The sequence below is a fragment of the Peromyscus leucopus genome, chromosome 1 (genome assembly GCF_004664715.2).
Source record: "Peromyscus leucopus breed LL Stock chromosome 1, UCI_PerLeu_2.1, whole genome shotgun sequence".
Lineage (NCBI taxonomy): Eukaryota > Metazoa > Chordata > Mammalia > Rodentia > Cricetidae > Peromyscus > Peromyscus leucopus.
The window spans coordinates 149,231,065-149,302,395 of NC_051063.1; the positions used below are offsets into that span (position 1 = coordinate 149,231,065).

At 49.4% G+C, this 71,331-nt stretch overlaps 1 protein-coding gene and 1 long non-coding RNA gene across 5 annotated transcripts; both read right to left on the reverse strand.

Moving 5' to 3' along the window:
- Positions 1 to 6,905: 6,905 nt before the first annotated feature.
- On the reverse strand, positions 6,906 to 13,797 carry LOC114695500. Of its 4 annotated transcripts, none has more exons than XR_005089948.1 (5): positions 13,709 to 13,797; positions 13,291 to 13,428; positions 12,755 to 12,854; positions 8,321 to 9,270; positions 6,906 to 8,024 (listed from the first exon to the last, which is right to left on the reverse strand). XR_005089948.1 is itself a non-coding variant. In XM_028872845.2 (3 exons), the coding sequence occupies exons 1-3, from the start codon at positions 12,970 to 12,972 to the stop codon at positions 7,555 to 7,557; spliced, it is 783 nt and encodes a 260-aa protein (XP_028728678.1). In that variant the 5' UTR covers positions 12,973 to 13,249; the 3' UTR covers positions 6,906 to 7,554. The 4 variants fall into 4 exon arrangements, 1 of the variants encoding a protein (XP_028728678.1); XR_005089949.1 differs by lacking the exon at positions 13,709 to 13,797 and having other exon boundaries at positions 8,321 to 8,483; positions 8,680 to 9,270; positions 13,291 to 13,588; XR_005089941.1 differs by lacking the exon at positions 13,709 to 13,797 and having other exon boundaries at positions 13,291 to 13,588.
- A 967-nt stretch (positions 13,798 to 14,764) lies between these two features.
- On the reverse strand, positions 14,765 to 21,773 carry LOC119086623. Its single transcript, XR_005089950.1, has 3 exons — positions 21,647 to 21,773; positions 19,633 to 19,749; positions 14,765 to 18,191 (listed from the first exon to the last, which is right to left on the reverse strand). It is a non-coding gene; the product is annotated as an uncharacterized LOC119086623 (long non-coding RNA).
- Between the last annotated feature and the right edge of the window lie 49,558 nt (positions 21,774 to 71,331).

The following is a 71,331-nucleotide window of genomic DNA, read 5'->3' on the forward strand; positions in this document are numbered from 1 at the left end:
CTGACTGTGAACTTAACCGGAGATGATGACAGAGAAGGGACAGGAGGCAGGACCGTGACTTCAAACAGCTGCGAGAAGAGAGGCAGCCAGCCCGTCATCTAAAGTGCAGGAAAAACAGCCGGATATTCAGAGTAATTATTTAAAAGTATGTGTGCAAGTATGTGTGTGTGTGTGGTATATATGTGCGCAATGCCACATCCAGGGCAGTTCCAGGAACAGGCCTGGCAGAAAGATAGACACATGGACGGAAAGCCGGGATCTGGTGGGCTGAAGTCTCTGCTGAAGACACAGCGGCACCCCAGTTCAGCATGTTTATTATAGAGCTGAACAGAGAGGCGGGGTTATCACACGCAGCTAACAAGGATGCAGGGTTTACAGTACACAGCTGGTCAAGGAAGCAGGTCCAGCTCATCTCAGTAGGCACAGTCTCTGCAGAGAAGCAGTCTGCTGGCCATAAACATGCCAGCGGAGGAGAAAGCGATCCCGGACATCTTCTACACGCACTGGCAACATTCACACTCATATCTACAAGGCCGACTGTGTCTTTTCCCTCTAAGTCTCACTCCAAGGAGAAGGCTTTACCATTCCTCTGTGAGTCTGAGGCTATGGGGCCCTTGAGATAGTCATGCCCATGTCAGCAACACATATTCACTCAGTCACGGCTTCCTCCACTCTCTACAGTGGGATATGTACATGTTGGAACAAGGGTATGTATGTATGTGATAGCCCAAGATCAACATCAAATGTGATCCTCTGTCGCTCTCCATTTTTTTTATTTCTGTGTGTGTGTGTGTGTGTGTGTGTGTGTGTGTGTGTGTGTGTGTATGTGTTACATATATGTTTCAATGTGTAAGCCTGTGTATGTGTGCACGTATATGTCAAGGCCAGAAGTTTCCACTGGGGTTATAGGCAGGCCATCATGCTCATCAGGCACTTGTGTGGGTGTTGGGGAGCTGAACTATAGTTCTCATATAGTAGGGCAAATGCTCTGCCCACTGAACCATCTCCTTCTTGGCCCAAGAAGTTAGGGGTTACTTTGTTTTGCAGTGCTGGGCACTCGACCTTAGGCAGGCATGCTGAGTCCATGCTCTACAGTGAGCTAGATCCCCAGGGCCTCTCACTAGATCCCCAGGAAGCATTGATTCAGCTAAACCAGCTAGTCAGTGAGCTCCATAGATCTGCCTGTCTCCACCTCCCCAGTACTGAGCTTCCAGGCCGACTCCTCTGTGCTCAGCTTTTATGCGATGCCAGCGATCCAAACTCAGTTCCTCGTGCTCGTGTGACAAGCCCTTGACCAACCAAGCCATTTCCATGGCTCGGCTTTTTCTCTTTTAAATGAAAGGGCTTCCCCTGGGGAGTAGAACTGTGGAATGAGACACGGGCAAAGAACAGCCACGTCACACTGCGAGCCTAAATGACGGGGGATGTGTGCACTGCGTGGGGCACACTTTTCTAAAACACAAAAGGAAAGGAAGCTTTCCCCCCCCGTGTGCTGCTGCAGTCAGTGTGGAAGGACGGAGTGTGCCCCAGGAGTAGGTAGCACCCAGCTGCCGGGGGATGCGGGAAACCCTAAGGAACTGGTGTAGAGCCCATGGAAGAACCCTGCCTGGTGGGCTCCCCGGAGGCAGAGGCCCTTGCGTAGCTTCAGCAGCTGCACTGACCGCTGGGAAGAACCCTTAAGAACACCAGTCCCAAGTGCTGGGGGACCAAGAGAGAAATGGGCCTTGTGGTCTGGAGGGCGTGGCTTCTTGAGAGGACTTGGGGCTTGGGTGAGGGTTCTGCCTCTTTTAGGAAATAGTCATTAGCCATCGTGGCAAATGTCACCGAGACCATGTTTCTGTCTTTGGCAGGGGGGCAGACCTCTGAGACTCCCTGGCTTCTGTGATTCCCTGTGGCTTTGGCGTCTCCTAATCTTGGTGGATGATGGCCGTACTGAGACCTCTGTTAGTAAGGGCCAAAGGCTGGCCCGCAGAGAAAGGAGGGAATGGTGCCTGAGGGATGAGAGGCAGAGGAATGGCAGATCACTGGGATGGTGACTGAGTCCCCAGCCCTGGCTCAGGAGAATGCCAGAGACCAGATTGTGTGGTGTTGTCTGTTATCTGTCAGTAAGGGCCAACCGCAACTTTGACAATTTAAAAAAGCAAACAGGCTCAGATCACCCGGCCTCAGGGGGTGAGGACACACCTGAGAACAACTCGGCTAGCAGTGCTGACTGAACGGCCATCGGACTCTCCTGGTGGCCATCAGGCTGATGCTGACAGAGATGGTGGTCTCTGGAAGCTGCTGTCCCTGAGGGCCTGTCTTCAAGCCCTACCCAGGGCTATAGCAGGGAGACAGCACCTCACCTGTGGGCATCCAAACAGCTGCGGTGGACTTGGCTTCTCTCAGAGTGAATGACCAGAGAGGCAGAAGCAGACAGGGTTATAGACACAGGATGCGGCGCAGCACCTTACAATCCCTCCTGGTTAGTTTTTTGTTTGTTTGTTTGTTTGTTTGTTTGTTTTGTGTCAACTTGATACATGCTGCAGCCATCTAGGAAGAGGAACCTCAACTGAGAAAAATGCGTCCATCAGATTGGCCTGTAGGTAAGCCTGTGGGGCATTTTCTTCATTAATGATTGATATAGGATGTTCCAGCCTACTGTGGGTGGTACCAGCCCTGGGAAGGTGGTTCTGAGTTGTGTCAGAAAGCAGGCCAAACAAGCCACAGAAAACAAGCCAGGAGGCAGTATTTCCTCCATGGCCTTTGCTTCAGTTCCTGCCTTGGGGGTTCCTGAATTGGCTTCCCCTGTAACCTAGACTGTCAAATGTAAGCTGAAATAGACCTTTTCATCCCCAAGTTGTTCTTTTGGTCACGGGGTTCTATCACAGCAAGAGAAAGCAAACTAAGACGCAAGCCAAACTTGGAAGTGGGACACCTTCTCGATGGTGTTGAGATCTTACGCACCCCCCAGAGATCAGTGAGGAAACTGCTTTGCCCCATTGGTGCTGTGGGAGGTAATGAAGTCTTTATGGAGTGCGGCCAAGGGGAGTCTTTGGGGTCACTGGGTTTGTGGGGACTGTTGGACCCTGGACAATGGACTCTCACTTCCTTTTACTTCCCCCAATGAGACAAAGTGTTTGCTCTAACACACAGTCCTCAGTGGAACACCCTTACAGGGCCAAATCCACAAGCTGAGAAGCCTGTGAAGTCTGTCGCCTTTGGCCTTTGTGACAGTGACAGGAAACAGGTCAACACATCCTCACCTTATGGGACTCGTCTCCGTCTCCCAAGGCAGGGCCTTGGAGGTCAGCTTGTGGCGGTCAGAGGCCACTCCTGCCTGGGACTGTGTCTACAGCCCCATCCCAACCGGAAGAGTGGAATGGCTGCCTCCTGTCTTCTGCTTCACCAGGCCCGTCTTCCCTCGCATCTCCACTCATCCTTGTCTCACGCGTTGTGCGCTGGGCATGTGTCACTAATGAGTTCTTCTTGCTGGGTGAGGAAATGAACTCCCAGAGACAGACCCACCCCACCGCCGGTCCTGTTACAGGGAGCCCATGAGTCAGAAAACAGGAAAGAGCTGGTGACGAAAGGCACATGCCCCCATCTTAAGTACCAGAACAAATGTGACTAGGAAAGCCACAGCCCCTTCCCTATGAATGAGAAGAGCAGGAGAGGGGACAGTCTTCAGCCCAGTGTCTCTCACGTAAACACGTAATCACAAGTGAAAGCCCTGTTGGGAAAGAAAGGGCAGAGCAGGAGAGCTCAGAGAACCTGGCTTGGCCACTGGCCCAGGAAGCATCTTTGAAGAGGAGGGTGGCTGGCAGCTTCTCCATGGGTCAGAAAACAGGGGCCAACCTCTGACCTCTCTCCAGGCTGATATGAGCTTGAGAGAACCATGAATCACTTACTTTTTTTGTCACAAACACGGTTCATGCTTGAGAGTAAAGAGAATAAAGGTCGAGCCCCAACTTAAACCACGAAGGCACCCTCCCGCCATGCACACTGCGCCCTGCAAGGTGTCTTCTTACAGAACTGTAGAGTCGCCCAGAAACAAGCGTCTAATTATAGCCCAGCCATCTGCGGAGCTAAAACAAGGGGCTCATCAACACTATCTTTCAGGTTTTTCACCAAGTCAGAACAATCTGCTAAAAATATCCTGTACTGTATCCGCAACGCCCCCAAACAATGTGTTTTCCCAGCACCGCAGCCTGCCAGATCCCCACAGCTCTGGAAGCCCAGGGGGAGCAAGAAGCCCAGCTGGCAGCCGCCATGGCTCTTCCTTGCCTAGTTTTCATCCTGTGTGTCGTCACTGGGCCGTAGAGGACAGAGCAGAGGGAAAGTTGGGACCAGATCCCAGCCTGCCACAGACATCCAGGCAGATGCCTGCTGGGTGAGTTTCCTAGGAGCCTCTCAGGGGTCCTGGGCCAGTGGCCAGGTCCTCAGATCCAGGAATCCTGCCGGGTCTGCTGGTGCTGTCATATCCCCAACCCCCGCATAAGGGGCCCAGACACTAGTGTGTTGCCTGCATAGAGCCTCAGAGTGAATTAGAAAAACAGACAACTTCAGAAGCCACTTGCGTCCTGGACTGGAGACTTGGGGCAATGCATAACCTACTCGAGGGTTCATGGCCTCCTGTGGAAAACGTGCATTAGAAAAGCTAGGAATACCTGGGCCTCTGAACCACCTTTGGTCTTAAGGGGCAATCAAAGCTCCAGGGCCCCCCCCCCCAGGTGAGAATCGGGGTGGAGGTCCTGTGCACATGAAGGCCGGCCCCCTCTGGGTGCAGCTGAAGCAGGAGGGTGACTGAGAAGCCATGCTGGACATCAGCCAAGGACACCAGACCAGGTATTCGATTTGTGGTGCTAAATGCAGGGGGCGTGGCGTGCAGCTGCCAGGGGCTGGAAGTAACCACCACTGTACAGCTGCAGGGAAAAGACCTTCTGAGAAGAGGGTGAGACAGAGACCGCAGAGTGTATGACCACCTGCTCTTCCTGAAGGGAACAGAGAGTCGAAAGGCAGGCCTGGAGTGGAAGGGATTGAAGACCAGACAGGTGCTGGGAGGGTGAGCAGAAAGAAGCGGATTGAAACTCGGTGCTGATGGTGTGTCGTGCGGCTGAGAGCGCCACAGCTTTGATCGAGCAATCCTCAGGGAAACGCCTCGCCGAGGGTGGGTCCAGAGCTCCAAAGGCTGAAGGTCCTCTCTCACCCTGGGGGAAGGCAGTTTGTGGATTATATGCTAAGAATTGGTGCGCATGTTGATACTTAGGTATAAATACAACTCTATATTTCATCTATATTACGAATTCCGGGGCTGGAGAGATGGCTCAGAGGTTAAGAGCACTTGTTGCTCTTGCCGAGGACACAGGTTCAACTCCCAGGACCCACACGGTAGTTCACAGTCATGCATAACTCCACTTCCAGACCCAACACCCTCTTCTGACATCCTTGGGCACCAAGCACACATGTGGTACACATAGGCATGCAAACAAAACACTCACATACATAAAATAAAATGAAGAAATACTTTTTTTTTTTTCTTTTTTTTTTTTTTTTTTTTTTTTTGGTTTTTCGAGACAGGGTTTCTCTGTGTAGCTTTGCGCCTTTCCTGGAGCTCACTTGGTAGCCCAGGCTGGCCTCAAACTCTGCCTCCCGAGTGCTGGGATTAAAGGCGTGCGCCACCACCGCCCCGCAGAAATATTTTTTAAAAAAAGAATTCCAGGGTACTTGCTGAAAGATGGAAGTTCTGAAGAATAATACATATATATGTGTGTGTGTATGTGTGTGTGTGTGTGTGTGTGTAACCATAATAAAGAGAGTCAAAGAATAAACTTCAAGGCCACATTTAAGCCCAACTATATCAATAATTAAATTTACATAATTAATTAATTAATTATACATATATAATATTCCAACTAAAAGACAAAGATTAAACTGAACTTTTTAAAGTATGGCTGGATATTTTTTGAAAGGCTTCCAAAACACAAGATTAGAGAAAAGTTGGAAATAAAAAGTTAAGAAAAGGGCCCTGCACCTCACCTGGACAGCACAGCGGAGCTGACCTTATCGGCAGAGGTATAGGCGATCTGGCCCCTCCCTCACCTGCCATATGGTGGTGTAGGGGCAGGGATGCCCTCCCCCCCCCTCCTGACAGGTGATAGAGCAGGCCCTGAGGTCATAAGAGCAGGAGAGCTGTCCCTGACCCACACCAGCTGCAGCACTTGGGGAGAGTGGCCCCTGTGTCTCACCTGGGCAGCGCAGTAGAGCTGGCCCTGATGGTCCAGGTGTGGGAGAGTCAGCCCTGAGGGTGTGAAAACAGGAGAACCGGCCCCGCCCCTCGTTCATTGCTGCAAGGGTTAACTAGCCAGGGCAGTGCTGAAGAGCTCACCCTGGTGGTGAGGACAGGGGAGAGCTAGCCAGCTGACCAACCCTGCAACTACCCAGGCCCCAAACCGGGATTATGAGTTGGCCCGCCCCAACATCCACCCCATCCATGATCACACATGAGGGGCCGGTCCTGCAGACCCAAAGCTGCAGGATCTCCAGGACACAGTGTAGCAACAACAGGAGTCCCAGTGAGGGCCCAGCATTGATAGTGGAGCAGAAACCAGAGGCCTCGAACCAGACCAATGACTCTTCGCAATGAACACTTGCAAGTAAAGATATATGGACTAAAGGGGTTACTGAGTGACTCACTGTGTCACACTACAGCTTCCACGACAACATTTTTTTTCTTTTCTTTTTTTTTCCTCTTAAATTTTATTTTATTTGGGGGGAGGGTGCAAGGGCAGAGGGTGGATACGAAGGGACAGGGAAATGAGTGGGAAGGGGAATGCATGATGGGAAAGATACAAAAAAATAAATAAAAAGAAAGTTAAAAAAAAAGTTAAGAAAAGATGCCCAGAGCTAAGGAAATGCTCAGTGGGTAAAATACCTGCTGTACAGCATGAGGACCTGAGTTCGAATCTCCAGTACCCATGTAAAAGCCAGGCATGGCAGTGTGTACCTGCAGTCTCTGTGCAAGGGGACAAAAATGGGCCAATCTCAGAGGCTCCCCAGCCAGCCAGCTTAACCAAACACCACACTTGAGATTTAGTAGGGGACAAAGCCTCGGAAATTAAGGTAGAGAAATGATAGAAGTCATTCCACCTCCAACCTTGGACTTTCATTCATGCCTGCCGGCAAGGGTGAGCATGCCCATACATGCACATACACTACACACACATGCACGCACATTCACACGCACACTCACGCACACACCAACATATCTAGTAAAAGCATAAATATATAAGTAGGAAGATAAAAGATACACAGGTCCATTTTCCTTGACTATAACGACATAACTGAGGCTGGTTAATGTATGGAGAGAAGAGGTTCATTTAGCTCTCAGCATTCTGGAAGTTTAGCGCCTGGTGTCAGCCCAGCTCTGGGGAAGGCCTTGTAGAGGAAGGTGTCAGAGTTCCAGAGCAGAGGCCGAGGGAGGAGTTCCAGGGTGAGGCAGGTACCTAGGGAGTGAATCTTCCCAGAGTGGTCCCTGGACATACAGTGGATGACTGTGTGCTTCAGGCTGCTCTGTTAATGATGAGGTCTTCCATGGTCCCTGGGTGGTAAGCACTGTGTGGGGCTGAGGTCCAGTGCCCTCCATCTTTGTGTGGTCTGACACCAAGCTGGCCTATGAAGTGCTCTTGGGCCTTTACCTCCTCTGACCGCAAATCCCGGGAAGTGTGAGGAGTGAGACATGAGACGCGTGGTGAGGACGGAGGTGTGGCATGGATCGGTGGCGGGATGTAGCCAGCTGCGCTTCTTAGCTCCAGACTTAGCAGACCTTGCAGAACCACTCTGTCCTGGGCATCGCTGGGTACCAGCAGGACTGGCACCTCCTGAGGCTGCTGAGTGTGGCCATCTGTTCCTGAGCATGCAAGGCCACGCCTCTGTGGGCTTGTTTTCTGGCGATTCCATAGCTTGGGAAAGTTGGGTTAGCTCGGGATTCTGGTGAAGACGGTGGTCTGGCCTGACAGCTGAAGCATGGCAATGCCTCTGGAGCACTTGAGGAAGGAAGAGAGTTGCTCAGGGGATGAGTTGGTCCCTAATGACTCACTGTGTGAGAGGTCCCAAGGGTGCTGTCTTGGAATGCCTTCTGAGGACAGTACCCAAAGGCCTAAGTAAGGGCTTCCCACCAGGCTCCACCTCCGAAGGGTCCCATTGTCTTCCCACCTCACTCTCTGACGAGCAGCCCCCGACACTTAGAACCCAAAGGGACACTCAGCCTTCTACAAACTACAGCACCTCCACGACCCCAAAGGCACACCTAGCCTGTGCCTCTCCCTGGTGCAGAACTCACCATTATTGTCCCATCATCCCTTGGGCGATGGCTGTCATGTACTATGAGCAGAGCAGGCCTCTCCTCACCTCCAGAGAGTACACGTTCCACTCCGTCCTTGGTGCTCCATGCCATCCACGGTGCCTGCCACCTGCTGCTGTTCAGGTCTGGTTGCCATGGTATCCTATCCCATGTGGAGATCAAAGGTCATATGGTCCCATACCTTCCAGCAGCTCCAGTATTACATCACAGGAGACTCTCTGGAGTCCTGGGGAAACTCAGGATTGTTCTGGCTCCCCCACATAGGAGTGCAAGCTGCCTGGGGTCCTCCTTCTGGGGTAGGAAACGGTGTTCATCAGATCAACTGTTAGGAAACTTACTCCGGGGTAGAAACCCCATGTGGCACATCGGTGTGACTGGGCAGTAGCCAGGTGAACTTTTCAGTGTTTGCGCCCTCGGTAACTATGTTCTGTGAGGTCTTTGAAGGTGGACGCTGATGGTTTAAATTACAGCACGTTAAGCTAAGTACTAGGGAACAGAATAGGGACGAGAACCCACAACAGAGACTTAAAGCCATGAGAAGGGTAGCATCCACCAATGGTCCCCTCCACCCATCCCCTTAGACAGAAGCCATATTTTGTTTACACTCTTGGCTATCGATAGAACCTCAAAGATGTCCACTGGGCGTCAGCCCTTTCCACAGGCCAGGAAATGAATCTGTGGGTTCTGCCAATGGCTGAAGTCTGGTCGAGTTCACCTCTCAAAACCCAGGCCATGGGCTGGAGAGATGGCTCAGCGGATGAAGTCCATGGCACACAATCACAGTGCCTGCATTTGAGCCTCAGCACACACACAGACATCCTGTCATGAGGCACCATGGCTGTGATTCCCGGGGCAGGGAGGAGGGCACTCCAGAGGTCACTGGCTAGCCAACCTGGCTAAACTGGTGAGTTCCAGATTCTATGAAAGAACTTTTTAAAAATACAAGGTGAGGAGCAAGTGGGGAAGATAACTAACATTGGCCTCTGGCCTCTAAAGACAAATATGAATGCATACCTATACACATGAACAGGTGCACACATACCTGCACACATGCTCAAAATGCACACACACACACACACACACACACACACACACACACACACACACACACACAGGAAGAGAGAGAACCCAGGCCATGTGCCTAGTGCACAGACCCCATAGTCTTCTACACGCCCCTTTCCTAACACAGGCCATAAAGGCACTTTGGATTTCAGAGTCAATTTGGGCTGCATATAACCACCCTGGAAAGCCCAGCTAGCTTCCTTTGCCGAGATAGGGTCGCTCAAGTGAAATACCATGGTCCCTTTGGAAGGGCTGAATGAGTCATAGCTGTGTGCACTCACCAAGAGGTATGAGGCTGCCTTCGAAGACTGTCCTCAGGGGCCCAGCACAGCTGATCTGACTGTTTCTTTAGTTGTGATCATTTCCTAACGGACACTGGCTAAGGCATGGAAAGGGGACAGATGACCATGGCCTCCCATAGTCATGAATCCACTTCTTAAAAACTCTGACCTGCAGAATATCTGAACTGTTGACATTAAAATGTCCAGCAAGTCATTCCCAGGATACTCACAGGGTTGCAGTCTCTGTCACTGTCTAATCGAGGACCCCTCCATCGCCACAGAATGAAGCCCTGTGCTAAAGGCTCCCGGGCCCACACCCCCTTCATCATTAACGTGTTCACCCTCATGTTATACTTGGGGTCTGGCTTGCCACCCAGCAGAGGGGTGATGGGACTTTTAGAAGGCGAAGCCTACAGGAGCCTGATTGACCCCTTCTCTGGTTCCCCTTTTTACCATGTGACCTCTTCTTCTTTCACAAGCTCCCCCAAAATGCCATCTGCCAGCCACAGAGGCTTTCAGGAGAGGAGGTGTGGATGGGGCCACCTGGTCATAGGCTTTCAGCTTCCACATCTGTGAGCTAGAAAAACTTCCTATCGTTAAAAAGCACACAGCTTCAGGTGCTTCATCACAAGTACGGAAAACTAACTAATGCACTTTGTATGGATTCTCCCAGAAGACTGACTCGCACAGAGATGAAATCACACAAATGAATGCATTTTTTTTTGTTCCTGACTTCTTTTATCAACATGATATTTTTGAATTTCCTCCATGTCAAAGCATGTACAGGTATAGCCATTCTTAATGGCTGAATGACATTCCCTGGTATGAGCACACCACACTGGTTCATCCGTTTGTCCTTCCATGGACATTGTTTGTGAGGTCACTCCCTACTCTTCTGATTTCATCTGGAAGGCAGTGTCTTCATGGCTGCCTGCCACCTGGACCCCAGAGAACACCTCTTCCACTGTTTCCTAGAGCTCTGAAAATCAGGACACTGACACCTTTCTCCTTATTTGGAACTTGGAGCCCATTATGTTAATCACCCCCACCTTGAGAAATCAAGGTGGGATACCGCTAAGTGCTGCTGCCTGGCCCCTGATCTCATGGATTTTGGGAGCCCTGCTCTGGGGCACTATCTTCTGAAGATGAAGGACGGCCACTCTGAGCTCAGTTATACCAAGAATGCTCCCCGCAGAAGTGTGCTCTGAATCTAAGGTTGTATGCTTGGGAATGCTCCCCTCAGCACTGTGCTCCAAATCCAAGGTTGTGTGCTCAGGAGTGCTCCTCTCAGGAGTGTGCTCAGAATCTAAGGTTGTGTGCTTGGGAGTGCTCCCCTCAGAAGTATGCTCCTAACTGCCAGGCCCTGTGTTCAGGCCTCAGCAGTGCCCTCCCTGTGAAAGTGCAGTGCTTGGGAGTACTCCCCTCAGAAGTGTGCTCCTAACTGCCAGACCCTGTGTTCAGGCCTCAGCAGTACCCTCCTGTGAGAGTGCCGTGTTTGGGAGTGCTCCCTGGGCAGTGCTCTTCTTATCATGAGGGCTTCGTTCTTGGAAGTGCTGGCCTTTATCAATGTGCTCCTCACCAAGGGCCCAGTTTCTAGTGATCAGCCCAACTTTTCTCACTGAAAGGAATAATCAGGGAATCAGTGGGGGGGGGGGCTTAGAAAGCATTCTGGAACATTCTGGAACCAAGGAAGCCTTGACATAGTAACTGTGTCTGAGGCCATGCCATGGGGCGGCAGACACCCGGAGCATAACCCTGGACATCTGGAGCAGCTGGCAGCCCTGACAGTGTGTGGATTCTAGCCATCACTTCAGAGCTGTTCTTCTCGCCAGGAGTCTGGGTCCCCTGCAGGAGTGTCTGGAGCCTAAGCCAGGCTGGCCTGGGTGGTGTGATAGCTAATCTTGATTGTCAACTTGACTGCATTTCCAATTATCTAGAAAGCACACTTCTGGATGTGTCTGTGAGGGTGTTTCCACAGAGGTTTGGCTGAGGAGGGAAGGCCCACTCTAAGTGTGGGTGGCACCATGCCATGGGCTGGGCCCCAGCCTGAGCGAGATGGGGACAGAAGAAAACCAGCTACACACCAGCATGCCCTTCCTCTTGTTCTGTTCCTCAGCTCCATGTAACCAGCTCCAAGGGTCCAGTGTCCTCTTCTGATCTCCATGGGCACCTAAGCACACATACACACATACACATACATACACATACAAACACACACATACACACATACACATACATACACATACAAACACACACATACACATACAAACACACACATACACATACAAACACACACATACACATACAAACACACACACACACACACACATACACAAATAAATTGAAAAATAAAAATATCCCCTACGTGTCCCTTAGCAAAAGAAAAATGTGTGGGCACCCCTCGGCTCTGTCTCAGAGCTCATACACACTTTAGAAGATAAATGTCTCAGATGTTACCATAGCAGTGAACTTCAGTTAGAATTTTGGGATCTAGAGAAAAACCAAATTTTTTTTTATACCCTAGAGTCACTTTTCTCCACAAGGGATACACCACATCCTTCACTCTCCATGCCTCTCACTCTCTGCACCCCCAATTTTCTATACACACATCACACACACCCCCACTCTCCACACACCCCTACTCTCTATGACCCCCGCTCTCCATTCTGCTCACTCACCACATCCCCACCCTCCATGCCCCTCACCTACCACTCACTCCCCAACTCCTGCTCTGGTCAGGTATCATATTCCCCAAATGTGGACTCGCTCCAGACATTGTGGTCACCCCAACCGGTCCTTTGGCTCTGCACTTCCTGTCACCAGCAGTAGCAATGGAAACCAGCTGACTTATCCTATCCGGTTAATTTTTTAAAAACACCCAAAATTTGTGGGTGTATGGTGTTGGTTTTCTAGAGCTCCCGTAACAAAATACCACAAACTGCACAGTTTAAACAACTGAAATTTCCTTTCTTACAGTTCGAGGGACTGGAAACCTGAGACCAAGGTGTTGACAAGTTTGGCTCCTGAGAGGCCTCTCTCCTTGACTTGCAGACAGCTGCCCTCTTGTTACCTGGTCACATGATCTGTTCTCGGTGCATGTGCTCTGATGGTGTTTTCCCAGGTGTCTGACCTTCCTTTGTCAGCCCGACTTCTATTCCTGTGACAAATCTCTGCAATAAGTCGATAGACGAGGAGGAAAAGGTCACTATGGCTCAGGGTGAGAGGTGCCAGGCTGTGCTCGGCAGCCCATTGCTGGGGGCGGGGGGTGGGGGGGTCCCCTGAGCACATCAAGGTGGAAGGGTGGGTCTGGGATCCCCTTTATCCCAGGGCCCAAAGAAAGGAAGAAAGAAGGGGCAGGTTCCACTTCCTTTCAACGCCCCCAGAGAGTAGCAGGGCTCTTCCCAGGCCCCACCTCTTAAAGGTCCACCAGCTCTGAAAGACACCACCGCAAGGGTGGGGAAACTTCTTCAACAGTGGGCCTCTGGGGAAAATTCAGGTTCCCATTCAAACTCAAGCAGCCTCCCTCATGGTGCCTCCAGGCAGCCTGGATCAGGATCCCCCCCCCCCGTAACCTTATTTTAAAGACCCCCATCTCCAAACACTCACGGGTGGGCGTGTTGAGGTCACAGAGTCCACAGATGGGTTGTGAGATGATACAGCCTGGGCTCTCACTGTGTGACACTAATCACGGTTATCAGCTTGATTGGATCTAGAGTCCACTAAGAGCCAGGCTGCCAAGCAGGTCTGTGAGAACATTACCAGGAAGGGTTAACTGAGAGAGTACCTGTCAGCAGCAGTTGCCTGGACAGAAAGAGGTCAGAGGAACTTAACCTGCCTGCCTTTGGTTTTTTTGTATGTTTGTTTGTTTGTTTTTGTCTTTAATACAGAATACCACTATGTGGTCCTGGCTGGCCTGGAACTCCATATGTAGACCGCGCTGGCCTCGAACTCACAGTAAAGGCATGTATCACCACTCCCAGACTGCTTTGCTTCTTGCTAATAAATGTCCCATTCTGATACTGACCTTGGAACCCATCTTCTTTGGCTTCCCTGCGAGGACAAAACAGCAGCGACTCTCTAGGATTCCTCAGACCTTCCACACCAGACTGGGGCTGCTGAGGTCTCCAGCCTGGTGGACTGACTGGGTTCTCAGCCTCGCTTGTGTACAGACAGCCATTGCTGGACTCTGCACATCCTGTAAGTCAATCTAATCAATGCGCTATGTAATACATAGTCATCCAGTTGGGGTTCTGTTCACATAGAGAATCCTAACTAATATGCAGTTTGACGCCATGTTGAGTCCTTCTCTGAGGAACGCACTGCTGAGCAGTGTGTCCGTCCGTAACTTCATTCCTTGGCCATGCATGTCTGCTCACTCCCTGGAGAGCAGTCCCTGCCCCCAGAGCAGCCATTGCCCTTTCTCTACAACCCCCACACTTAGCTCCGGCTGCTTGCAGTGTGATTTTGCTTTCAGTGGGATGTGAGGGACGGATACTCCTTAACGTGTTCTTCCTGCAGCACGTGCTTTGGAACGAAGGAGGCAGCAGTCCAGGAGTGTGATTTCAGAGCCAGAAGTAGGTCAGGCTGGCAGTGCTGGGGATGCTAATGACAGTGTGCAGGTTCATGAGGTCATCGCCTGGAATCCTGTCACAGCTGCCGGCTGGTGCTGGAGATGGGAATGTGAAAGCTCTCTCCTAGGGCTCCATAGGCCTTTGCTCCATATAAAGCAAAGCTCCATGGGAGGGAAAGAGAGAGTAGGGAGGGAGGGAGGGAGGGAGGAGGGAGGGAGGGAGAAGGGAGAGGGAGGGAAGGAGAGAGGAGGGAGGGAGGGAGGGAGGGAGGGAGGGAGGGAGGGAGGGAGGGAGGGAGGGAGGACTCGCTGCCATGGAGCTGGGCTTGGGGTATTTCTTTTTTTTTTTCTTTTTTTTTTTTTTCTTTTTCTTTTTTTTTTTTTTTTTTTTTTTGGTTTTTCGAGACAGGGTTTCTCTGTGTAGCTTTGTGCCTTTCCTGGAGCTCACTTGGTAGCCCAGGCTGGCCTCGAACTCACAGAGATCCGCCTGCCTCTGCCTCCCAAGTGCTGGGATTAAAGGCGTGCGCCACCACCGCCCGGCCGGGGTATTTCTGGAAGACACATTTTGCAGAGAGAAGTGGCAGACAGATGATGTGCAGAGCAGAGAGCGTGGATGCTAACAGCTGCTTTCTGTGCACGTGGCCTCACCTCCTGCCACACCCTCCAAAAACCATCCAGTGAGAACAAAGGTTTGTCTTTCAGCCAAAACACAGCCTCCATTTCCATGAAGCCCTCTCTCCCTCATCCCTCCAATGCTGCCTCAGTCAGGCCAGCAAATGGCCCGAGGCACGAACTGGCCACCTTGGACTGCTCTTGTGTAACCGCTGCAGTTTCTGTACCAGCTAAAAATTCAAAAGCTTCTCCTTGAAGAAAATTGATTTTCTAGGCTCTGGAACAGAACTGGAAACTCTAGTGATCCAAAAAAGCCACCACCAAGGGAGGGCTCCACTTAGCTTCAGGCACAGCTTCTACGGCTTGCCTGAGTGGTCCCTGTTCCTGTTGCCCCTGCAAGGGCAGCAGGCAAATGAGTCAATGCCCTCCACTGTAGCACATTCAAGTGAGAGTTGAAGAGAAGCCATGCTTTCCCCTGATATTCATTCTGAAAGGCTGCTTCACAATGGCCGTTCTTGACCTGGAACTTGGTGGTTACACCCCCACAAGCTCTGGGTTGCATTATCTCATGCTACTCCGTGCTAAATGTTTGGTGTGTGTGCAAGCTCTTTTGGACCTCACAACACCCCCAGGAGGTGATAACGATATTACCCCCATATTTCAGGGGAGGAAACTGAGGCTCAGGCAACTTGAAGTAACTTTCCCAAGCCCTATAACTTATGAGCAGTGACTCCAAAATAAAAATTCTTGCCTGCTCGGCTCACTGCAAGCTAAGTTCATGAATACATGGTGAGGCCTCTGCCTGGGCATGGGTGGGGGAAGGTCTACCACTCACAGCCAGCTTCTCAGGACACTGATGGTTTCCTGTCACTTCTGCCTCTGGTTTGCCAAGGTAGAGACCATCCTCACGTGGGGACTCATGAGGTAAGCAGCCTGGAGCCTACGTGCTCCGATTTTGATGAATTCACACAGACCCCTGCGGCTCCCTAGTGGCTGTACAAAGCAGCCTGGGGAATCAAAAGGCTCTCAAAACACACACACACACACACACACACACACACGCACACGCACACGCACACGCACGCGCGCGCGCGCGCGCGCACACACACAAGCATAAAAAGTAAACTGACAGCTGTGTCCATCTGCTGGAGCTGCCAGGACAAAATGCCACAGGCTGGTGGCTTCCACAATGGAATTGTATTCTCACTATTCTGCAGGCTGGAGATTCCAGATCAAAGTGTCCTGGGGAGCCCCTCTCGGTGACTGGCAGGTGACCGCCTTCTCATAGGGGCTCACACGGCCTTTCCCCTAGATGCACAGAGATGGGGGGCGGGGCTCTGGTGTCCCTTTCTCGTCTGATAAGGCACCAGCCTTATCATATTAAGACTCCACCTACGAACTTATCTGACCTTATTCACCTCCCAAAAGCCTGGCTCCAAATCCAGCCATACGGCTGGGTGCCAACACAGAAATTAGGTGAGGACACAAACATTCATCCCTTAACCAAGGTCCGTGTTTTTGTTTGTTTGCTTACTTTTCGTTTTTAAATAAAAACCCCAAACAGGGCTGGAATGATGGCTCAGCTGGAAGGCGCTTCCTTCCAAGCCTGACAACCTGGACCTCATGTGGTAGGAAAAACTTATCTCTAACCTCCACACCCACACCACGGCAGGTGCACACCCATTCACGGCCCCCCACACATAAAAACAAACAAATACGTAAATGTGAGAAAATTCCAGAGACGTGAAGAGATTTTTAAAGTCAGGTGTATGTGTGTCTGTGTGTGGGTATGTGCACGTGAACACAGGTGCCCTGGGAAGCCAGGGGCTCCCTGGGGCTGGAGTTGCAGGTGGTTCTGAGCTGCCTGATAATCGAATCCTGAGCAACCAAGGCATCCACGCTCTTAAGCACTGAGCCACCTTTCCAACCTCTGAAAGGACTTTTCACACCAGTGAACGTATGTAATGGCCCACCTCTTCCCTCACTGCTCTCCCCGAGACCTTTTCCTCCTCATCCCAGTTCCCACCCCCAGACACAACCTGCAGCTTCCAAGTTGTTCCCACTTCTCCTCCACTCTGGCTACCTCTGAGCTGATCTATTGCTCTGTTATCACTTCTTCGCCTTCCACGGCTCTGGACCACCACGAACCAGAGGCTTTGCCTGCCACCAGTACCACAGAAAGAGCCTCCTGAGATAGCCATCTCCACAAGGCAAGAAAGATGGCAGCTTGGCTAAGTTCTTCTCATGCTGCTTCTGCCCGTCTCTCTTAGGACCCTTAGATGTTTCCAGGGTCCAGAAGAAGGTTTTTCACCCTGGAGAGTAGACCCTAGGGAAGGAGAAGAAGGAGGGGGCACCCAGGAGCCCTGAATGGATGAGCCTTCTCTACACAGGAGCTGGACACAAAGCAACAATGCATTTGAGACTGCCAGGGCCCCAGTCACCACCCAACTCCAACCAGATGGAACCCCGAATGGAAACAGCTTGGCTGTTTGAATTTATGCCACTGTGTCTGGATGGATTGTTACACAGCACTAGTTAACTGACCCAGCAACCCAGGCTGTCTAGGATCCCACTCTATCCTCTGATCTAGGCAAATCAAGGTTGAGTCCTCCCTGTCACTGACTCGCACTGAGGACTGTAGAGGTCTAGATGTGGAAAAGCACACGCCCAGCCTTTCCCAGTGATCCACCCAGCTGGGACAGAGGTATCCTGGGAATGTGGCCTCCATGCAGAGGCCTCTAACTGGATGGGGTGAGGGTGGGGGTCCTTGCCCTCTCACGGGAGGAGTCTGACTGAAGTAACTAAGGCATAGATGTGCCCCATCTCACCCCCAGCCTATGGTGTCAACTCTAAGCTGGTTGTCACATTTGGCCATGGTGCCGAGCCAGCTGCAGCCCCTCTGTTCCTCCAATAGCACCACCCGGCTTAGTGTCATTTCCTGGGTCTAAGTCGGTCCTGCTGGGGTCCAGTGGCAAGCTAGCCTTTGATCCTCTGGCCCCTGGTGGAAGGTCTCATCTGGTCCATCTCCCAGAGTGACAGACAGACATAGTGTCAGAACTCTCTCTCCTGCTGCAACCCTGAAGAGAGGCGCGCTCTCTGGCAGTTTGTTGTACCAGGTAATATTGGTCATGGTAGGAGAGCGCTCAGCTTCATTCTGGAGTCACAGTTCAATCCTAGGAATAGCTGGGTATTTTCTGTGTATCCAGATTCTTAGTGTGTTCACAGAAGTTTTCTTACCCAAAGAACTAAGGCTAAGGGGTTGGGGATTTAGCCCAGTGGCAGAGCACTTACCTAGCAAGGGCAAGGCCCTGGGTTCGGTCCTCAGCTCCGGAAAAAGGAAGAAAAGAAAGAAAGAACTAAGGATGAGACAATACTCTGTGGAGTTGCAAGAGCTTGTGTGTGAAGGGGAAGAATCCCTTCCTCCAGCCTGTTCTTCACTTTCAGTGACCACGACAAGCCTCCTCAACACTCTTGACTTCTCCAGCAAACAGATGCCTCTGCGCTTGCCGAGTTTACGGGTCACCGTTCATCATGCCATATCACTAGGCGGTAGGCAATGGTACATACGGAGAAACTGAGGCTTGGAGACATGAAATGGTATGGCTAGATTCCATTCCAGTGTTCATGTCCTATGATGGCATAGGATGACACAGAATGTTGTCTCCAAATCGTGTTAGAGAGACTGAGCCAGGGAAGTGGTAACTCACAGGATTCACCTGCTGTTAGCTGAACCCAACTGAGACTACCGTTCCCCTGTGGCAGTTTTCAAATATGTTCACAAGTTCTTTGTAAGTCTTGTGGTCAATCTGTTCTCTGAGTGTGAGCTACATGGAGTGACTCATTTCCAGGAACAGGGATGAATCTTGAAAGTGTGCAAAGTCAATACTGGTGTCTGGGATTCCCCCAGTAGATGTTCAAAGGACTGTGAGTAGTGCCTGGAGGTGGGGACCAGGTGTCGTCATCTTCCTCCTTCCCCTCCTTCTCCTCCTCCCCCTTCTCCTCCTCCTTCTTTCTGATTTTTTGAGACAGGGTTTCTCTATGTAACAGCCCTGGCTGTCCTGGAACTCCCTTTGTAGACCAGGCTGGCCTTGAACTCACAGAGATCCGCCTGCCTCTGCCTCTGGAGTTCTGGGATTAAAGCTTGCTCCACCACCGCCCAGCTCACAGTGTCTGCTTTTGCTCCCAATACCACGCACTCTGCCTGAGTGCTCACCAGCTTCTTTACTGAGAGATGGGAGTCCAGGAATGGGGGGAGGAGGAAAGGACTGCAAAGGTGTTTCTCCAGAGATGTTTGTGGATTTGATACAGCAGAGGTGATGAGGAAATGTGGACAAAGAATAAAACACCAAGAGATGTTCGGCAGCCTGGCACCATGGTAAAATGGAAGCCGGGACTCACAAAGCACAATGCTCCGGGTACCTGCTAATATCGCCACCTGTATACCTGCTAACTTTGTTTCTTTAACAAAATGCCTGAGACTGGGTACTGTACAGAGAAGATAGTTTGGGACTGGAAAGCTATTTCAGCCATTTAGAGTGCCTGCTGAAGTTTCAGAGAACCTGAGTTCAGTTCCCAGCACTCACAGGGGGCTGTTCACAACCCTAACGTAACTCCAGCTCCAGGAGACCCAACACCTTCTCCTGACCGCCAAGAGCACCCCCACACATATCACACACACACACACACACACACACACACACACACACACACACACACACACACGCAATCTCCTAAAAAAGAAAGAAGATTGTTTTTATTTTACTCACAGGTTAGAAGGCTAAGCATCCAAGATCAGGCAGATCCATGTGTCCAGCTCTGGTGAGGTCCCTTGGCTAGGTCACAGCACAGCTGAGAAACAGATAAAGCCAGATCTGAGGAAGACACTGGGGAGACACCATCCTTGCTTTTATTCAACTCCTTCCAGCTCCTGGAGACTGGAATCAATCCCTGCGAAGCCACGCCCCCACGGTGCAGCTCCTCCCGTTCAGCCCCACCTCCTAAACATCCCACCACCTCCGCACCATAATATCGGGGCCAGGCCTCCAACGCTTTGTTGGACAAACCTATCCAAGCCACAGTACCACCATCTGTGTGAGAAGATTCCAGGTGCTCTATGCCAACATGGCATTCTACCTTTTCAGGAGACTTGGAAGTTTTAGGACTTAACAGGTACTCTGAACCCAGGTTAGGAGATAATTTTCATGTGAAGAACTTGAAATAATAATAAAGCATTTAATAAGAAGCCCTTGTTTGGGGAAATTTGTTTGGTCCTTATCTGTGAATATTACACCAAATATCCTAAGCAAATATGCTAATAACTACATAATAAAATATGTTAATTAAATTACTCCAAAAACTTCTCAAACAAATCTGGAAAATCAACTCTTATAAATAAGCACAATACTATTACATTTAGTTGTAGTTTGAGTTCGTTAAGAAAAATGAGTCATCATGGCCTTGCCTATTCATGCATAAGAAACTGGATTCTGTGAGAATGTGTGTGTGTGACTCCCTCGTTGAAATTCAGTCATTTGAAGAAAGTGAAATCACTGTGAAGTTGGTATGGTGACACCATGTAAATTTTATTGTGCCATATGGTCACTTCTCAGAGTCCCCCGGCCGTAGGTGCTAGCATCCCCCTCATATATCCAAGTCTACAGATGTTTAAGATCTTTGTATAAAATGGGCTTAGTACTTCCAAAGTACTTGCACAGGACATACACAGTCCACCTGAAGACTTTAAATCATGGGTTATATGCGATTCCTAACACGAGGTAAATGCTACATGAGTACTGGATGCTACGTATTGCCCCATAGACAGGGAATAGTCAACATGTGTTTCGAACAGGCATAGCCTTTTTTTCTGAATGTTTTCTATCCATGGTTGGTTGGATTCATGGATAGTGTGTTAGTTAGTTTTCTTGTGGCTGTGATTCAAAAAGCCTGCCAAACACAAATTAGGAAAGAAAGGGCTTCTTCTGGCTCACACTTTAGGGGGTACAGTTAATCAGGGTGGAAATGTGGGCAGGAGTGTGAGGCAGCTCATCACATTGTATCCACAGTCAGGAAGCAGAGGTAGATGAACCTGGCACTCAGCTGTTTTCCCTCTTACTCTATTCAGACTGGCATCCCAGCTCATGGGATGGAGCTGCCCACATTCAGGATGGGTCTCCCTCCCCGGTTACAGTTCTTGGAAAGCACTTATAGGATCGTATCCAGCCCAGTTGATGATGAAGGTGAACCATCACAGATGTAGAGCCCACGGGTATGAAGGGCTGACAGTTATTCATAAACAGTATAACATAAAACTACTTAAGAACAAAAGAATGCAGCAAAACTGCCTGTGTGACAGTTTTTAAAACTAGGTCAAGCAGGGGTGGTGCAGGCCCCCCATGCTTCTCTTTGGATCATTCACTGAGGAGACCACCGGCTGCCGTGTCATGAAGACACTCCCGGCCCTGTGCAGATGTGCACGTGGCAAGACCTGAGGGCAGCCCAGACCCCCAGGGTGAACTGGGAGGCAGCCCCTCAGGCACATGTCAACCTTCAGATGCCGAACCCCCGCTGAGACCTTGACTCCATCTGTGGGAGAGAGGCTGAGCCAACCTACCAGCCCGGCACTGCCAAGATTCCAGATCCTCAGGAGCCAGGTGAGAGAGGAGCCGTTGTTACATTGTTGTTTTAAGTTGCTAGGCTTAGGGAGTCATTTGCCACGCAAGAGCAGACCGCTAAGCAAGAGCAGATCGCTAATAAACCCATTCCTTTCCCATCCCTCATTACCTGCTTGGCATCACTCCACCCACTCCAGGGAAAGTCTGCTGCACTGAGAAGTGAGAACCAACTGGGGCTTCTGGGGTGCCTCCTCTCCTGGAGGATTTACCACAGACTTGCCTTCCTGCAAACAAACAGCCCTGACTCTTTGAAGCCTCAAACCAGCCTCTCTCCTTCCCTCCCTCCCTCCCTTCCTCTCTTCCCCCTCTCACCCTCCCTCCTCCTCCTCCTCCTCCTCCTCCTCCTCCTTCTTCTTCTCTCTCTCTCTCTCTCTCTCTCTCTCTCTCTCTCTCTCTCTACCGTTTGCATGTTTACATGACCATGTGTATGCATATGTGTGTACATGTGTGAAGGTCTCTCTCTCTCTCCCTGCATTAAAGACACATTATAGATACTTGTGGCCACGTATTTCTTTTTATGTGGCTCCTGGGGATCTGAATTTACGTTTGTGCAGCAAGCACTTTACCCACAGACCCATACCTCCCACCCTGCCCCCTAAAGATGTTTGCCACCCCAGAGGCCGCAGCAAGGTTCTCCACTGGCTTGGTAAGCACAGGCCCTACTGGTCCCTCCAGCCATTGCCTGGACCCAGGAACCTATGAAATCTGGTGCCAGGAATCTATTGATTCTCATGCATATATTACATATTCAAGGATAAATCAGTTAAACATGTCTGAAATCATCGCTCACCAACTTCCAAACTCTGCTAAAGTGTTTGGAAAAAGAAAGGTTTCGCGGTGATTTAAGTGTGGGAGGTGCAGCTAGTGTGACTCTCCTTACAGGACAGTCACGCTAACATCTTAAGGACCTGAGCAACTCGACCATGGAAATGCCGCTTAATCGGCTCAAACCTGAATTTTCCAAATTTGTGCAACCACATAGCCTTTTTTTCTTTTTTTTTTTTTTTTTTTTTTTTTGCCATGAATCCTCTATAAATAGCCCTGGTTGTGAACAGCAGCCCTGTGTTCCATCCCTCCCGCCTGGGGTCTGAGCCACGGACAGCACAGTTGCCCTCACACGTCTATGGTGACCAGGTGGTGCAGGAGAAGGACAGGGGCGTGGGATGCAGCGGTCAAGAGTGAGGAGCATGTTTAGGAAACAGACACATGCGGGCTGGAGAGATGGCTTCGCAGTTAAGAGAACCGGTTGCTCTTCCAGAGGACTGCAGCACCCACAAGTCAGCTCAAACCATCTATAACTCCAGTTCCCGGGGATCTGACACCCTCCACAGGCATCAGGCACATAGTGATACACAGACACACAGACACGCATGCAGGTAAAGCCCCCATACACATTTAAAAAAAAGATGCCAAATATGCCTGGAGGGCATGCAAAGGAGTCTCCAGAGAAAGCCATCCCCCTCCTCCACCAGGCGCTAGGGTTTCCCCACAGGCTAGCCTGTTGTTCACTCAGCCTTTCTTCCTTATCTACTCATTAATTTGCCGTCCACTGAGCTTAAAAGCTCATCCTAAATCAGACACACTGCCTGCCCTTAGGGAGGAAGCTGGAGCCAGACACTGAAGTCAGAATGGGCCTGCAAAGCCTTGCCAAGGCAGTGGTGTGAGCCACAGCCAGCTCAGAGCAGGTCCTATAGGTCGCAGAGCCCTATAGGGGACAGGCTCCAAAAGCTGAGCAGGGCCAGGTGTGGTGGCACACACTTCAACCCCAGCACTCCGGAGGCAGAATCAAGTGGATCTCTGTGAGTTCAAGGCCAGCCTGGTCTACAGAGTGAGTTCCAGGACAACCAGAGCTGCCCAGTGAGACCTTGTCTCAAAAGAAAGAAAAGTACCGCACAGGACAATGCTGGAAGGCTGGGCGTGAAGTCATGAAGTCCCCCCCACACACACAGGGTAGTGCCCTGCTGAGAGAACTGGGCTCTGTGGATCTCAGTCTCCTCGCCCCGCTGTCTCTTCATATGATGTCAGGGCCTTCTGGGTTCAGCAGCTCAGGAAGCAGAGCAGAGAGGCGAGTGTGGGTTGTGATAGAACAGTAGTTGGAGGGCTGGGAGCTGGGCAGTTCCTCCGAATGGGGGAGGGGGACATCTAGATCAACATCTGCTGCCCTGCCTGAGAAAGCAACTCTTCCCAGATCCAAAACCACGGCGCAGCTTCTCCCCCAACGGAAGCTTCCTCCGCGAGACACTGGCAGGGGCAAGGCCTGGGCTCTGGCTCACGGGGGCACAGAAGTCTGAGTGTTCATTACACAAAATTCCTGATAGCAGTCCTCACCCCCACAGTGATAACAGCAGATGGGGCCCCTGGGAGCAGGGCCCCGGAATTAGAATAGCACCCTTGTGAAAGAGGCCCCGGGGAGCTGGAGAGACAGTTCTGTGGGTAAAAGGGCTTTGCTATGCAAGCATGAGTGCTGTGGGATATCTGTACGCTTGGTGAGGATATATGGGTGTGATTGGTTTAATAAAGAGCTGGATGGCCCATAGCTAGGGGAGAGGTATAGGCAGAACTTCCGGGCAGGGAGAGGGGAAGTAGAAGATGAATCTAGGCACCAGAGAGATGGAGAACGAGTCAGACACACAGAATGGGAGAGAGGTAAAAAGCCAGGTGGTAGAATGAAGATTAATAAAAAATATGGGTGAGTTTAAGTTATAAGAGTTAGTTAAAAACAAGCCTAAGCTGCCGGGCTGTGGTGGCACACGCCTTTAATCCCAGCACTCGTGAGGCAGAGGCAGGCAGATCTCTGCGAGTTCGAGGCCAGCCTGGGCTACAGAGTGAGATCCAGGAAAGGCACAAAGCTACACAGAGAAACCCTGTCTCGAAAAACCAAAATAATAATAATAATAATAATAATAATAATCCTAAGCTAAAAGCCGAACTTTCATAATTAACAATAAGTCTTTGTGTCATTATTTGGGAGCTGGCTGGCGAGACGGAGGAAGACTCCTTACACACGAGGACCTGAATTTGAATCCCTGGTACCCATGTAAAGAACTGGACATGTAGTGAAAGCATCTTTAATCCCAGCACTCCATTGGGGTGATGGGAAGTAGAAACAAGATAATACCCGGATGCTTGCAGGCCAGCCAGCCTGGTATATGCAGCAGTTAACAACAAAGAGACACATCTCCAAGTCAAACTCAAAATGTCCTCCTTTCGGACCAACTTTCACAGTGCTGGAAGGCGCCGTGCAGGCTACTGGGGAGAAAATTTGTCAGTGGTATTAACCAGCAGAAAACATTACATGCTACAATACCAACCCACCAGGAAAGACATACGTGCCCATTGGTATAATAGTGGCATGAAGGCTACAGGCTAACCAACAACTCTCTGGTTAGACCTGAAGCTAGCTCCACAGGAGGAAATTCATGGCTAGTACTGTAAATTTAGTCAGAAGCCCATTGCTCTGGGGTCATAGGCCCTAGAGGGGAGCCTCCTACACGGCCGTCTTTCTAAATGGAACAGTTATCAAATTGCCTTCTGTATACTGTGTTTGTATTCATAGATCTGCTCTGCCTTCTCTCAACCTTAAAAAGAAGCGTCTCTGTGCCACGGTCATGAGTGAATATAGACGAGTAACTAGTCAGAGTACTAAGAATAAGCAACGACTTAATGCTTCAAGTGATACAGCTATATCAACTCTCCCTGCCCCACCAAGGCCCGGAGGACTTTGTGAAAGAGGAGGCAGGAAGAATGTGAAAGCTTAGCCGGGCGGTGGTGGCACACGCCTTTAATCCCAGCACTCGGGAGGCAGAGGCAGGCAGATCTCTGTGAGTTCAGGCCAGCCTGGCTACAAGTGAGTTCCAGGAAAGGTGCAAAGCTACACAGAGAAACCCTGTCTCAAAAAACCAAAAAAAAAAAGGAATGTGAAAGCTGAGGGATGAGGAGGAATGCTGTGTGATGCTGTCTCCGGGGCACGGCATGGCACTTATCCTCGGGAACTCTCTGCAGTGATGGCTACCTGCACAAGATCAAGACAACAGGGTCAGTCAACTCGGTGTGTGTGTGTGTGTGTGTGTGTGTGTGTGTGTGTGTGTGTGTGTAGAAAGAGAGTGAGCAATAGAGAGCACACAAAGTGGGGAAGGTGAGAAGGGTGTGTTGGGGGTACATAGTAGGCGTGGGAGGGAATGGAAGAATTGAGGGTGGGCATGATCAAGACACATAGTTTATATGTGCGAAATCTTCAAAGAATAAAAGATATTCTTGGTCAGGCAGTGGTGGCACACGCCTTTGATCCCAGAACTCTAATCCCAGCACTCTGGGAGGTAGAGGCAAGTGGAGCTTTGAGTTTGAGGCCAGCCTGGTCTGCAGAGTGAGTTCCAGGAGAGCCAGGGCTACACAGGGAAACCCTGTCCCAGAAAAAAAAGAAGGAAGAGGGGGAGCAAGAGGAGGAGGAGGTAGAGGAGGAGGTAGAGAAGGAGGAAGAAGAGGAAGAGGAGGGGGAGGAGGAGGAGAAATCCTTTCTAGAGAGAGGAAGAGACTTTCTCAAACAAGGTGAAAAGTGAGGACCCACGTCTGAGGTTTTCCTCTGACCTGGTTCACAAGCGTGTCCTGCCACATGCTCTGTGTGTGTGTGCGCGCACACACACACACACACACGTTGAAAACAATAAAAAAAAAAAGAGAGAGAGAGAAAGAGAACCCTCAGCCCTTCCACCATATGCGGGCTCCAGGACAACCACCATCTACAAAGCAGGAAGCCTGCAGTGGACTCGTGACTTGCTGGTACCTTGGTCTTGCCCTCCGCAGCCTCCAACACTGTGGAGGTTAAATCCCTGCTGTTTATAACTGCACTGGGAATCTAGGATAGACTGTGGTGGCACATCGGCTAACCAAGACAGGGGTTACCTGTACTTCCTGCCTCTGGCACCGCGCCTTCTTCCTTTGCTTCCCAGACCTCTCCTCCCTGCAATTCTTTCATCATCCACCCTCTACCCTCCCTCGGCAGCTAATCCCCATGGGAAGTGATCAGGTGCTATCTGTTTTTCCTAACCAGACTCAGACTGACTCAGGGAACAGACCACAAATTTGGATCTCTGTGGCCCGGCTGCTCTCCTCTCTTTGAACATGCACGCAGAGATGAACTCATTGACCGTGGGAAATGGGGCACTGGAGAGTCATGTGATTGTCACCTGCAGTCACTCAGGCAGAGGCACCAGGAAGGGCAAGTCCTTGGGACAGGAAGTTGCCACTGTATTTAAATGTTAGTGTAAAGTTAGTGTCTGTGAAGACTGTGCGCTGTGTGCGGGCCGCTCCTGACTTCCCTCTAAGAAACTGTGTAAGGGGAAGATAAAGAAGACAAAGGGCAAAGCAGCATCATCAGGGAGGAAGAGGAGGGAAGGGGAAAAGAGGAGAAAGGGGGAAAGAAAGAAAAAAAGTAAACAGGGTGACCACTGTAAAATTAGAAATTTATGTTTAAAAGATTTATTAATAGAGTAGACGTTGAGGCTGGGGAGAAGACTCATGGTAAGGTGCCTGCTGAGGCTCGGATTTTGGGTTCCCAGCACCCACATAAAAAGCCAGGAGTGGGGGCTGTGTGTGTACTTCCTGTTCCAGTGGCCAGAGCCAGAAATAGATGGAGCCCGTGGGCTTGCTGGGAAGTCAGCCCATCTGAAAAAGTGAATTACAGGTTAAGTCAGAGAGCCTATCTCAAAAGACAAGGCAAAGAGCTATAGAGAAAAATACCTGACATTGACCTCTGACCTCCGTATGTATACATGGGCCAGCACACCATATTCACCAGGAAAGAAAGAAAAAGAGAGAAAAAAAGAAAGAAGAAAGGAAGGAAAGAAGGAAGGAGGGATGGAGGAGAGGGAGGGATGGAGGGAGGGAGGGAGGGAGGGAAAGAAGGAAGGAAGGAAGGAAGGAAGGAAGGAAGGAAGGAAGGAAGGAAGGAAGGAATACTCGCACAACTGAGGGAAATATTTACAACACACATATCCAATTAGGTGCTGACATCTACAACATATAAAGAAGTCTCTGGAATCAACAAGAAGATTATAGATGAGCTGAGAACACAGTTCAGTGGTAAAGCACTCACTTGGCATACATGAAGTCTGGGGTTTGGGCCCAGGACCATAAAAAGGAAGGGGGGGAAAAGGCAAATACTTCAACAGGGAAAGAAAACATTAAAGGCTTAAGTGGAAAGTTCATAAAAGAGCATCTCTGAGTGGTTAACAAATACTTTGAGAGTGCGCTCAGCCTCATTACCTCAAGGAAGAATTAAAATGACCATGCATCATAATGAGATCACCTCATCCACGATTCGTAATGAAAAGAGAGTCAGGCAAAAAACACACACTGGCAAGGATGTGGAGACACTGGAGACCTTATACATTGCTGGTAGGAGTGTAAAGTGTATGGAACTTTGGGAAACAATCTTAAATTATCTAAAAGATTAGGAACTTGACCAGTAATTTGGCTCCTAGGTGTACATCTGAAATGGATGGAAAGACCTACACAATGGATGCTCATTATTCATCAGAGCTCCAAAGTAGAAACAACACAATTGCCCATCAAATGATGACTAGTGCATCTCTACAGGGATCAACCCATGCAGTGGGAGACTACATGTGCACATGTGGGCAGAGAATGAAGGAGACTCGTCACTGAGAGAAGCCAGTCACAGAAGGTCATATATTATGTAATTCCATTTGCATGAATGGCCTGGAAGAGGAAAATGCATATGAGATACAAAGTAGATCTGTAGTTGTCCGGCACTGTGGTTAAATAGGATGTGGGTGTACTAGCTAAAGGTTATGAGTTTCCTTGGAGGGTGGTCAATGACTGTGATCGTCACCCAGTTCTGTCAGAATGGTCAAATAGATTGAATATTCTTAGATGGACAAATTATAACTCAACAAAGCTGATGGCAAAAACGGAAGGAAGAGGAGAAAGGAGAAGAGGGAGAAGAAAGGGTGGGTGAGAAGGAAAAGAGATGGGGATGGAGAGAAGGAGAAAGGGAAGAAAAGAGGCACACAATGCTAACCCACAACCCCCCCCCCAGCACACCCACTGAAGTGGGAGGGTGAATTCCAAGCTTTACTGAGAAGAAAGCCAAACCAGAACTCATGCTCTGTTGAAGCTGGGGCGACTGGACACTATTACTTTGTGCAAGAAGCTTATTACTAAAGCTGAATATATAAGGGTATGGTCCAGCAATTCTACTCACGGGATCCACACAGTATACATTTCGCTGAAAGACATCCTAGAAGGACCACAGCATTGCTTCGATAGCCAAAACACTGGGAATTACCCAAATATCCACAAATAGCAGAGAGGACAAACACGTGTATCTTCACAAATGGAACCTGAGAAGCAATGAGCATGAATCATTGACTCCACATGCACAAGCACTGAGTGAAAGAAGCCGTGGCTACCATTGAGAGCATTCATTCAAAGTTCAGTAGGAGTGGTGGATGGGATAGGCTGAGAAGGGTGCAGGGGAAATTCTGAAGTGGCTATGTTCTTCAGTGGGTGCTGTGTCGCAAATGCGTGCCTGGCTATGCCCTTGTAATTCAAGTACAGATGTTCTGTAGGGGGTTGGGGGTTGGGGCCAGGGCCACTGAGAAAACCAAAACCTCCAGGTGTTTAAACCCTAGGGTGGTATTTGCATACAACGTTTGCACAACCTCCTATGTACTGAAGATAATATCTAGGTGAATTACCATTCCTGATACAATGTTGACGCCTTGTGAATGGTGTGATGAGGGCTTGTTTAGGGAATAGCAAGAAGAAAAAATATTTTATACATGTTTATTACATATGCAATCTGTGTGGGGTGTGTGTGTGTGTGTGTGTGTGTGTGTGTGTGTGTGTGTGTTCATGAGGGTGTGTATGGTGCATGTGGATGCCAGATGTCAATGTCAAGTGTCTTTTTCCATCTGTCTCCCCCTTACTTTTAGAGACAGGGTCTCTCACTGAACCTGGAACTCACCAATGCAACATGCATTCATTCTTTCTCTGCTCTCAGCTGGATGTGACTAGCTGCTTCAAGTTCCCACACCCTGTAACTGTAGCAAATAAACACTTCTTCCTCAACGTCATCACTTCTGGCAGGGTATCCCGTCACAGCAGCAGGAACAAGACTAGGACAGCTGGGTTGCCGGAGCTGCGTGTCTGGCGGCAGAAGTGGTAACGTACACCCGTTTTAGCTTCAGATCTCCGGAGCTGTGTGTCTGTCTGCAGAAGTGGTAAGGTACACCCATCTCAGCTTCAGATCCAGCGCTAGCTCCGCTCCGCCCGTCTACAGGTGTGGCTGCTCAGCTTTGCTTAACAAGGGTTGACCTCCTTTCTCTCTGAAATGTTTGCGATTGTTATTACTGCTATTGTTAGTTTGTGAGGGCCATCGTCTCAGGTGAGAAAACTGGACTTCCCAGTTCTAGAGGCTGGGAGTCAGCAGAATCCAAGGTCTCGGCAAAGCTGGTTTCTGATGAGGTCTCTCTCTAGTGTCCGAGGCTGTCTCCTCTCCATGTGGGCACTTGGTTTTTTCCCCTCTGGCATGTCCCTAGGGTCCTGTGCTCTACTATCTTCTTGAGACCACCAGTCGTACTGGATCAGGGTCCGCTCTTGTGACCTCATCTTAACCTACCCTTTTAAAGTTCTTATTTCTTTTTTTTTTTCTTTTTAAATTTTATTTTATTTAAAGATTTACTTATTTATTATGTACACAGAAGAGGGTGCCAGATCTCTTTACAGATGGTTGTGAGCCACCATGTGGATGCTGGGAATTGAACTCAGCACCTTTGGAAGAGCAGTCGGTGCTCTTAACCTCTGAGCTGTCTCTCCAGTCCCTAAAGTTCTTATTTCTAAACACAATCACATCATGATGTCCTGGGAGTTAGCTGCAGTTTGTGAATGGTGGGGGTGGGCTGGAGAACAGTTTAGGCCGTAACAGTCTGCTTGACTTCCGCTGGAGGAATACCCGCTACACAGGGACACCAGCAAGACTTGGCTTGGGGAAGAAGTTCTTCGAGAGGAAGAGGGAGATGCTAAGCTCAAGGTGGTCTCTGTCCTCTGCATAGCTTTGCAGCCACACACTCTGACCTGGACAGTCCTTAGGAGGAGGCAGGGAGGGGACTGTGGTGCACAGCTACCTGGATGGTGTTGAGTACTTACACTGAACGCTGTGAAGAGGTCATGCTGTTGATCAGACTCCTGGGTACAGGACAGAAATCAAGAGACTTCGCCCTGGCATGCATCGGCAGCTGTACCGCCGGCGGCACATGGGCACATGCAAACGTAGCTGATTTTGGAAAGATATGTATGGGTGTCATTTCCACTCAGTAAGTTAGGAGTGTATGTATCTGTATGTGCATGTATGTAGGTTTGCAGGTATGTATATGTACTTATCTGTGTTGTCTGTGTACATGTGTTGTATATGGGTGTGTCTGTATGTAAGGTCCACACCTTCAGTACCACCTGTACTTTGCTGGGGTCAGATCCAGACTTAGGAATTCATTTCTGAGGCAGGAGAGGAAGGTGGGAAGTTAAGGGTGCATGGGAAGGGAAAGGAGGCCTCCCTCCCAGGTCTCCTTGAATTCTTCCACCTGCTAAAAGTTGAAAACTTCAATACAGCTAATTACATGTGTTGGTATAAGAAGGTCTCCTTAGAAATAATATTCCTTTTATGTAGCGATGTTACAAATAAAAGTGTCAAAAGTGCAACGGACCATGCTTAAGGACTAAGAGTATATGACCTTTGAGTATGACCTTCTCCTTTCCCAGATATTAACCTACAATTCGTGGAAATCGATAAACATGACTGAAAATTTTGTTATAGTAAAAAACGTCTTAGCTCCCTTGTGCAAACCTCATGACCTGTGGTTTTCCCTGAGCAGCCTGGAATCCCATGCAGTGTGTCTCAGAAGTTACCCTGTGATCTCACTGGGAAAAGAAAAAAAAAAAAAAAAAAAAAAAACCAGAGGAAAGCGGGGAGAGTCACTTAGAAACCCCTTCAATAATGTGACTTCAAAAGCCACCCAAGTGTGACTCTTGATCAGCCCACACTTGGGTGTGTATTGCCCTTCCCCCAAGCCTGCTTTGTCTGGGAGATCCCAGAGGGCGCCTCTGCAGAGAATCAACCACACCTGATTGATTGTTGATAGCTTATCTAGCACCTTCCCGAAACTGCTAGCAAGGAACAACCCCGAGGTAGGGTGGGACAGTAAGATTAATTTCATAATGACTACTGTATATTCTTTCACTAATCTGCTAGCCTCGGAGACCCCCCCCACACACACACACCCCTTTTAAACTCAGAGACCCTCCCCTCTGAAGTCTACAAGCAGAAGGAACTGCATTTGTTCCGCCCCTGGCTGTAGGCTCTCCTATCCCAGCTTCCCCCTTACAGTTATTTAAGGAGCTGAAGTTCCCCTCAGCACATCTCTCTACCAAACGTGGAAAGAATCCTTATTATTCAAAACATTCTCCACTAAGGCCCATGCTTAAACCTGTGTTTAGAACCTCTTCTTAATAAACTGAGTCTGCTTCATATTCATCCTGAAATTCTTTTCTGGGACACTGTCAAGAATCTGTATCACCGAAGTAGAGGTCTCTGAGAGGAACTCGGGCTGGGGCTTGGAGATGGCTCAGCGGGGAAGAGCATTGGCTGTGCAGACCTGAAGACCTGAGTTTGAAGCCACAGCACCCACATGGAAAGCTGGGCATAGCTATGAGCGCTTAGAAGCCCAACACGGGGAGTGTGAAGACCGGAGGAGCCTAAGAACTCCCTAGCCAGCATGCTTAGCTGCAAAGGAGGCCTTCTTGTTCATTGGGAGACCCTATCTCAAGGCAAGACATACAAAATTCTGCTCTGGCCTCCACATACATCCACATGGTTGCACACACCCACACACTCACGCTCATGTGCCTGAGCCCTCCCTACTTCCTCCTACTAAAGTACTCAAAGCTGCGTGGAGCTGTTTCCTGCTACTGCTCATATCTCCACACTGAGATGTGACCAGACGGCTCCTATTAAATGGACCCAAGACAGGTCAACCATGAGGACCCCAGAGATCCTAACCCATTTTATAGAGATGTAATCTTAAGGAGACTTGGGGCAGGGTCTGACCAGCCCTCTGCATAAGAAGGAACAAAAAGGGCATCATTTTTGTAGATTTTTGGGAGCTACCAGGATCCCATTCCCGGAAGCCACCATACCCTGCCCTAGGCTCCTTGGAAGTCAAGCAGAGCTTCCTGTCCCAGGCTCCTCTTTGCCTAAATAGCCAACTAGAATCCATCACTTGCAGAAGACCTAAATCAGGCCCGGCGGTTTCAGCAGAACCCCTCTTGCTGTAGGTAATCTGAGATTGAAGACCCAGGAAACAGAAGGAACTCTACGAGGCTGGCTTTCCACCTAGAAAGGTGACTGTCTTTCCGAGTTTTAATTATGCCCTGGGTCCCCTGACTGAGCTCCAGCATTCCCTGTCAGCTGTAGGGCTCTGCAGAATGACCCTTTCTCACTTGCAGGAGTCCCTGACAATCTCATCTTCATAATGCTATCTCCCCCTCTATCTTCCAGAACCCCTCACTGGTCACGCCTTGGCTGGGCACCTGACAAGGCTCACTCCTACTCTGCTCTGGCCCCGGCTACCTTCCCTGCCCCCACCCCACCCCCAAGTTCTGGTCACACAGCTGGCCAACACAACCTATCACTGCCATTGTTCCCTTGCTGGCCACAAAGGAGTCCCATCTTACCCTCCTCCCCCAGTTGACCCTGCTGAGGACCGGTCTCGGGGGATCAGTCCCCTGTGCACCTGGGGGCAGTCATTCGCTGTCTCATCTTTGCAGATCAGATGTGGAGGAGGCCTGCCCTGCCTGCTCTTGGCGTCTCCCCAGGGCTGAGCACTCTGCACAGCCCAAAGCTAGGGTTCCGCAAAGGCTGCTTGAACTGAAACCCACTGCGGTTGCTTGTCTTTCTTCTCGTTCCCACGCTTAGCTCCCAGTCTGAAGGAGGGACCTGTATTAGCCAGGAAACTGAAGAGCCAGTCCAGAGGCAGAGGGAGGGCCAGCCCTGGTGTTGCTACCCGTCTGATCAGTACTGAAGCTTTCCAACGGCCCTCCCACACCGCCTTCTTGCGTTTTTCTCTGTGGCTATCTTACAGAGACGCGCAGGCATGGCTTATTAACCTCTGATCTAAAGGAAGAGCTCTGACTGGAGCACCTAGAGAAGGTTATTTTGACACTGAGAATGAAGGCGCCAGAAGAAGGGTGGGGAGATCTGGTGCCGGGAGTGTGGGCTTCATGTGCACATGCAGACACACTTGTGCACACACAGAGATAACAACACACGTCCACACACAAAACCAGAGGGAACATCTCTAGAGAGTCCATCCAGCGGCCCCTCGGGCTGCCAACAGACCCCTCTCTGTGTCCTGTCCTGAGCACTGGGGAGGGGACCATGGGGAGAGATGTTCTGTGTGTCTTGAGTATGATACGCAGGAACAACAGAGTGTCAAATGGGATAGAGGACGCACATCTGCAAGCAGGGACAGCCACCCTGCTACGGATAACTGGCCGTGCAGATTTCAGCCTCATCCTCCGGATGGGAACTTTGCCTGGCAGTCTAACTCCTCTGCCTTCTCCCGTGCCCCCTGCAGGCTCTGCGTCAGGCAAAATGGCAAAGGGGCTGCTGGGGGCTGATGCAGAGGCAGAGGAGGAGGCAACTTGGTGGGCTGAGCCACTCTTGAGAAGGGTAGTCTCATTCTCAAGGCTGCTGGGTACAAGGGGGTTGGGGAGCCAGAGGACGCTAACCCCATCCTCCACCTGCTCTCCACGGGCATCCAGGACCTAGAGAGCCATGACTGTAAGAAAGCAGATGCCATCTCTGGGGATCAGGCCCCTGTGCTTACAGTAACTCCACGTCAACTGTCTTAGCACTGCTCTGTGCCCTCCTTGTGATGCCATAGCCACAAGAGCCTGTCCCGCCCTCAAGGAGTGAGAAGGTACCTGTGCCAGGAAAGTGGTATATTCTCTAGCTGGCCATGGTGAGGGTCACCGCCTCCCCACGAGTTCTGCAAAAGGTTGAAGGAGCCGAAAAAGCCCAGCTCCCAAACACTGGGGCTGTGGGCCATCATGTCTGTGAGCGGAATGTGGACACGGGACGGCAGCTGGGCAGAGCAGGGGCTGATGGGAAACAGGAGAGTCTGGGACCTGGAGATACCCCTGAGGCAACCCATTAGGGTGGCAGCGCCAGGGAGTACATGGGAATATTCATGCCCTGAGGGAGGGTGTGGGTGTGGGAGTCCAGCAATCCCACAGGAAGGCTCCAGTACCCTCTGACAGTGTCGCTGTGGCCCGTGGGACCAGGCAGAGTCCTGCTTCGCTCTATTGTTTGCTCCCACCCTAGAATGACTTCCTAGAGTCACTGGTGATCACCTGGCGTTTGCCAGGACTTCCTGGGAGAACCTGGGAATAGAGGATCAACTCTGGCTTTGGGGTAGGAGTAAGAGATCTAAGAGGGAAACTTAGGACAGGATGGCTTCCAGGAAGCTGGGCTGTGACACTTCAGCCATGCCATTGGAGAGGGGGCGTTGGCCCAGGATCCCCACCCCCACCCCTGTTTGAAATGCTTCTGTGTGCAGTAGCTGATAAAGGTGTCGTTGGCCGTGTGCAGCACCAGCATTAGCTCTCAGCTGGGCCCTAATCTTATTAGAACACTCCTTGGCCAACCTTCTCCTTCTGCAGATGCTCCTGGGAAACACAGGAGATCCCCATAGCTTCATTAGTGCCCAAGGAGTATGCGGGCTAGTGAGGAACCGTGCCCTGCCCGGGGTTCCTGGCCTCTCCACAGATGACAAGACACTGGCACCGAGAGTCGCTTTCTTCAGTTGTGCTGAGAAATGAAACCTTGCATAACCCCGTGAAACCACAAGAAGAGAAAAACACACACGAGGCCCCTGCTCTGCAGCTGGGCCCTGGGACTCTGCCTCCCTCTTACCGTCAGGAAGGTGGGGCAGGCAGGTTTGCGCGGAACACAAGAAAAAGGTTTACTGGAGCGGCATCTGTTCCAAGTTCCCTGAAGACCCACCTCTGTCCTCAACAGTGGCATTTACTCAAGGGCCGTGGGCTCTTTGTCGTTCTGCTCTGGTCTTTGAGGAGAACTGAACTGGGCTGAGCTGAGCACTTTCTGGGGCCCTAACTAACTCACCCAGAGCTGGGGACAGGTGATTGCAGCATCCCTCCCCTGTGCATCTCTGAGGGGTCTCCCAGCCGTCACAGCAGATGTGCCAGGGCAGGTTTGTGGGGGATGTTACTGTGAAGCTGGCTCCAGGGGTCTGCAAAGAGCTGTGTGCTTTGCTGTAGAAGTCTATGTTTAAGCCAGTTGTTTGGGGTCGAGACAGAGGGGATGTGCCATTCTTTATCCTGGGTGCACCCCAAACATTAAGTTATTAGCCAAAGGCCCAGACACACAGGTACAAACAGACGTGCATATGCAAACACAGCCACTCAGATAAATAGACACGTGGATACGTGCACACACAGACACAGACACACACAGACACAGACACACAGACACACAGACATACACACAGACACATAGACACACACACACACAGACATACACACACACAGAGACACACACACACAGACACACACACACACAGAGACACACACACATACACACACACACAGACATACACACACACAGAGACACACACATACACACACACATACACACATACAGACACACAGAGACACACACACACAGACACACACACATACACACACACATACGCACACACACACACAGACATACACACACACAGAGACACACACACACAGACACACACACACAGACACATACACACAGACACACACACATACACACACACACACACACACACACAGACACACACACACACACGTCTTCCCAGAGCTCTGCCCAGGCCTCCTCCTCTTCACAAGCTCTCACTCGGCCTGTTCTGCCGTTTATGTCACAGACCCATGTGAGTCTCTGACGCGTCCTTGAGAGTGGTGGCCCTGACACTCCTGGCCCAGGCCTGACGTGAGTGACTCCTGATCTCGGCTCTCCTCTCCTTCTCTCTGCTACCTGCTGGAAAGCTGGAGGCTCCGAGGACCTAGCTGCCGGCCCCATTACAGGCAGGTGACGGCCATACCTGAAGAAGCTCAACAAATGCTTGCCCTGTGTCGGATGAGCCCCGAGGGCAGGGAGCTCCCGAGGGCTCAGCCACTGCTGAACAAGTTTTCTCACGGCACCTAAAGGCTGGAGAGGAAACAGATGGTAAGAGTGTCGAGGTAAAGGTGTCTCCCTGGGAGCCCTTCCCGGTGTGTAGAGGCGCGAGAAAGGCTCACTTGGACACGAGCAGGCATACCTGGACGCCTTCAGGGTTGTGGCCTTCACCAGGAGAGTCTAAATGGAAGAAGGGCACGGATAAGGATCAACCCTCACTGAGACATGCCCGGTAGCAAGGAGGAAGAGGTGCCAGTGTTGGTCTCTTACCTCTGGACACTAGTGAAAGGTTCAGTAATAGGCACAGGTGGGTAGGTGTGTGGGGGGGGGGGGGGGCAGGCAGAGGGGTGGGATGAACCAAGCAAGAACTAAGGAAGAAGACGCTTCATAGACCAGGGAAAGAGGCTGAAGAGCACTCAGGAGGGCCGCCCCATGATGAGGCCCCAGGGTAGACTCTGTCCTTCTCACCTCTGGCGCCACACATTAGCTGGGCATACTCGTGGCGTACAGTGTGTTATTATGGCGTACAGTGTGTTATTATTTCCTTGCGTGATACAATGTAGAGTGAGAGAAACAGAGCAGGCAACAAAACCACCACCATTCACAACAACCGAGACACGCAGCCAGCCTGGGTATCTACGGCCCCACGAAGAGACCGTGGTACGGACAGTGGGCTGCTCTGCAGCCGCAGCGAGGAATGAGATCCTGCCACTCACGCCACAGGGACAGAACTGTCGGTCATTAGGATAAAGGAAATCAGCCAGACACAGAGAGACAAATGCCACAGGCACTCACCCAGATGCAGAATATTAAAAAAGGCAATCTCAAAGAAACAGAGAGCGGAGCGGTGGCTATCAGAAGATAGGAAGGGAGGGTGAGTAGCAAAATATTGTTAGATAAAAGGACTAAGTTCTGGTGGCCTGTGGCACAGTAGAAGGATGCGACCACTAGTGTTGTCAGCCCGACATAATCTAAAGTCACCTTGAGGGCAGGCCTTCTGGCGTGCCTGTGAGAGGTTATCTTGATGGCATTAACTGATATGGGCCCACTGTGGGTGGCACCATTCCCTGGCTGAGATCCTGGACTGCATAATTGGAGGAAGGGATGCATACATTCATTCATCATTTTCTGTTCTCGATTATGGATGTGATATGACCAGCAGCTTCAAGTCCCTGCCACCTTGATTTCACGACCGTGGAAGATTGTACACTTAAACTGTGAGCTGGAATAAACCCTTCGGTGGCTTTTGTCAGAATATTTTATCATAGTGACGGGGAAAAGAACTAAGACAGATGCTCCCGTTTACAACGGTGTATTCTATATTTCTTGAGTCTGTTGAGAGGAGGCTATGGGAGAGGTTGTAGCAAGGGACACATCCTTCCAGGTCTTTCCTGAGGGCAACGAGGGCCCTATCTGCCTAGAACCAGTTTTGACTGGAGGACACAGTCAGTTCTAGCAATATCGAGCTTCCTTTGCTGAATGCTTAGAGTCTGCATTATCCTAAGAATGTAGCCTAGTTAATAGTTATACTCATTTTTTTTTTCAAGACAGGGTTTCTCTGCATAGTCCTGGCTGTCCTGGAACTCACTCTGTAGACCAGGCTGGCCTCGAACTCAGAGATCCTCCCACCTCTGCCTCCTGAGTGCTGGGATAAGGTGTGTGTCACCATACGTGACTTGTTGTTTCTTATGTTTTTTTTTTTTTTTAATGAATGAGAAGTTGAAGAGGCATATACATTTTTTTTTTGTAAGAGTCTACAGTTTGTATAAGCCAAGGCTGAAGTCTTGTTGAGTGAGAGGCTGAGGGTGAAGGGCTGGTTTAATAAGGAGTAGTCCCCGTCACCCCACTGCTACTGTAGCCCAGAGGCTCCTGGGCCCCCTGGGTGCTGACTGGTTACATGCTCTGGCCACCACTGTCCCCATGAGGCATTGCTGCAGATGCACAGGAGCCCAGGATGGTCAGAGGAGAGCACAGAACATTGCTCAGTCACAAGGCAAATACATCAGACAAGTGCCTAGCCCCTGGAGCCCGGATCCTGGCATTGGGTCACAAGTTGAGGAAATAACACATTTACCCTTGACCACAATCCTGCCCATTTTCTTGGCTCCCCAGGTTCATAGACTATTCTATCTATGCCCAGACTGTCTTGAGTCTGCCGTAGAGTACGAAAGTCCATGGTGACCACATAGAGGGGTAATTAGGAGGACTACCAAAGTACCAGGCATGCAAAGGAAGGTTTCCTAGACCTTCTAACCCAATCCACCTGCCAAACACACACCAACAACGGTCAGGTCAGCCCACAGACATGATGGAGAAGTAACGAACAGACTGCACAGCAACACGCACCTGACGTATGTGACGTCTGCTAGTTCTGTCCTCTAAGCCCCAGGGAATGTGGGAAAGACGGCCTGTCATCTTGTCACTGAAGACCGTTGTTGATAAGATCCCATTGGGCTGCACTGTGGTTTTGGTGCTTGGGGATTTTCATCAGAAACAAGCCTGAAAAAGAAGGGTGAGCTGGAAGGAAAGAGCGTAATGGCTAATCTTAGTCTGACTGGATCTGGGAACAACTAAGAGACACACCTCTGGGTAGATCTTCAAAGGTATTTCCTGGACCCATTAGCTGAGATGGAAGGGCCCTTGCCCCAGACATAGAGAGGCGAGAGGTACTTTCCATGAGCCTGCCTCTGTGCCTTGCTGGCAAGTGCATCCTTACGTTGCTGCCTCTGCTGCTGCCACAGTCGTTGGAACCCAGTTTCTTTGGCCATCCAACATGGACTAAATAAAGATCAGCTCTTCGGGAATCCACCACACCTTCAGTGCCACATGGGGACCCCTGAGGGTTCCAGCCTCGGGCACCGTGCAGCGGGCAGTTCTCAGTCTTTCCAGTGTGCAGACGGCCACTGCTGGACCACTCAAGCCTGTTTCCTGTCGGACAATCCTTTGTGATACACGTTCACTCTCTCAGTTCTGTGAGGGAAGAAACTCAGAGCAATAACAGCCAGTCAACTCAGAAGCCCAGCCAGGCTGAAAACTCCAGTTGTTTTTCGTCTGGTTTCTGTTTTTGTTTTTAGATTTACTGATTTTTAAGTGTGTGTATATGTATGGATGTGTGCATAGGAATTCAGGTGCCTGTAGAGGGCAGAACGTGGAGTTGTTTCCCCTGGAGCTGGAGTTACAGGTGGCTATGAGTCATCCTCCACGGGTGCTGGAAAGTGAACTCAGGTCCCTTGAGAGCACTACACACTCCTAACTGTTGAGCCATCTCCCCAGCCTGCAAAATCCAGTTCTTAATTCTTGGTTATCCTATGGTTTGAGTGTGACCTCTAAATAATCAGGCATAGGAACCTTAGTTCCTCTATGCAGCAGTGTTGGGAAGTGCGTGGGGAACTGAGGCTGATCTCTCAAGGGAATGTGTTGGCTGTAGCCCAGGTTAGGCCTCTCTGTCTTGCACATGTGTACTTTCTCCATCTTTCAGCGTCTACCGCCTTATGAAGCATCAGGAGGCCATCTCCAGTCATGGCCATGTGACCTTGAACTTTGCGGCCTTGGAGTCTGTGACCCTAAGTAATCCTCTTTCTTTATTATAGATCGTGCATCGGACAGTCCTTATAAAGTAGACTCATGGCTTGGACAAGATTGAGAGTCACGTTGACAATTTATTACAGAGGTAGAAAATGGCCATAAAAATCATACAGTGGACAACTGATTGAGGCAAATCCTGAGCCAAGCCAGTGTTTACACTCCAGCCACAAGACTATGCGAGAAAAGTAAGCAAGAAGGTTCTTGAAGAAGGGCTAAAGACTTCATCACCACAGGACTGGACATGCACCCCTATTCACCCTGGGGTGATCTAGTGCATGTACCTAGATTTGGCATTTGTAGTGGCCAAGAGATTAAAAAAAAAAACTAAACTAAACTAAAAACCTCCTCCTGGCCCCCTTGGTCTTTGCCACCTGTGAGAAGTGGAGTCCTGTTGCTCGGATCTCTGCCTCTCCAGGCTAGGGTCTGGCATAGAGCCAGAAATACCAGGACACTGACCCCCTGGGTTGCAAAATCTTCATTGGGAGGCCGGAATGTAATCCAGGTTGGCTGGAAACAAAGGAACATGAGGCACTCCCTGGGTGGCCTGGCCTGCCAGGGAGGCTCTTGGCGGCCCAAGTTTTCAATCCCAGCTCTGGCCTTCTTGGCTTTGGTTTCAGAGACCTCAAGTGCAAAGGGAAGCTGACACTATCACCCCATATGGCCAGTCTGAAGTGTGAAATGGCATGTGGCCCTCACAGGGATTCAGGTGGAGCCTCAAAGTCTGTGTCAGGGACACCTCACCTGAACCCAATGGGCGTGGGATTGTAGGAACAGGTGGGCTTTCCAGTGCCGGAGGCAGCCAGCATCACGTGGGAGGCAGGGCAGTCAGTGGGTTCTCCACTCTGTGGCAGGTGATCCATTTGGCAGAGGTCTGGCAGGCCCAGATGGTAAGAGGCCTGGATATCGGGCTAAATTTGGACGTGGATGGAAAGGGAAGTTGTTCAGGAGGCCTCTACAGAAGACTAGCCTGCCATTGGCAATTAAAAAATAAATTAATACAACACACACACACACACACACACACACACACACACACACACACACACACTTAAACCATAGTGCTCAGGAAATGGTAGCCTTGGTTCCAGGATCCTGGGAGCCAGCTGGATGTGACTGGGCTTTAGGCTTGGACAGGTTAATCCCCCACATCCTGTTCTCCAAGACTCCTCCCTCCCTGGCCCTGATTCCCACCTCATAAGGGCTGGTTTCCACAGAAACCCCCAGGCATCCAACATGGCCTGCCCCTGCAGGTGGACCAGCCTGGTGCCACCCGCACGTGGGACAAATGGAGCTGCCCTTTGGCCAGGAACCTGCACAGGAGGGAGCTGGCCCCCCTGCCCGGGATGAGGAAAAGAGGCTATTTTGGGTGGAAACCCAGGCTGTGTGGATGTTGTCTACAAAGAGCTACCTGCAGCCCCTGGGGAAAACCATCTGCCCTAAAGAGCGGGCTGAACACCTCAATGCACAGCCTTCAGACTCACTCCCCTCACAGTTCTGTGGAGGCCTGTCTGGGACCGACCACTCCAACCTTGTCATCAGCCTGGCTTAGGCCCTGCTGTCTGTCGTGGGGCCCCAGCAGCTGTAATTCAAGCACAGGCTTGCCTTCCTGGTCTGCTTCACCTCAGCAAACTGAAGGGGAGGGTGGAAAGTTAAATCTCATCTTGGAAATCCAGGCATCTTGCCTTGCAGGAATGGTAAGTGGGGTGCTCAAGAGCTTGCTGGGATGGGGATGATGCGCTGCCCCCAGTTCTGCCTCAGGTGGCAAGGATACCAGGCCTGGTTCCACACGCTCTTCTCTAATGGACACAATGGGGACCCTGCCATCTCTACTCAGGCTGGCCCAGTCCTGGAGGTCTCTAGATGTCCCCGGTGCCTCTGTGTATGGACACCCAAGGAGATGGAAATGGTTACGGTCCCTTTAGGGAGGTCTAGTTTCACTGCTCATACACTCACCATGAGGTGGCTCATCTGCCCTCAGAACCCACCTCTCCTCCAGCCTGGATGCTCGGCCCGAGAACTGGCATGGGGCCAGGAGTTAGCCAAAGGATCACAACTCAGGGCTTGGGAAGCTGGTGTTCCCAGTCTCTTTGCTGTCCATTCAGAGCATTCATTATTGCAGTCGGGCACTGCCTAAGCTGACTCCCCACCAGCCCACCTCTCTGGATGGTGGCTCCAGCTGTTATCCAGCTGGCCACTCACTGAGATAATTGCAGCCACCTTGCTTCTGACAGTGAAGTGTCACCACCTGTCAACTAGTCTGTGGCAACCCTGTCATCCTCCCAGTTGCTATGGACGTCCCCGTAGCAGCTTTACGGTCACCCCTAGCTCTCAAAAAGCTGTCACGCTGAGCTTGTTAGCAACGCTTTGTCATTGTCTCATCAGCCTGGGTTTGGGCCTCACCCAGCCTTGGTTTTCTCCTTGTGATACTGGCATTTCTCTGTATCCGGTTTGGGCTCTCCCCTCCCAGCCATTTTGAGAGTCATCCTAGAGCATGGGAGCAATGTCTCCTGATGTCCCTGCCTGGACATGAAGTTCCACACCAGGGAGGGGCTGCCTAGATGATGACTCTTCCCCATACATGCTTCCACTCTTCCTGGGTCCAGGCACATGCTATTGTTCCTATAGGTCCTGTCTGGGCCTGCAAGATCTACAGCACAAGAGTCCTTCCTCTCCTGTGACACATGCTGCAACATGGATGAGCCTTGTAGATGGTATACTGAGTGAAGTCAGCCATGTGACAGAGGACATGCCCAGATAGCTCTGCTCATCCAAGGTGTCTAGTGCCATCAGTTTCATGGAGAGGTAGGGGAAGGTTGTTAAGGGCTGAGGAGGAAAGCTGGGGAGCTGGTGATTAACCAGACAGAGTTTCAGTTTTGCAAGATGAAAGGACTTCTGTGGTTGGATGTTGTGCTGGATATTTTTATGTCACCTTGACGCAAGTGATAGTCATCTGAGAAGAGGGAACCTCAATCGAGAAAATGCCTCTGTAAGATCAGGCTATAGGCAAGCTTGTAGGGCATTTTCTTAATTACTGATTGATGGGCAAGGGCCCAGCCCATTGTGGGTGGGGCCATCCCTGGGTTGGTGGCTCTGGGTGCTATAAAAGCAGGCTGAGCAAGCCATGGGGAGCAATCCAGTAAGCAGCACTCCTCCATGGCCTCCGCTTCAGCTCCTGCCTGCAGGCTCCGGCTCTGTTTGAGTTCCTGTTCTGACTTCCTTTGATGATGAACTGTGATGCGGACATATAAGCCAAATCCACCCTTCCCTCCTTAGCTGCTTTGGTCATGGTGTTTCATCACAGCAGTAGTTAACTCTAACTAGGACAGACATGATGGACACATAGCACTGTAAGTCTTTTTTTAAACACCTCTGTCCTGTATACTTTAAAGTGGTTAAGATAATAAATTTTATTTATATATTTGTTTTTTAATTTTGTTTGTTTGTTTGTTTGTTTTTGGATTTTCAAGACAGGGTTTCTCTGCGTAGCCTGGCTGTCCTGGAACTCACTCTGTAGAAAAGGCTGACCTTGAACTCAGGGATCTGCCTTCCTCTGCCTCCCTAGTGCTGGGATTAAAGGTGTGCACCACCACCGCCTGGCTTATTATGTATTTTCTAACAATTAACCATTACACACACACACACACACCAAAACAAACAAAACAGCTTCCCTCCTACACTAGACTTTTTACTGCTGCTACAAATCTGAGAAATAAACACTTTACAGGAGAGACTCATTTGAGCTCATGGTCTAAAGGTGTCCATGCATAGCCACCTGGCTCCATTGCAGTGACCCTGCCGTGAAGCAGAATTTCACAGCTGCAGGACTGTGTGACAGAGAACAAGAGAGACCTGGGTCAAGGTTCAGCTTATTTCCCTGAGGCCTCACCTCTGGAAGTTTCCATTACCTACCAGTAATTCCATCAACTAGGAACCCATCAGTGACAAATCCATTTGGTTAGAGCCCTCAGGAGCCAACCAGTCACCCTCAGTGATTTCCTCCACTAGCTGAGGACCGAGTCTTCAGCACATGAACCATCCAAAGACACTTTATATCCAAACTGTAATGCCTCCCTCAGAGAGCCCTGTCCCTCCCCAGTGGGCTGCACTGGCATCCATTCCTCCCTGCCTATCAGTATGACCATACTGAGAGACCAAGAGATCAACATTATCTTGTTAGACTCCTGTCCCTCTTGAGACCGTTATGTGGCCACCAAGTCAGATGACAATGGTCACTTCTGTGGGCATGTTATGTTCACAGGAACCTGCAGCTCCCACACCTCCTCATCGTAGGTGTCAGGTCCCCACCCTTCCCCATCTTCAGACAACAGCAGGCAGGAGCTATGAGCTACTTATGAGACTAATCCTCCAAACCAGCCTTCTCATTTTTCCTACCCACCTGCCCCAGCTGCCAAGAATGAGGGGTTCCCTGGTTGCTGCAGGGAGACCCTCTTTTCATATTTTGATTAAATCGCTCTCCTCTCTTCTTCATGAGAAAAGTATTCAAAACAGACTGTTCTCCCAGCTCCAGGCCCCTGGGACTTCTCACAGGCCAAGATGCTGCATCAGCCAGCAGGCCCTCTTCCCTCAAAATCCCTCCGGATTGTGACTGCTTTGCCAGAGTTCGGGCTACCTGGTACCTGGGGTTGGCCCTGGGTGCTGGCTTCTGGCAAGCAATGCCATGCGAAGTTGAGTGTCTGAGAGAGAATGCCTGTAAAGAAAGAGGAGGTAGGGCCGTGCACAGGGAGAGAGGACCAGGAGAGGAGGCAAACCTCCAGGACTATATGAGATCTGCACCAAGGATATTAGTGGGGCGTTGGATACAGACAAGATGGGGTGAGTCTTACACAAGGGCTTCCCCTGAGATTGGAATACAGTTTGTGGGGAAGCCTGTTCCTGGGGGTAGGAGTGGGCATCTGAGGACAGGGAGAACCCTCTCTACACTCCCATCTCCAGTTCAATCTACTTTCCATTTGCTTCCAAAGCTGATTCTTTGTCACGGTAGGCATCTTGAGCCATGGGAGAGGAAGGCTCATCTCAGACTTCATTCTGTAGCAGCCTCCTCGACTCCCGCCAGTCACCACACTGCCTGACAGTTGGGAGCAGATTCTCTAAAAGGCAGGGGAACACCCTTGCAGACAGGGTCAGTTGAGTGGAAGGCTGGGTGGATGTTCATTCTCTTAGACAGGGGCCAGAGCTTCGGGTCAAGTATCCTGCGACTCTTTATGCTTCAACCCTTGGATTTAAGCTCTATAAATGAAGCTGATGATACAAGGGAGAGTCCATGAGCTCAAATCCTCCTACCTCTTATAAAGGCTGGGGGCCACCCATCCCTCCCATCCCAGTGTTTAGGGATCTTTACTAGGCAGGGCTCAGGCCTGGTTCACAAAGGTTGGATACATGGAATCCCACACGTACAAGCCAAAACCTGGCTACCTAAAGAAACCTGTACCTGTCTTACAGGTACTCTTGAGCCCACTAATGTGTGATTTGTCAATAGTATACCAAAAAGCTGGACATGATAGCATTCACCGATAAACTCAGCACTGAGGAGTCTGAGACAGGAGGATTTAGGGTTGGAGGCCAGCCTGAACTACATAGCTACACCCATGCTCAAACCAAACAAATGGCAATGCTCCTATATTGTGAGGCGTGTCTCTTGCACCTTCCTTGTGCCTGGCTTTCCTTCTCTTTCTGAGGAACAAACCAAACGGCAGCAGCGTGGTCCTGCCCAGAGTCTCTTACCTGCTTTCCACTACCTGGCCCCCAGTGAACTGTTGCCAAAGCAGCCAAGCCTACAAAAGGGATTCCAGTGCTGCGGGTAACTTGAGAGTATTCAACCTGGACTCCAAGATCCCTGAGATTTCCCAAATCCAGCCTATGGGTGTCTGACTTAGGCACCTGACAGCAGACGCAAGCTGCTCCCAGCACGGTCTCTGTAGCTCCATAGTGGCCAGGTTGACACCTGCCATAGTGGCCAGGTTGACACCTGCCGCGCGCGGTGGTTTAGACAGCCTGCCACAGTTCTTCCTGCGGAGCCAAATGAGGCTGCGCTGTCACCTGTCCCCCGGCTCCCCCATCAGCATCTGAAGTTCGTTTCCTGTGTTTTGTTTTGCTCTGGGTGTTAGATATGAGCCCTGCCCCCAAGGCCAGTGCAAGCAATGGAAACAGGGCTGGGCTTTCCATCTGCCTTCAGCTCAGGGAGTTCCTCGATGGCCCCTCCCACCCTCATCATGTCCTACCTCCTGCCCAGGGAGCCGGCTCGCAAGCCACTGGGGACCCATCTGGCTGCTTGTTTGGGTGAGAGCCCTGTGTTCAGAGGCCCTGCAGGCAGCCCTGGCAGAGGGAAGGCTGTGCCAAGTGGGTGTCAAGCAACAGCTGGGCACACAGTCCACAGGCCACACTGCAGGAGGCTCCAGACCTCCCCCTGTGCCCCTGGGGAGCCACCTCCCTAATAATTCCTCCCCTGGTTCCCTGGGGAAGGGTGGGAGAACACAGGATAATTGTCACAGATCATGTGCTGGAGAGAGAGCCACATAGACCTGAGGCTGGGGGGCGGAGGGTGTGGGGGGGAGCAAGCGATGAAAACAGCCCTTTGTCTGCAGCCTCCATACACTGGGCTTGTGTTTCTGCTTTATGACAATTGGGTGAAACATTAGACCAGGGCATCAATTATTCAGATTTCACTGTGAGGTCAGAACAGAGCAGCTCCGACCTGCCCCTACCCAGAGGGAGTCAGGTCCACGGAAGGCTGAGGAGACTCAGCTAAGCTGCCGAGCTGGGCCTCAGCTCCACACCCTCAGGTCCCAGCTGCTCATCAACCATTAGGATAGCCTCCTCTACTGGTACCAACCAAAGCTTTTCTACAGCTTCTCCAGGCATCTGGGTTGCATGGAGCATGCCCAAAACATAAATCCACTGTCTGTCAGAAATGGCAGCCTGGAAAACTCCCTGGGACTCAAGGAGCTTGGTGAGCCGATGCAATATACAGAAGACACACACAGCACAGACGCACACGTTCATTCACAGATACACACAAGACACATAGGAGCGTGCACTCACATGCATGCGCGAGCACGCACACACGCAGCAGCTGCAGCGGCATTTATCTCTCTCATTCTGTCTATTTGCTCTGAGCCTCTGTCTAATCCTTGGCTTGGCCCACAAGCCCTGAGCATCTCACAAAAGCATCAATGGGGTGTGGCCAGGCTATGATCCACCCTGTCCATCACCCACCTCTCTCTTGAAACGACTAGCTTCCCTGGAAGCCCTTCAGCTTGCCCTGTGGTCTGAGCAGGCCAGGGCTTCACTGTCACTCCATTCACCAAGTTTCCTGTTGCCCCCTCCCCTTTACCTCCCTATGGAGTTTTGAAAAGGATTTCTTTCATTTCCACAGATTTGGAGGCTCTACACATGTCTCAGTGTGACCGATTTCTCTTTTAATTCCTTTGTGGTCAGATATATTTTCCATAGGATTTCCAGCTCCCTTCGGTGTCTTGAGACTTCTTTGGTGATCTTGGTATGTCTGTTTTAGTGAACGTGAAAATCAGGTACCTTCTGCATCTGAGGGATGAAACACCACGTCAGAATCTCTTGGTCAAGCAAACTGCCAGTGCTCAGGTCTCCAGAAGCAGTCAGAGATGAGGTTGCCCTGATCATCTCGAAGCTCTGCTATTGTGAACATGTACATTAAAATGACATCTTCAGGGCTTGAGAGATGACTCAGTGGTTAAGAGCACTGACAGCTCTTCAGGAGGATCCAGGTTCAATTCCCAACACCCACATGGCAGCTCACAACTGTCTGTAGCTCCAATTCCAGAGGATCTGGCACCCTCACAGACATATATGCAGGCAAAACACCAGTGCACATTAAATAAATTTTTTTTAAATGACATCTTCCTCTGCTCGGGCCCCCAAGTGCATCAGGCTGGGTGCTTAAAGAACAGACATTTTCTTGCCCATCTAGAGGCTAGGAAGGGTGCTGGCATGGCTGGGTAATAGTATAGTCTATTTCCTGGTCATGAGTGGCTGCCTTCTCCTTGTGTGCCCACACAGCACACACATGTGGGGCAGGAGGGAGACACATGACTACTCGTGCTTTTGCTGTTTGTAAGGGCACACACAAATCCTTCCATCTCAGACTCTACTCCCACAGACTCATTCAACCTCAGTGGCTTGTTCAAGCCCCTGGATGTAGATGCAGTCACATTGGTGGGCAGAGCTACAACACAGGATTTTCTGGAAATACACTTTAGTCTATGCCACATGGTTCTGGGTGTGTTGTTATTGTTTGTTCTAGGCTGGGTCTCCCTAGGGAGCACATGTGACCTAGAACACTTTGGTTTTTCCTGCCCTTGCCTCAGCAGGCTAGGAATACAGGTGAGCACCATGCCCTGCTCTGGCCATGTCTTTATTATTATTATTATTTTAATAAAGGACACTTTTAGCCAGATGTGGATGTGCACACCTTTAATCCCAGCACTCAGGAGGCAGAGGCAGGCATATCTCTGAGTTTGAAGCCAGCCTGATCTACATAGTGAGTTCTAGGACAATTGGGGCTATGTAGGGAGTCCCTGACTCAAAAAACAAAACAAAACAAAAACAAAAAAAAATTAAAAAGGACACTTTTATTTCGTGCAATTCCTCTCCTTATGTCTATTAATGTTTCTCTTTCTGAGGTCTACTTTATCCAAAATTAATGAATCAATTCAGACAGCCAAGGTCAGTGCTCCCATGATACATATTTCTGTATACTTTGACAGTTCGTCTCCTGGGGTTTCTTTAAAACTTATTTATAAATATGATTAGTGGGCAGCAAATTGCAGTTAGCATTAAAAGGTGCTAGAATGGCCTGGGGGTGTGGCTCAGAAGCAATGCTCACCCAGCTGGAACTGAACCAACTCTCGAAATGTGTCTTCTGACTTCCCCATGTGCACCACGGCACACCCTCCCCCAAACCACCACACAAGACCCACCTGCCCCTGCTTCCTGAGTGTCAGGGTTAAAGGCGCATGCCACCACAACCAGGTGGGGAGAAAAATTAAACAAGAAAAAGTTGGTTTTGCCCCCAGCACTTTAAAGATACACATTTGATTGTTTTCTGCCTACACTGTTTCTGATAGGCATTATTATTTTATTCCCTGTATGCAATATGCCTTTAAAAAAAAAGACTTCAATAGACTTAGAACGGTTTTAGGTTCAAACCAAAATTGGGGGAAGGAGCCAAGATTTCCAAGGTGCCCTCTGAGACACATACTCTGCTTCTCTCACTGTCAACGTTGCCCATGTGGAGTCAGTGTTTAGAGGAAAATCTACAGCTGCAAACATGTGTTTAAAAAGAAGACTGGGGGTGAAGCTTGGAGGAGCTGGGAGTGAATATGATCAAAATGTGTTACATGAAATTTTTAAAGAATTAATAAACATTGCTTTTTAACCAGGAAAAGGATGGGGGTGGGGAGTCCATGACTAAAGCACTTGCTATACATGAGTGAGGACCAGAGTTTGGATCCCCAGCACCCATGAAAATGTCTGGTGGGCAGGTGGGCACAGCAGCTCACCAAAATCCCAGTCTCAGTAGGCAAAGGGATCACCAGAGCAAGTTGGCTAGCTAGACTGGCCATGTGGGCAGGCTCTGGGATCAAGTGAGACTCCCCATCAACACAGAAGGTGGGAAACATCGAGGAAGATGCTCCGTGTCAACCTCTGGCCTCCGAGTGCAATAGCCACACACACACACACACACACACACACACACACACACACACACACACACAAAGATAACCTCACACCAAAGACAAAGTTTCTACTCTAAGAAATTCAAAAAGTAGAGAACACACAACGCAAATTAAGCAGAGAAAGAAAATAATAGAAAGTAGAGATGAAATAGAGAGTAGAAAAGAAATACAAAGAAACAAGAAAGCAAAAGCTGGCTTTTTTTTTAAAGGCTGGTCAAGAAAAATAAATAAATAAATAATTTTTAAAAAAAGGAAGGAAGAGCCAAGCACTGTAAAAGAAGAACTGATTTTCAACCTGGTGCCAATCAGAGGACCATGAACTAATGCTGTGAGCGATGGCGTGCCACCAGACTGGATCATTCAGAAGAAATGGGCCAGTTTGGGAAAGAGGCAACATTCTGAAGTTTGGCCCAAGAAGACATGAAAGCATCTAAATTAGCTTACATATAACCCAAGTAAGAGACTGAGTTAAAATCAAGAATATTCCCACAGAGGAGCACAGCGTGCAGTGTCTGAGCTCTCCCAGTGTTCAGAAACACCCAAGTCCTGCACAAAGGCATCCGGAAAACAGGAGGGGGGAACACTGGTGTTTCATTCTTTGAGGCTGGTGTTGGTTTGATTCCAAAATTAAAGATATCACAAGACTGCTATAGATCAATATATTTTATGGGGGCTCAGCACTAACAGTACTTACTCTTCTTACAGAGGACTGGAGTCTAGTTCCCAGCACCCTGGTCAAATGGCTAATTGTAACTCCAGCTCAGGGGGATCTGATGCCCTCTTCTGGCCTCCACAGGTACTTACACACACACACACACACACACACACACACACACACACACCCTACACATGCACAAATCAAAATAATATTGTTTAAATATCCTTGATTAATATAGATGTAGAAAATCTTGACAAAATACTAACAAATGAAACGTGGAAATATATCAAAATGTTCATCCTGAAAAAGTATGATTTATGACCCAAATATAATTTCATTGGTTCAACATATAAAATCTAATCCAGTGTAACACACTGTAATGATAAAATAAAGGATAAATAGCACATTATTATCTCAATGGGTGAATAAGAAGCACTGAATAAAATCCAACACCTTTTATTGATGAAATGATAAATGTTCAACAAACTAGGAATATGAGGAATCAAACCAACACCCTCCCCCCAGTTGGTTAAAGGAGTAATGTCATATGTACCACTAAGTTCAGACCTCAGGAAGGAAAGTCGGGTGCATCCCCAAAAGGTGAGGAGCAAGAGATACCTGCTGTGACTGCTTCAACACAGCATTGTACTGGAACTTCTAATCAGAGAAAAGTGGCCAGAAAAAGAAATAGAAGACATCCAGCTTGTAAAAGAAGTAGAATTAATGTCAGTGTAGGAGGCATGATATTTGTGTGGATAAGAACATGAGGAATTTCGATTGGAAACTATTCCAGTTAACAAAGGAGCAACACTGTGGTCTATGAGATTAAAATATAAAAATCAGCTGGCTTCCTTGCTCTGTCAGTGAACAACCTAAATAGTAAGTTAATGAAAGAATTCATCTCACAACTGGAACAAAAAGAAGAGTAAAAATGCTTGGAAATAAGTGTAACAGGCAAAGTGCAATACTTGATCACTGAAAACTACAAAAGATCTTTTCGAGAAATCAAAGAAGAATTTAGTAAACAAAAAGATGTTTGTGGTAGTATTTTATTTGTGCTGAAATATGATATTTTATTTGTATGTTAATAAATAAAGTCAGAGGAAATAGCAAGCCATTTTAAGTAAACACAGAAGTCAGGCAGTGATATAGCACACGCCCTTAATCAGATCACATGGCAGGTAGGATCTCTGTGTGTTCAAGGACACACTAGGAAACAGAGCCAAGCATGGTGACACACACCTTTAATCCCAGTACCAACTATAGAGACCTGGAGGTCTGTACAGACAGGCAGTGACAAGGAAGTGAGGTAGCTGGGCTAAGAGCCAATGAGAGGGCAGAACAGCGAGGCAATAAAGACATGGGTAGACAGGAAGTAGCTCACTTTGGAAGCTGTGGCGTGGTGAGGTAACGTTAGCTGGTGGCTATTCCCATTTCCCTGATCTCTAAGGCTTTCACCCCTATATTTGGCTCCATGTTTTTTATTTAATAAGACTGCTTAGAAATTCGTCTACAGATGTTTCATATTCATTTACTAGAGACTTGGTGTTGTGGAAATAGCAACATCCATTTACAGGATCATCTCCATTTTTATCTAAAGCCCACCTTGGGGGCAGGACTGATGGTTCAGCAGGCAAAGGATCTGGCTGCCAAATCTGGTGACCTGAGTTCCATCTCCAGGTTCCACATGATGGAAAGAGAGAACTGACACCCGTCGGTTGTTCTCTGACCACCACACACCTGCAGTGGCGCGCGCGCGCGCACGCGCGCACACACACACATTAAATAAATAAAGAAAGAAAATATGATTAAAAAAAAAAGTTTAAGCTGCCGGGCGGTGGTGGCGCATACCTTTAATCCCAGCACTTGGGAGGCAGAGCCAGGCGGATCTCTGTGAGTTCAAGGCCAGCCTGGGCTACCAAGTGAGTTCCAGGAAAGGCGCAAAGCTACATAGAGAAACCCTGTCTTGAAAAACAAAACAAAGCAAAAAAAAAGTTTAAGCTACTGTAATCAACACTATGTGTTGTGGAATAATCTTTCTGTAGACTGAAGGTGTGTCGCTCTGACTGGTTTAATAAAAAGCTGAACAGCCAATAGCTAGGCAGGATTTCCAGGCAGAAAGGACGCTGGGGTGAAGAAGGCAGAAACACCAGGAGATGCAGAGCAAGGAGGATAGGCAGTATGGAGATGAGTTAATAAAGCCACGAGGCAGAAAGCAAATTAATAGAAATGGGCTCACTTAAGTTATAAGAGCTAGTCAGAAACAAGCCTAAGCTAAGACTGAGCTTTCATAATTAATATAAGTCTCCGTGTCTGTGTGTGTGTGTGTGTGTGTGTGTGTGTGTGTGTGTGTGTGTGTGTGTGTGAGCTGGTGGCCCAAAGAAAAGCCCGACTACAACTGTGTAAGACAGATTGCACAGCGGTATAATTAGAGTCCGAATGGAAGCTAAAAGTTATGGGCAATTGATTTTGAACAAGGATGCCAGGATAATTCAATGGGGGGAACAATCATCTTTCTTATGGGTGGTGCTGAGAGGACAGGATGTCACATGTGTAAGGATGAAAGTGGACTCACATCAGTGACAACAGTGGACAAAGTATGGGACTATAAGAGCTCTAGCCCAATATTTGGAAGAAAATACATGCATAAACCTCCATTGCTTTAGATTGGGCGGCGACTCCTCAGACATGGTGCTTAAGACACAAGAGACAAAGGAACAAGGAGGCTCGTGTTATTAAGTCACAGTTTAAAGCCCGTGTGCGTCAAATGATACTTCAAATGATAGGGCGAACCTATTTTTTAAATCACGTACAGTAATTGATAGTGTCAAATACCCGGAAAATATACACTTAAAAATCCTGCCGGGGCCGGGCACGGTGGTGCACGCCTTTGATCCCAGCACACTCGGGAGGTAGAGGCAGGTGGATGGCTGAGTTCGAGACCAGCCTGGTCTACAGACTGAGTTCCAGGACAACCAGGGACACATGGGGAAATTCAGTCTTGAAAAACAAAAAACGGCCACAAAGAATCTTTTAGGGCACACAGTTGAAAAATAAATGGCAATAAAGGGTTTCTGTAGGCATTCCTGAAAGACGTGCAGACGATTAGGAGAATGAAGCAGGCTCAGCACTGCTGGCCACGGAGAAGTGCATCACAGCAGTGAGATGCCACCTCACGGTCAAACAGCCCTGTGGGTAAGGACAAGCGGTGTCACAAATGTGGAGAGCAGAACCGTTGTGTACCGTTGAGGACCAGTGTAAACAGCACAAGCAACGGAAACATGGCGTCACTGTGACCAACTCTACTCACAGGCATAGACCAAAATGAAGGAAAAAGGTATTCACAAAAACTCCACTCAGATGAGCCCCGCCCCCAGCCAAAGTGGAAATAATTCAAATGTCCGACAGATGACAGGATATATAAGGTGTGGTATGATGTTATATGAAGCACTATTTCATCAAAAATGAGGAACAAAGTTGTGAAATGTGTGAAAATGTGGATAAGACTTTAGGAAAGGTAGCTGGTGAAAGAAGCTGGATACAAAGGTGCACGTGTGTCGCCTTTGTGTGAAATGACCAGAACAGACAACTTCACGACAACAGGAGGCAAATCAATAGTTTTCAGGGACTAGAATGGGCGGCAATGGCTGGGTCACTGTTAATGGGTACAGGACTTTTGTTTTGTTTTTTGTGGAATCTTAATACATGCTCTCACTATGCTCAGGCTAGCCCAGAACTAATGCGTAGCACTGTAACTTTAATGTTTAAGCTGTAAGGTACGTCCTTAAGATGGACAGTGTGAAGCCAGGCATATTTTGTAAAATAAAATAGGATGGATAGTGTGAACTCAGGGATTTTATTTTTTCTCTTGCACAATTCTTTTGGTGACTCTACCTTCTTTTTTATTGCATACAGAGTTTGGAGATTTTCTTGTCTATCTTTACAAGAACAAGAGGATGACAGAGACTTCCTGGGACTGTGATGGCAAATGGTTGAATCTAGGGACCAGTTTGAAGAAAACTGACGCACGAACTATATTGTGCCTGTCAGTCTATGAATGTGGTATGGTTTCTGGTTTCTTTAGGCCTTATTTCTTTCATCAGTGTCTTATCATCTTCCGTATGTACATCCTGAACATCCTGAACATGTTCTGTCTATTTATAGAAAATGTTGAATTCGGGCAACTAGTGTAACAATTCCTAAAATTTTGTTTTCGATGTTGCTAACATGTAGATACGTTGTTCTTTTTTCTACATGTGTGGTTTTTGTTCTTATACCCCGAATGAAGCATTTATTCATTTCTTTATTGTAAAACCGCTTTATCCTAATTAACTCTCAGATAAAAACATGCACAGTTGGGTTAAGGAAGCCACTCAAACACAGGCCCAGTCTCCAACTCCATGCATCTCAGTGAACTCCTACACAGTGAAAACGGCCTTTGAAGTCACAGAGCCTCTCCTAGGAAACTCACTCTTGAATTATAAGATGCTTTTGTAGCAGCTCCACTTCCTCCCCGTGAGGATGCCTTAGCTTTGTGCTGTAGAATCTGCACTCTGCATATCTGCAGGTATATGTATGGCGAAAGTGGGCCTCTTCGCCTTGTCCCTGGCCCCAGGGTCCGTTCAGTTCTTAACCGTTCAGTGTGCTAGTGGCCATGGATTTCTGTCAGCATATATCCATTGTATACAGTGACAGATTTCTTGAGATACCTTCCTTTTCTTTTCTTTCTTCTTTTTGTTTTTTTGGTTTTTCAAGGCAGAGATTCTCTGTGTTGGCACCATAAATTATGATTGTGCATCTATCCATTTCTTTCTTTTTCAGTTTTATAAGTTTCATTTCCTTTAAAGCTCTATTTTCAGGTAGATTAACGTTAGGCTCTTGTATCTAACGTTAGATACAAGTGAGCTGTCCATTTCATCCTTGCCTTGTGCTCTGGTTTTTCTCGTAGGAAGGTACTCTGACTTATTTGCAGATGTATCATTTCTATCCTTCCGTTTATATAATTCTATAACTATATACTTTGGGTTTCTTATAGACAGCATAACAACTGGTTCTTTTTAAAATTCCATTTTCATTTCTTTTTGTCTTTTATTTATTTTATTTTATTTTATGTCTTGATTTTTTGGTTTTTCTATGCTATGCTGTGGTGGTATTTTATCTGTGTCCCCCAGTAAAGTTTATCTGAGGATCAGAGGAAAAAGCCAGCCACTATATTAAACATAGAAGCCAGGCAATGGTAGCACATGCCTTTAATCCTAATACTCAGGAGGCAGGGATCTCTGTAAATTCAAGGCCACACTGGGAACAGAGCCAGGTGTGGTGGTACACTCCTTAAATTCCAACACTAGTTAACCATAAAGGTCTGGAGGTCTGTACAGACAGATAGAAAGTGACAGAGCTGGGCAGAAAGAGGAAGTGATGTAGCTGAGCAGAGAGAGGAAATCAGATGACAGAAATCAGAAGGCATAAAGGTGAGGGTATACAGGAAGTAGCTCTCTTTGGCGGAGGATCTCCAAGTGGTAAGAATGTAGCTGGATTCTTTCTGTTTTCTGATCTCTCAGCTTTTTACCCTAATATCTGGCTCTGGGTTTTTATTAATAAGACCATTTAGCAATTCATCCTATACAGCCTTGACTGTACTGGAACTCTGTAGCCCAGGCTGGCCTTGAACTCAAAACTCAGAGGCAGAACTCTGCTTTCCAAGTGCTGGTATTAAAGGCATATGCCACCACCACCACTGGGCTTTGATTTGTGTTTTAAACTGCTTATATTTACTACAATTTTAAATATTCTACTCATTTTTTTGTTTATTTTCTTTCCATTGTTTGAATTGTCTGAATATTTTTAGCATCCTGGTTTGATTGCTGAGTATTTTGTCCAACATATCACTTCATTGGTTTTTTTGTTTTGTTTTTTTTCATGGATCGATCAGACTTGTTACTAGCAATGCTTCACTGAGCTATAGGTTTTTGTTTTTTAAGTGATGCTCTACAAGTCACATATACTTCCTTAGTCTTCTGATATGAACAGAATGAACTGTATTCCACATCAAGGAGCATTTATGATCCTATAGTTCTGTGGTGTCTTCAGTTCCTAGGCTGCTGCTAAGGACCATGTCTGGGTCAGGACCTACCACAGCTGTTACCATGCAGATGTCTTTGGTCCCTGTTACCACCAAGAGTTGTGAGTAATCATGGGGTCAAGGCTGCCACACGTGGCCAAGTAAGGTCCCAAAGGCCACGCCACAGCAGGAATTCTCCTGATCTGATTGGACTGGGCTGTACCCGGGGCCATGGAATCTTCCAGGCTTGATCTGCAGCCAGGGACTATGTGTGGGTCTGTGACCCCACTGTACCCAGGGCCTGTGTTGATGTCCATGGTGCCGGTCACCATCAAGGATTGTGCGGATGACCGAGATCTGGACCCCCACATTAGGCTGCATTGGGGCCCAAAAGCTACCCGCAGCTAGGGTGATGCTGACCTGAGGGGCCTGCTCTGCCACCTGGGGCAATGGTACCATCCAGGCCCGGGCTCCTTCAGAGGACCATGTCTGGGTCCATGGTCCTACAGCCGCCAAGGTCTGCAATGATATCCATGGCCCGAGTCACCACCAAGGGCCACACTGATACCCAGGTTCTGGGTCATCACCTGTGGGCATGGTGGCAACGAAGGGGTGTGCCACGGCTGGGGCAGTGATGATCTGGGTAGAATCCACTACTACCAGTGACTATGGTGTCGACCAGCCCAAGCTGTTGCCAGGGGCCATGTCTGAGTCCATGGCCCTGCTGCAGCCAGGGCCTGTGTTGATGTCCATGGTGCATGTTACCATCATGAGTCATGTGGATGCCCAGAATCTGAGCAACCTAGAATTTAGTTGGGGTCCGAGGGCCACCCTGCAGCTGGGGTGATGCCAACTTGAATGACCTGTGCTGCCATCTGGGGCCATAGTGACATCTGAGCCCAGGCTGCTGATGAGGACCATGTCTGAGTCAGTGGTCTTCCCACAGCCAGGGTCTGTGTTGATGTCCATGGCCATGGTGCTACCAAAGGCCATGTGGATGTCCAAGGTCTAGGCCACAATCTGTGGCCAAGTTGACATCTGAGGGCCATGTGCCACCAGAGCCACACTGGTATGAGTGGCCTACGCTGTCACCTGGGGTCATGGTGTCATCCAGGCCAGGGTCCATGACCCTACCCCTGCCATGTTCTGTGTTGATATCTGTGGCTCCTGATACCATCAAAGGGCATGCCAATGCCAGGGGTCTGGACCATCACCTGGGACCATGCTGGTGTCTGAGGGCCATGCTGCTGAGGGGGTCATGCCTATCTGAGTGGCCTGCACTGCAACCTGGGGCCATGGTGATGTCTGAGCCCGGGTTGCTGGTAAGGACCATGTCTGGGTCCGTGGTCCTACCACAGCCAGGGTCTGTGTTGATATCTGTGGCCTATGGCCACATCTGTGGCCATGTTGGCATCCAGGAGCTCTGCTGCCGCCAGGGCCATGCCGATCTGAGTGGCCAGCACTGTCATCTGGTACCATGCTGTCATCCAGGCCAGGGCTGCTGCCGAGGGCCATGCCTGGGTCTGTGGCCCTACCATAGCCAGGGTCTGTGTTGACATTTGGGGGCCATGCCCATCTGAGTGGCCTGTGCTGCCACCTAGGTCCATGATGAAATCCAGGCCTGAGCTGCTGATGAGGACCATGTACAGGTCTATGATCCTACCACAGCCAGTATATATATTCATGACATTCATGGCCCATGGTGACACCAAAGGCCGCATGGGACCATAATGTCTTCTGGGCCCAGGCTGCTACCTAGGGCCATAGCTGGGTCCGTGACCCAGCAATAGCCAAGGTCTGGGTTGATATCTGTGGGTCCTATTGCCACCAAGGGTTGTGCAGGTGCCCGGGGTCTGGACAGCCACCTGAGACCATGTTGGTGTCAGAGGGCCTTGCTACCACCAAGGCCATACTGCTTTGGATGGATGACCTACGCTTCAACCAGGGCCATGGTGACATCTGGGCCTGAGCAGCTGCTGAGGGCCATGTTTGGGTCCATGGTCCTGCTGCCACTGGGGTCTGTGATGGTGTCCATGGCCTGTGTTGTCTTAGGGGATCATAAGAACCGTGCATGAGCCGGGCGGTGGTGGCACACGCCTTTAATCCCAGCACTCAGGAGGCAGAGGCAGGTGGATCTCTGTGAGTTCGAGGCCAGCCTGGTCTCCAAAGCGAGTTCCAGGAAAGGCGCAAAACTACACAGAGAAACCCTGTCTCAAAGAAAAAAAAAAAGAACCATGCATGTTAAAATCCAAGGGGTGTGCTGAGCTGACCCTGCTCCTCACTGTCCCTGGGATGGCTGGCCCTGCACCTTGTTGGACACTGCAGCAGGGGAGCTGGGCCTGCTCCCTATTAGGGAGATGGCCCCCATACTTGGGAGAGACAGCTGGACCCCATGGCATGGACTTAGGAGAACTGGCTCCACACCTCATCTGAAGGGGACGATCCCAGTGTCCCAGACCCACCAACTCAGCTACTACCCAGACCCACATCCTGGGCCTTCGATTGGCTCCCTCTAACATCTACTACATATGACCTGCTGGAGGTGGGAACGAACTGGCCTGTGGAACAATAACTTCAGGATCTCCATGACTCAGGGTAACAGCAGGGGTGTGTGTGTGTGTGTGTGTGTCTGTGTGTGTGTGTTGTTGTTTTTAATTGATTTGGGGGGCTCTTCAGGGAGAATGCTACAGGGGTGAGGGGAGGATATGGAGGGACAGGAAGGTGAGTGGGATTGGGGTGCATAATATGAAATTACCAAAGAATCAATAAAGAAATATGTTTTTTAAAAAGAAGATCCTGTAGTCCCACCGTGTCTTTACACTCCTTTTATTTCATAATTGCCTGATGTATTATGTTACATACTTTGAAAATCCCATTACAAAGTTTATGTTTTGTATGCTAAATAGTCACACAGCTTTTAAAGAACAAAGCAGGTGTGTGCAAGGCAGGTAATCCTAGCACACAGGAAGATGAGGCAGTTGGCTTCCTCAAAGTTAGAGGTCAGCCTGTACCATGTAGCAAGACCCTGTCACAAACAAACAAACAAACAAACAAACAAACTTACCCAAACATTGACCTTTCTCATTCTGAATGTTTATGGCTTGCCTCTGGTATCATCTCCCTCCATCTAAAATACACCATTAGAAATATTTTTTAAGAACAGGTTTATCAACAATGATAATTCCGGTGTCCTTATTACAATGTCTCCCTATCGTCTTAATTTTCAAAGTCTTTAAGAGTGACATCTGTGTCCTCCCTGGGTTGTTTCAGGTGGAGGTTTTTCTGGTTAGTCAGACACAGGGTGCTAGAGGTTCTGCTGCAGGCACTTGGAATACTAAAACTATTTTCTCCTTCAGATCTGAGGAGAATGAGTTTGAATTTTTCATTACATTTTATTTATTCATTATTTATTTGGTGTGTGTGTGTGTGTGGTGTGTGAACAGAGGACAACTTACAGGAGCTGGTTCTCTCCTTTCCTATGTAGGAATCAAATCTGGGTCATCAAGCTTTCTGCAGGTGTCTCCACCCCACGAGCCATCTTGTCAGACCCAGTCTTTCTTTTTGACAGACAACTGACACATGAGGCTCAGGCTAGAAGATTGAACCCACCCATCTGTGGCTGTGGTTCCAACGTGAATTGAGTTTCAAAGAGTTTACAGTGCTGTTCGGGTCTATGGTAGCTGAGGCCCCCCGGGCCTGTCTGGGTTCCTCACTTTCAGTTCAGTTCACAAAGCCCATCGGAGCTGTCCGGAGACACATCTGTGCACAAAACATCTCAGGAGTTTGCACACCACAAACCAGATTCGGTGGATGATGCTGTGAGTCCAGCACTCGGGAAATGGAGTGTGGTGATAATTTGTTTGTGCTCTAACAAATAAAGCTCGTCTGGAGATCAGAGTGCGGAGCTAAGTCACTAATTAACCACGGAGGCCAGGCAGTGGTGGCTCACACCTTTAATCCCAGCACTTGGGATCTCATGCCTTTGATCCCAGTACTTGGGAGGCACACATGCCTTTAATCCCAGCACTAGGGAGGTGGAGACAGGAAGTGATATGACTGGGCGGAGAGAGGAAGTAACGGGGGTGTGGGGGGGTGGAGACAGAGCTCCACCCTTTCAGGCTGAAGAACTGGTGAGGTAAGCGGTAGTTGTGGCTTGCTCCTTTGTCTCTCTGATCTTTCAGCATTTACCCCATTATCTGGCTCCAGGTTTTTATTATTAAGACCAATTAGGATTCGTGCTACAGTCGAGGTAAGAATCTCAGAAGTTCAAGGTCACCCTCAGTTACATGGTAAATTCAAGGCCAAACTGTGATACATGAGACTCTATACCAAAATAATAATAATGATAATAATAATAGTAAAAACAAACAAAAAAATACTAGTAGTAATTGCCACACAGCCTTACAGCAGTTGGGAATAGCCTCTCCTCCCTGTTTAAGTGCCCCTGAATACAGCCGGGCCTTCCATGTCCCAGTCTGCTATGCTTCCCGTCACTGTGACTGCTGTACTGGTCCCGTCCCTAGGGCCAGTGTGTGGGCAGACACAGGGAAAGATTCAGCAGTGGCCGTCCATCCCACCGGCTTGGTACACGGCTCTTCTGCTCAGAGAGCAAGATTCCCGTTCTTTCGTTTCCTCCACTGTCCCTCTTTGGCCACTCCCACCGTGGCTGGGCAGGCGGTGTCAGGAAAGTATCCCCCTCCCCTCCCCTGTGACTCTCAGGGGGCCATTCCTGCTCCTGAGGGAGAAGAAAGTGGCTTCTCTTGGGCTCCTTCTGCCTGCATTCACTGTTCCCTGTCTGGGGTGCGGAGGAGCCTCTGAGTCCACGCTGTGCAGTGAAGTGGTTTGAATGAGAACGTCCCCCAGGTGACGTAAGCTCTCAGCTTCCTGTTCCCACCACCACGCCGCAGGGCCATATGGACTTACCCCTCTGGAACTGTAAACCCAAGTTAGTCCTGCCCTCTATAAGCAGCCTTATGGTTTTATAGTTTATGGTGTTTTATTACAGCAACAGGAAAGTAACTAATACAAACAGCAAAGGAAGACTAAGTGGGAAAGGCACCCCAGTTAAATGGTTTCCTGCTTGTATTCCTCCACTGTTGCTACAACAGAGAGCCTGGGGCTGGGAAGTATACAGAGAAAGGAAGCTTAGCTTAGCTCACGGTTTTATTTACTAGCTTTTCAATTACAGTTTTATTATTTATTTATTTTGTTTGTTTGTATGTGCCCACGTATATGTATGTATGTGCAGACATGAGTATGCCGTGGTGCCTGAGCGGAGGGGGTCAGAGGACAAGTTGCTGGAGTCAGTTTTCTCCCTCCGCCAGGGGCCCAGGGATGGAACTCAGGTTGTCAAACTGGCCCGCAGGTGACTTTACCCACTGAGATATCGCTGGCCTGGAGTCCACGGCTGTAGAGACTAAAATCCCAAGATGAGGCGGGTTGTTCAGCTCTGCCTCTGAGGAGGGCTGGCCCTCTCAATGCTACCTTGTATCAGATGGAAGAGCGCACAGGAAGAGAGATGGCTTTGGAGACAGGAAGCCAGAGCGGGAAGGGCTGGGCTTCACTCTTTCCACCACTCTCTCTAGGGAACTAACTAAGATTTTAAGGAGTGTTCCCCGATGACCTAATGACTTCTGCTAGCTTCCACCTCATAAACGTCCTGTCTACCTCTTACCACACATTACCACACAAAAGCCCAATCTCCCAACACTCTGTGTGGCCTGGTGTTGAGGGAAAAACCAGGCATCCTATTTCTAGCCCAGGACCACCTCGTCCCTCATCAGCTTGCCATTCCCTTTTAAGGATCTTTGGCTGTCTCTCCTGCCTCTGTCAGGAGCCATGTGCCCTTCAGCGGAGAGAGACGATGGAGCAGGCACCGTGTACCTAGCTCAGGTCAGAAGCCTCCAGCCCAGATTTTCACTTCCGATGTTATATTTTCCCAGCTTTGGAGCGTCCATTTGTTTCTCTTTTTATGGTTTTGATGTCTCTCCTCCGTTATGCTTGTGTATGTTGAAAGTCTTGAATAGTAATAGGGTTTTTTTGTTTTGTTTTGTTTTGTTTTTGTTTTTGTTGTCTGTTTTTTGGTTGTTTCTTGGGGGTGTCTTTTTGTTGTTGTTGCTGCTGCTGCTGTTTAGTTGTTTTTTGGTTGTTCGTTTGTTTGTTGGTTTGGTTTTTGTTTTTTTTTTTGTTTTTTTTTTTGTTTTTGGTTTGTTTGTTTTTGGTTTTTTTTTTTTTTTTTTTGCTTTGCTTTCTGAGCTCATTGGTAGCCAGCTGCTCGAACTCACAGAATCCGCCTGGTCTGCTCAGTGCTGGATTAAAGTCGCCAGTGCTTGTTTGTTTTTTAAGATATAGTTTCTCTGTGTAGCCCTGGCTGTCCTGGAACATGCTCTGTAGACCAGGCTGGCCTTAGACTCAGAGACTGCCCTGTTTCTGCCTCCCTAGTGCTGGGATTAAAGGAGTATGCCATCACCGCCCAGCAATAGTCAGTTTTCTTTTTTTTTTAAGTCAATAATGCTATCCTCTATCATATCTGTTATTTCTTAATCTGATACTATTAATTCATTTGCTTTCAGATTTGGGCACATTTCCACACCTTTTTGAATATCCAGTAATTCTTGCCAAATGTTGGCTTGAGAGTCTCACATCACTGAGGGTCTGGAATCTTCCTGCTTCCCGAACTCAGACCGTCTTGTGTTTTCCGGCAGTACTTCTGTATATCACACAAACCCTGTGAGGTCTGCTTTCAAACTTCGTTAGGTCCTAAAGGTTATTTAGTTCTGCAGTCTCTACTGAGCCAATTTTGTGTTCAGTGATGAAATTAGGAGGATGGATCAGCAAGGCGCCTGGTCATGAAAGCCTGGCCACCCGAGGCCCATCCCCCACCACATGTACCAGTAATAAAATAGTTTATCTTTTCAATTTTTTTAGATTTACTTATTATTCTATATGTATAAGTGTTTCTGCCTGCGTGTGTGTGTGTGTGTGTGTGTGTGTGTGTGTGTGTGTGCCACATACATGCCTAATGACAGCAGAGACCAGGAAAAGGTATGGGATATCCTAGAACTAGAGTTACGAACACTTGTGAGCCTCCATGTGTGAGTGCTAGGATCCTTAACCACTGTGGTTAAGTGCTCTTAACCACTGAACCAAGTCTTCAGCTCAATAAAATAATTATTTTAAAGGGAAGATTTCCTTTAGGCTCACAGTTTCCAGAATTTCAATGCCTGGTCACTGACCCCATCTCTTTGAGCCTGAGATAATCCAGGTAGCCAAGGTAGAGTATACACCACATCAAAGCTGCCTTCCTCATGCTCACCAGAAAGCAGAGAAGGAGGGGACCATCCCTAGATATTATAGTCCCCAAGCACATTTTCCAAAGTACTTACTTCTAGCTAGGAAACCTCCTCACCCGTCCAATGATGACGCCACTGCTGAGAGCAGAACTCTCGTGAGCCAATCACTTCCCGGAAGTCCTCCTCTGAACACTGCTCCTTTGGGACTCAGGCCTTCAACACACGGACTTTGGGGGACATTTCAGGCAGAAACCACAGCAAACGCGAATCCTGGCTGGTTAGAACAAGAGCGTTTCTCAGACACCTTGTGAGGGCGGATATTTGCACTGACTGCTGCCCTCCAGCTCCCTGCTCTTGGGCTTTGCCCAGCCCTGAGGAGATGCACCCTCTACAGGACCCCAGTGCTCATCCAACGACTCAAGAGGATCCTGCGCAGGTTCAGGAACTTTTTTTCTGCCCTGATTCTTCCTCAGCTTCCCTGACTCTCAACGCTAGTCGTCTCCTTGGCTACTTGCAAACACATTCTGGGCTAGAGCCTTCCCTGCAGGACCCCAGGCAGTGCCTGCAGGAGGTTTGCAGGGTTCAGCATTTCAAAGGACTCTGGACCACCTGTGGCCCAGTGTCTGCAAACTGTTACATCAATCTCTTCCATTTTGAAACTGCAACAACAGGACTTTTGCCCAGTGATCTGTTGTGATTAGAAGTGAAATTCAGCTTATTTTAATTGGAAATGGAATCATTTGCCAGTTTAGTGTTGTGTAGGCAAAACTCCAAGTTGCTTCTTTAAAATGCTAACCTGATAAAGGAGACAGCCTCAGAAATTAAGTTGTACATACTTTGGTTACATTTTCAAGGTTTTGTTTTGTTTTTGTTTGTTTGTATTTCGAGACAGGGTTTCTCTGTAGCTTTGCACCTTTCCTGGAGCTCACTCTGTAGTCCAGACTAACCTCGAACTCACAGAGATCCACCTGCCTCTGCCTCCCAAATGCTGAAATTAAAGGGATGCGCCACCACCGCCCAGCTACATTTTCAAGTTTTAATGCATCAAAGTATTGAAAGCTATACTTATGAATATAGAATATAGTGGCTGGTGGATTACCCCCAACAAAAGAATCAGCTACACGGTGCTGGATACAGTACCGTGGTTAAGAACACCAGCTCCTCTTCCAAAGCACCTGCGTTTGATTCCCAACACCTACTCAGTGGTTCACAACCATCTGTAAATCCAGTTACAGCACCCTCTTCAGGCTTCTATGGGCATCAGAAACACATATAGTGTACAAACACACATACAAGTGCATTAACATATACCCATACACAAAAAATTCAAAATAATAATAAAATTAAATTTTTTTTCTTAATTAAAAAAAGGGGAGAGAATCAGCCATAGCCGCCATTTTTCAACAGTTTGCACGCTTTTCCTTATAGCAACCGAGCGTGTACTCGATTGTTCAGATATCTCTGTAAGTTTGAGAGAATAAATTCGTGGTGTACCAAATGTTACTTTGGGGTCTCCCCAGCAGAGTGGATCTGCTGAGAGAATCACAGCAAACAGATAAGTAAATTATTTCTGGGGCTGACCAGAAGTGGGCTATGGCTGCATCTGGATGCTGGCTGGGGCTGACCAGAAGTGGCCTATGGCTGCTGCATCTGGATGCTGGCTGGGGCTGACCAGAAGTGGCCTATGGCTGCTGCATCTGGATGGTGGCTGGGGCTGACAGAAGTGGCCTATGGCTGCTGCATCTGGATGGTGGCTGGGGCTGACCAGAAGTGGCCTATGGCTGCTGCATCTGGATGGTGGCTGGGGCTGACCAGAAGTGGCCTATGGCTGCATCTGGATGGATGGTGGCTGGGGCTGACCACAGGTGGCTTATGGCTGCTGCATCTGGATGGTGGCTGGGACTGACCAGAAGTGGGCTATGGCTGCATCTGGATGCTGGCTGGTGATGAGTTGCCTGAGAAGCCACTGAGTGCTGTGGTCTCTGGTGATTGGCCATCATTCCCCCTGGGCACACAGGGGACATACAGAGAATCAATCCTTGGTTACACAGGGCCCCTCCCTCCCCCACTCCTATGAAGCAGGTTGGCAGAAGGGACACTGGGGACCATCTGTCCCTGTTGTTTCCGGAATCGTTCTGGATTCACTCATTTGCAGCAAGGGTGACTCCTTTCATTTAAAAAACAATGCTACAAAGCAGGTTCAAATGCAAGGGACCCAGTAAAGAAAACAATGTCAAGCAGAATTCTTAAAGACAAATGACAAAAAGGCGGGATGACCAACTGTAGTAAGAAGACATTCTGGACAGAAGCTGTTTGTTGTGAATAAACTTAATTATCTAAGTTCTTTCTCCTTAGCAGCCAGGGCAAGACAAACAAAGAGAAAAGTATAGTAAGATTCTTGCTGTCCAATTCTGTTCGCCTTAGTAGAAGCCCAGAGGAGGGCTGGGGTGCAGGGGTGTGAGGGAGCCTGTAGCTGGATTTCTGAATTGAGAACAGTTGGGGTCTAGGCACTGAGTATGTGCACATGCTGTGGATTGAGTAACTCTTCATCAGGACTAAAGACAGCATCCTGTCACTAAGAATATTCACATTTCTGTGGTGAAATATGCAAATATCGGTCCAGTCTTCACACAATGTCTGAACAAGCCAGGGTTTGCCACCAAATGAGTTTGCCACTGACTTAGGCAGAATGTCTTGGTTTTCAGAAATACCTAGTTTTTAGAATTGTGTATAGAGGTTACAGGCCTGTAATAGAAGCTGTTAATTAATCTCTGGGGAGGGAGAAATGTTTTCCTAGTTCAGATATCTAATACCATGTGGACTTGAAGCTATTGCACAAACAATATACATGGGCTCACCAACAGAGGTTTCACAAAAAGGCATTGTTGCAACCAATTCTACTGAATGCTACTGGATGGGCATCTGGCCTGTCCACCAGACACAGGGTCAGACGAGAGAGGGGAGGGCACGGCCATTTAGGAGGGATGACCTCTGCCCTTGAGGACACTGACTAAGGGCCAGAGCACAGAGGGTCAGAGTAGGCTTTGCAGGGGGTGGGATGGATAGGATGTGTTGGACTACAAATACAGAGATCCAGGCTTACGCTGGACGCAGTAGGCACAGACGTACAATCTCATCACAGGAAGTGCGGCGCACACGTCCCAGGCTCTGCTGCAGCTTTCTGGTCCTGCATGTTGTCAGAAGTCAGTCTCACCCTAGGCTGGTAAAAGATGTGACATTCTGGCATGCAAAAATCAAAGGGACCATTCTAGACCATTGTTCCCTGCAGATCTGCTTTATCGGAAAGGTAATGTCATCTGGAGACTCCCAGCACACTGTGCTCATTAGTGGGATTGGGGTTCCCAGGCTCCCAGCAATGGAGATGTGAGTGGAAGAGCTGGCTGGGACCAGCTAGAACTGATCCCCAGTCATAGGCAGGAGAAACTGGAGTGGGCCCCACACTGTGAGAAAAAGGGGGAATGTGTCTTGATTAGTTTTCTGTTGCTGTGGTAACTAACCACTATGACTAAAACCAACTTGAGGAAACAAGGGTTTCATCTTATACTACCAGGTAACAGTCCAACACTGAGGGAAATCAGGGCAGGAACTCAAACAGAAGCCATGGAGGAATGCTGCTTACTGGCTTGCTCTCTGCCTGGCTCTTAGCCAGCTTTTTTTCCTACAGCCAGGAGCACCTGCCCAAGGAATAGCTCTGCCCACTGTGGGCTGGACTCTCCTGTGTAATCAAGATCATTTCTCACAGATATGGATGACTGTGGGCCAATATGATCTGGGCACACCCTCAGTTGAGACTTCCTCTTCCCAGGTGACACTTGGCTGTGTCAAGTTGACAATAAAAACTAACCGGGGCAGAACGGCTGATGGGCCACCAAACACTGAGGGAGGTGGGAATGGAGAGTACGGGACAGAAATGAGGGAGGTCAATCCTGAGACCCTGGGGCCGGGTGGCCAAGGCATGGGGGATGACTACCTGGGGAAGAGCCTATGCCTGTGGTATGTGAGACAGAGGCCTGGATTTGTGACTGAAGTGTGGAAAGCTGGCCACCCAGACTCACACCGGAGCTGTCTCTTCAGTGAAGAGAACCTTGAGAAGAAGCAGATCTGGCGGGCATGAACACGAGGAGGGGTGAGCAGCTTGGTCCAACTCAGGCAGCACCCCAGAGAGCAGACCCAGGCCTCCTGCACGGCTCGCAGGCAGAGGATCCTGGAGAGCCTGCTACTCGGCCTGTGTCCCTGCTCTACACCCCCAGCATTGGTCTCCATCTACACACACACACACACACACACACACACACACACACACACGTGTAGACTACTCAAGTCCACCCCGAGAATACTGGGCAAGTGTCCCACAGACAGAGAGCATTCAGCCCCACAGGCAGCCCCATCTTATACACCCAGTATAAGAGACTTGCTTGTTACCTGGGCTTTGGACCCATGCGTTACAAATCAGTGAGATCCTAAGACTGTTTCCTTGGGTTCAGACATTCATTGAAAAGCTCACAGAATGAATTCAGAAAACAACAACAGCCACCCTTCATTTGCATTTTGCATTTACTAGTTTCGCTTGTTTACTTGTATTTGGATTTCATGCTATTTTACTTTATTTTGTTTTATTGAACCCGGAACCTCATAGAAGCTGGCAAAGTGCTTTGCAGCTGAGTTAGACCCTCAGCCCTGACAGCCCTGAGGGATGCTATGACGCACACAGATGAAGGAGTGGATAGGAGAGATGCGAAGGGCACAGTGCGCAGAGGGGACAGGGATCCTCCGTTTCTTCCCCACTCATCCCCCTCCAGGAGCCCCCAAACCCTGTCCCTGTGGCCTCTTTCAGAAGCCTCCTTGTGTAAGCATGGTTGAATACATTGTGGAGCATTGGTGAGCAACTCTGCCTTTTCATCCACGCCCCATGTCAAGGATGGGCTAAGAACGACCCATCCCTCTGGTGCGTGATCCACCCTGGCACTCACTCTCCATCCTGAGGCTGCCTGGGAAGCTTGGCCACCAGTCCCCTGACTATGCGCTACAGAGAAAGTGCATCTCTTTGTACCTTCTTTAGTGTTGAGGCACTATGTGTCAAGAAAGGCAAGAGGGCCAGGGAACTGCCAGCCAGCTTCCGGTTACCGGGACAGAACATCTGAGATAACCCACTCCACAGGAGGAAGAACGGATCTGAGCTCACAGTTTTCTGAGGTTTCAGTCCTTGCTTACTTGGCCTGGTTGTCTTTAAGCCCAGGGCACACAGAACAGGAGACAGGAGAGGATGCATAGAACGAAGCTGCTGACTTCACGGTGGCTGGTAAAGCAGGGACAGGAAGGGGCCTGGGGCCTCAAGGATACACCCCCCAGTGAACCAACTTCCTCCTACTAGGTCCTATTTCTTAAAGGTCCCACCCACCAAGCAGAAGTATCCTGCTGGGAACCAGACTTTTGAGGCACACTCAACCTCGGAACTCAAGCATTCGGCCTTTTTCCTGCATGTGGTGCACACTGTCTGGTGTCTGGAAGGGAAAGGCACGTGTCTGGGAGCCATGCACAAACTCTGCTCAGGAAGAAGCTTCTGTCTCTTTGCTTGGTGCTTGTGGTGGTGGTGGTGGTGGTGGTGGTGGTGTGGTGGTGGTGGTGGTGGTGATGTGTCCTTGTGTGGGTTTGTCTCCTCATAAGGCTCACTCATGCCTGGATTTCAAGGAAGGAGTCAATGGCGTGGGCGGGACCTTCTTGCTGTTTTACTCATGTGTGAAAACTGCATTCTGGTAAGCCCTGACTTTAAGGGCTTCTCCTCCAGCCAAGATGGCCCAAACTGAGGCAGGACGTCAGAAGCCGTGTCAAAAGGAAGAGAGAGGGAAATGAGGGAGCAGGGCCTCCACGGACCCAGGACCTGGCTAGGCCCCACTCTTGGGTCTGTGTCTGTCTTCAGGACCTCAAAGTCCTACTCTGTGCCTCTCGCTGGTCCAGGCTCCGTCTCACAGGAAAAATGTGACAGTCAAGGCTTTGGAGTGCAAGAAGCCTGTGACAGAGACAAAGGGATCATCAGGTCCTGGATAAATCCAGGCCTGACTGCTGGCAACACAGAGGACCGCAGTGGAAGGGGGCCTCCTCAGGGGGGTGCTGGAGCTGTGCCTTCTCATTCCCCAATGGCCCCTGAACGGGCCTGGCTCCTACTGTGTGGGCCAGAAGGAAGGATGCAGATCCCAGCCCAGAGGAAGGCGATGAGGCACACCCATCTGGCCGCCACCCACCCTCCGCGGTCACGTGCTTTGCCTGCCAGCCAGAGGCCCACAATGCGGCTTTGTGTGGCAGCTGGCTTCAAACACACGTCAGTGTCTGGGATAGCCCTGGCTGGCCGGCAGTGCCAGTCCTGGAAGTCAGAGATGCCAGGCAAGAGAAAGTGCACCTTGCCAACTCCTCCAGGGCCTGGGTCAGGCGCTCTCCAGGAAGCCCATGGGGTGGCATCCAGGATCCTTCAGGGAACACCCAGCACCCCCAGGGCCTATATATGGGAAAGAGTTTGGCATCAGCCCGTCAGCTAGCTAGCAAGGGCCGCCCAGCACCTTGGGACCACCTCACTGGCCACTCAGCCCAGCGGGAGAGTCATCTTGGGGGTTTCTCCAGAGCTCCCCAGCCCAGGGGAAAGGATGAGAAATAAAAAAGATAGTTTTGATGATTTTTCATTGTGATGAATGTTTCTATCTTTGTGAGTTTTTTTTTTTAATGTTAAAACACTCTTTGTAAATGAAGTGAGAATGGCTAGATGGAGGATTTGTGAATGACCCTTTATGGGGGGGGGGCTACATTGGTGATTCTGTTTTTAATCCATTTAAAAATGTTAATTCATGGCTAGCTGGTCACAGTGGTCCATGCCTTTAATCTCAGCACTAGGGAGTCAGAGGCAAGAGGATCTCTGAATTCGAGGCCAGCCTAGTCTAAGGCCAGCCAGAGTCATATATAGTGAGACCCGTCTCCAAAAAGAGAAAGCAAAATTCATGAAGACCCCCCAGTAATAATCCATCATACTGGCTCGGCATCCTGGGTGTGCTGGGCATCCTAGGTGTGCTAGGCAGCCTGGGTGTGCCGTGAGAGCAGTTGCTGGGTGGTCAGATAGGTCAAAGGGTATGCTGAGGCCCTGGCAGGGAGAAGCCCCAAAGACCTGGCCTTCCTGAACACAATCCAGCCTGTAGGGGACAGAGATGCTGGTGAGCAGC

Coding starts and splice junctions, on each gene's coding strand:
- LOC114695500 (XM_028872845.2), bottom strand. CDS start 12,972: ATGTGCTCAGGGGACCCCCCCACCCCCCGCCCCCAGCAATGGGCTGCC. Junction 8,484..12,754: donor AGAACAGATCATGTGACCAG/GTAACAAGAGGG, acceptor CACATGGGATAG/GATACCATGGCAACCAGACC. Junction 8,025..8,388: donor GGAACGTGTACTCTCTGGAG/GTGAGGAGAGGC, acceptor TCCTTCCTCAAG/TGCTCCAGAGGCATTGCCAT.